General features: G+C 47.6%; 1 protein-coding gene across 1 annotated transcript; it reads left to right on the forward strand.

Annotated features, from left to right (window-relative positions):
• The first annotated feature begins 10,671 nt into the window (after positions 1 to 10,671).
• On the forward strand, positions 10,672 to 17,785 carry LOC126530146 (uncharacterized). The gene is given in 5 exon segments (XM_072288292.1): positions 10,672 to 10,894; positions 14,716 to 14,921; positions 16,764 to 16,961; positions 16,964 to 17,286; positions 17,551 to 17,785. Coding segments are annotated over 5 exon segments (1,185 nt in total).
• Positions 17,786 to 72,089: the final 54,304 nt, after the last annotated feature.

Below are 72,089 nucleotides of genomic sequence, written 5' to 3' on the forward strand. Positions count from 1 at the left end.
ATAACTCTTATCGGACGGAAACCAAAATAAACTCGTGCTCAATTTGCCAGTGAAGCAATTTGTACACAATACGAAACACAACTAGCCGGCCTTTTCACGAAAATACCGCGATCAAAACCACCACAAACCGCCGTCTCAACGCGTGCTGAGGCTGCGTTGGTTGTTCGTCTGCTTCTCGTAGCTAATCATGTAGAGGGCACTCTACATGAGCCGTGTACTAAAGCCCCTTAAACTTTGTAAAGTAGTGCCACGCTTTGAAGATAGCCGCCTCCTCCTCGCACGCTCTGGCCGAGGCCAGCGCCATGTCGTTATTGGCCTAATAGCATCACGTGGGCCCTCGTGCCGTGCATCAGTGCAATTTTTGCTCTAGAAGCGTCTAAGGAGTGGCGAGGAGCGCATTTAGCGCCGTTGCTACGCTCGAGCAGTGTAGGCGGCGCCACGGTCGAGGAGGGAGCGTGAAAGAGAGGAGAAACGAGGAGGAGTGAGGGCGGAGGAGGAGGAGAGTGTCGTTACATTACGAAGTTTAAGGGGCTTTACCGTGCACAGGTCCAGGAAATACCTCGGGTAACAGAGTGTAAATACCTTGGTATATGGATAAACGTAGGCAACAGATATATGAAAACACAGGGAAAAAGAATAACAGTGAAGGGGAAGAGAAATGCAGCCATAATGAAGCACAGATCGCTATGGGGATACGATAGGTATGAGGTGCTCCGAAGTATGTGGAAAAGAGTAATGGTTCCAGGACTTACTTTTGGAAATGCGATTGTTTGCTTTAAATCAGTGGTACAATAAGGACTCGATGAGAACCAAAGGTCAGTGGGACGCTGTAAGGTCGTTGTGAATGTTCGGCTTGGTGAAGCTCATGTGTGCATTCTTTTTCTTTGCCTAAGTGCGTGCTTGCTCGACTTCTCTGGGGTCCACTCTGTTTTTGTGTACGTGTTGCATTGCGATGTTGTGCTGTTGGCTCGCACCCGGGTCGCTTCCAGAGAGCGCCTGCTTTGGGAAGGCGGTGGCCGGACGCTGCTCGGCGAAAAGGGGAGCGGCAGTTCTCGCGCACTGGTTCTGGCGAGCGCCATAAATCGCGCAGCGAGCCGCTGTAGCAGCATCTGGAGAAGGGAGTAATTGGGGAGTGTTGGTTCCGGCGGAGGCGGCGCGGGCTGCTCGGGTGGTCCGAGCGGCGGCCGCCGGCGGTGCGAGTTACGCAGCCCGGACACATGGTCCCGCGGCTGGGGGTGAGAATGTGCGCGGCTGAACGGGCAGTGTGAGCTGAGGCTTCAGAGACGACGGACAGGTCTCGTCAGGTGCCCGATCGGAGCGACGGACTGCTCCGAGGCCTTGCTCAGCCGCATTCGTAAAAGTGAACCCGTTTTCCTTGTTAATGTATACTCAGTGTAACCGCTAATGTCTGCCTATAAATAAATTGAGTTCGAATTATTGACATCCAGCATCTTTAGTCTCGGAATACCGAAGCAGAGAACAGTGCATCGGCTCAGGAAGAGCCGAGAGCGAACTAAAACACGAAGAAAGAAGAACACGGCGGAGGAAGAAAAACTTTACGACACCTCGCATTGGGCACTCACGGGAAGACTACAAATGAAGCTGTGCAGGATGATATGGGCTGGACTAATTTTGAAGTGAGGGAAGCTCGCAGTAAAAGTGAGTGTGAAGAACGACTTAAGAACATGGAACAATGTAAATCTGCTCGGAGAGTCTTGAAGTCTCTGTACCGGAAAAACATTGATTCACAGTGGAGGAAAACAACTAGGAAGCTTACCAGCAAGTATGCGGCCTGTAGGGTGGGCAACACAGCAACAAACAACGTCAAGTGGCAAGTCAGAGAGGCTGAAATAATCTCATGGGTGGCGGCAATGGAAAAGAAACCTGCCATGAGTAACTACTTAAGAGGAAAAAAGGAAATAAGGAAAGAAACAATTTATGATAACTCAAAGGGAAGCTCATTACTTTTCGAAGCAAGATCGAGATGCCTCAGAGCACGCACCTATAAAGCGAGATATAAGAAGGAAGAAGCATGTGCTTGCTGTGCTGAAGCTAGGGAAACGATGGAGCATGTTTTATTAGAATGTGAAGACGTCTGTCCAGCGGTCGATTACTTGCCTTTTTGAAGCCCTTCGGCTCAGCGAGAGCAGGGGAAAAGTAAGCATGTCCGCAATGGGGATTATTAAGAGGCGATGGGAGGATTGGTGAAAAAAAAGTAGAGAAATGACAAAAAACGGAGACGTACAAAAGCAAAGTTTGCAATAGGGGATAAGAAAGTTCGGTAGTGGGAGTTCACACTGTTTTTTTTAATTTAAATTAGGTAGCACATTAGGCAGTATAATAGCGAGAGCTTGGTGGCGCAACCCACCGCCCCGTTAGAAATGGGACGCTCATAACATCCAGCCATCCATTCGCGCATGCGCAACCCTATTTTTGCAAACCGTCCATTCCCAGACGGTTTTCAGGGGTCCGTCACTGGAAGCAGCCGCACCACTTCTAGAGAACGAGTGCGAAAAGTGTCGCTGTTCCACGCGCATCGCAGCTGAAGTGCTTGCGACGCCGGAAGTGGAGGTCGGTATGAGCGCGAGGAGAGTACGTACGTCCGCCTGTATGCGATTTGCCTCCGACGCCAGCTCATCCAAATCCCTGAACTTGCCTCCTCTCAAGTAGGCTGCGAAGGTGCGATGGGCTTTTCGCGTGACTCTCTCCACCTCATCGCGATTCGGAGCAGAGGGGTCAGCGGTACGATATAGGTCGTCCATCGCTCTTACGTACTCGAACAAGGATTCCTCCGGATGCTGTGCGCATATACCTCAAACTGGCGCCGTAGACAACGCTGGTTTGCTGCGGGCAAAATTCCTCGCTTATATAAGGTCGTGTAGAGCCGTGGTAAAGGAGACCGACACACGTCTTTCCAATAACAAGGTCTAGTTTATTTCTGTGGCGAGAGCTTTAGAGAGAGATCGAGGAGAAAAGAGGGAAAGGAGCAGAGAGAAGTGCGCTGCGCGGAACTAATGCGAAAGGAAAGCAGTAAATAAAGTAATCAGAAAAGGAAGCTGGTGCACGACGTCCGGCACAGCGAGTCGGATCATGTGTCCGTGTGCCTGGTGTGCAGCACTCACGAAGGTCCGCTCGCGGGAGGCCCGCGGGACGCCCGTAGAGTTGTTTATGGCTGCAGGGGTGGTGCGCAGCTCCATCGCCGCGCCGCTACAGAAAGCGACGAAGGATGCTCACAATGCACAAGTGGCAGCCCATATGAACGCGACAAAGAAGAGGTGACGAACCGCGCACTTGCAAGGCGGAGTCCGTATGTCCTGGGAAGGAAGGCACAGTGAGATAATTAAGCGCGGCAGCTTCGCTGAATGCTGGCTTGAGTCGCTCAAGGGCGATTGTATTTCGTGTCCCGTTTACGTCGACGGAGAAGTTAGAAGGGAAACGTTCTATAACGGGGAATGGTCCGAGACAGTGGGGCTGAAGCGAGTCGCGCACAGGGCCGTAACGCACAAAAACATTTCACGGGGTTTGTTAAAACGTGTAGACTACGGACAGAGGTTTCGGAACATGTCGCGAAGCTGGTCGACGTACTCGCTGTTAGAGTGGAGGTGAGGGTGTTTTCTTCTAAGTGGTCGGCTGGCAGCCGCAGCGAGGTGCCCTAAACAAACTCTGTAGAAGCACAGGAGAGGTTCTGTTTGAAGGCAGATCGAATTCCGAGAAGCGTGAGCGGAAGTCTGTCAACCCACTTGTTTGGCCAGCCATGCGCTGTGAGTGCTGCCTTGAGATGGCGAAGAAATCTCTCGACGAGGTCATTTGTTTGAGGATGGTAGGAGGTGGCAGTTCGCAAGCGTGCTGTTCCAATTAGGTGAATGAACTCCGTGAAAAGGGACGATGCGATTTGGAGGCCTCGATCAGTGACAATTTTCTTTGGAAAGCCAAATCGGGATACCCAAATGGAAACAAAAGCTGCGGCGACGGTAGCTGCAGACATGTCGGGAATAGGTCTCGCTTCGGGCCACGGGTAAATCGGTCGATACATCTAAGAAGATAGCGACAGCCATGGCATGGGGGTAGCGGGCTGACGATGTCGACGTGCAGAACGGAGGAACGTTCGTCAGGTTTCAAGAAAGGCTTTGTGGGAGGGAACAGGGTACCGCTGAACTTTCGCGCGCTGACAAGTCGCGCACACGCGGACCAAGTCCCTGATATTCGCATTCATGCCTGGCCAGATGAAGCGCGATGAGACAAGCTTTTGGGATGCGCGAATGCCTGCGTGGGAAAGAGTGTGATATTAGTCGAACATTTGCTTGCGGGAAAGAGGCGGTTAGGTGAGGCCTAGGTGTGCCCGTGGATGTGTCGCAAACAATTGGCACATCTTCAAAGGTAATTAATTGAAGCTGAAGAGATGTTGACGCGTCACGTAGGTGACGGAGCTCAGAATCATTTGCTTGGTGTAGCTAATTCTTGGAGGTTGAAAGGAAATGATGTTGACATAGAGCTCTTGGAGCGACTGCGTGTGATAACATCCAGGCGACTGAGGGCGTCAGCTGGTGAGTTGTGAACGCCACTAACGTGGCGTATGTCGGTTGAAAACTCTGAGGTGAAGGCGAGCTGGCGCACCTCAAGTGGAGTGTATAGTGTTTCAGAGCGGCCGATTGAGTAGGTGAGAGGCTTGTGGTCAGTGAAGGTTATGAACGAGCGGCCTTCAAGTAGGTGTCGGAAGTGCTTCGCTGCGAGAAATATGGCGAGCAACTCACGGCCGAAAACACTGTAGCGGGTTTGGGCGGGGGTCACGCGTTTTGAGAAAAAGGCAAGGGGCAAGGGGCCCTTTGGTTGCAGTACGGCTCCAACTGCATAGCTGGAGGCATCCGTCATGAGCGACAACGGATAGCGCGGGTTGGGATGAGATAGCAGTGGGGCGTTTGCCAAAACGTGCTTGATAAAATTGAAAGCTTCATCTGCCGCGCTGTTCCAGGGCAGTGCAGTTGACGATTGTTTACCGCAGAGCAAACACTCGAGGGGTTCCAGCGGCATAGCACAGTTTCTAATGAATCAGCGATAGAAGTTTACCAGGCCTAGAAACTGACGCAGCTTAGCGATTGAAGCTGGCTTGGGGAGCTCATGATGGCCTGCACTTTGTGAGGAAAAGGGCGGATGCTATTGTTATCCGAGCGATGGCCGAGAAAATCAAGTGATGGTGCTTCGAACTCGCTCTTGGTAGTGTTGACAATGGCACCATTTGCTGATAGGCGCTAAAAAAGCGGATGGAGATGTTGGAGGTGCTCTTCGTGGGATTAGCGTGCCACAAGCAGGTCGTCAACGTAGGGCGAACACGAACGGCAGACCACTTGTGAATGTGTCAATGAGCCGCTGTGATCCGTGGCGTAGCCAGAAATTTCGTTCGGGGGCGGGGCTCACGTTGCAGCTCGGCCTCCTCCTTATAGAATTTGTTGATGGATCATATACATGAATAATAACTGCATTGCCATTGCCAAAGATACTGCAAACGAATTCTTGAACACTACGCACTGACAAGACAAGTAAAGTATTTATTTTGTCTTAAATAGCATACTCGTATGTCCCAAAAATTGTGCCCGAAATAACTGATATCAACTCTTTTTGTTTTTTGTCTAGTTAATAAGTAACGAAAATATCACAGGAACTTAAGAACTGTATCAGTTCGAAACCAGCAGTGCAGTGCATGTCAATCATATAAAAAATGTAAGGGCCATGAAATGAACAAGCTGAGGACAAATACTTTTATGAAACTTTGACATTCAAAAACTTTGTTTACATTTTGTAGATATGCAACGGCTAAGAAAAATCTCACTCACGTTGTCTTTTGTTCCGATATATTGCTGAGGAGCAGCTGTCACCGGCCATGTATTGTGAGTAATTGCACCGAAATTATAGTCGCAACAGAGAGCGCATATAAAATCAGGAGTTCGGCAAAATATACGAGTACATTAGCAAAGCGAAACTACAATGGAGTACACAAATGCGAAGATAGAGCTTGACAAAGGGCAAAAAAATGTCACTGTAAAGAAAGTTTGCTGCATGTATACACAAAACCTCGCAACAAGTTATTTAAATATACGTATAACTATCCAATAAATCTAAGTATCTAAGAAAACGTCACTGTATATAATTCGTCATACAGATTCACACATCACAGAATCCTAAGGCCGCCCCTCCCCCCCCTCCACTACGCATTCATTCACTACGCATTCAGCATGCGACATGCGGTCACGATGTTATCGCCCTTCGACTTTATACAAAACAAGACCGCGACGGCAACGGCAGGAATGCATCCGGAGTGTCCATATACTTGCTACAGCAATAATATAATCAAAGTAACCGGTAACTGAAGCGTCCCGTGGCCCATTATTTTCCGCAAAAGAAGAAGGAGTGATTGACAAAATGGAACTTTCCTCATGCGACAATTCGCTGCGCCGGAACAATGTCTTTTTTTATTTTGTGGGGCGGGGGCTCCGAAATAAGAAAAATACGCGAAGGAAAGTGTTCTGTGCGCACCATGAACGCGCGGCCGGCCTTTTCTCTCGAGAGGCAAGCGGGCCTTCGTTACTTTTATCGCTTTCTTTTTTACTGACACCCCGCGGACTTCGAGCTGGGCGCGAGAGAAAGGACCCGCTCTCTCCATTCGGTTCCTGGAAGTGACCCAGTGACGACGCTTCGAGGTGTCGGGTGATGCTTCCCGGGCCTGGGTGACGGCAGCGGGGATGCAAACCGCGGTTCTAAAAACGCGGGTCGGGCAGACTCGCCCCACCGGCCCTATAGAGACAGGACCACCTTCTTACGGGCTGAAAAACTGAACGTTTTTTATATTTTTAACTTGCTTTTTTGACCTTCGTCGTTTCATTAAAGTTTGTTTTAAATGTTCAACTGCGTTCGACCTGTTATCTATAGCTGGACAGCGGGCGCTTTGATCCCATCAAGTGCGATCCGCGAGGCCAGTATAGTAAAAAAGTGAAGTCGACTGCCATCGGCCGCCGACTAGACATCCGCTGCAGTGGAATACGTCGCACGGCAAGACATCCAATTTGACCATGACAGCCGCCTACTGCAAGGACACGGCATCGCCTGCAAGTTGAGCAGCTGAAGGTACACAGGGCAACGACAAGGTGGGCTCGTTTCAAATTTCATCGCGCAGCTTAGCGTGCTTCACCGCATACGTCCGCTTTGAGTGAGATACGTCGTGAACCACGCACGCCAAAATGGATCAGGACAAGCTGACGCCTGAAACGTCTCAAGTTATGACAGCAGAGCATTAATCTTCCACGGCAAACATTCGGTTAGAAAGAGCAACTATGTTTTCCATGAAAGCTAAAGAAACGTATGAAACGAGCCGCGAAAAGTACTGCAGGAGAATAGACGCTGTCTGGAAGAACGTGGAGACCGCTATTACCAAAGTGTCATGTGCGAAAGAGGACGACATTAACAGCGCCGCAATGCAGCTTCGTACAAGGTATGAGCTCTACGAGCACGTCACCGCCAGATACGCTACTTTCCTCACCAATATGAGCACATCTGAAACCCAGCAGGAATTAGAGCTTCAGAAAGCAATCGACGCAGATCGCGATGTGACCGTAAGCGACAAGTCACGTGAAGCTACAGAACGAGAGCGCGACAGCTTACAAGAGACAACGTCGCAGCACTCTCTATCGGCCCACTCAAGCGCTTCTTCGAGGTCACGACGATGGAGCACGTCAACAACCAGCCTAGCCGCCGTACAGGCACGGGCGGCGGCTGAGAGCAGAGTTTGGTCGCAGAGAGGCTGCGATGCATATTGAGGAGGCAAGGATTGAGGCTGAATTGGATATGTTGCAGCATCAAACAGAAGCGGCAGCTGCAAACGCACAGGCGAATGCGCTCGAGGCTGCTAAAGCTGATCCGTATCTTGCCGGTCTTGGTAATTTGGATACCGCAAAAGGGATGAACAAAATTGTCTCGAAGTTGCCATCTGGACTGTTAGAAAATTGGATGTCGACGGAGTCAAAATGCAAGCACGATCGGAACACTGTATTTCCATCCTTTCCTTTCTTCTGCGAATTTGTTAGAGATCAAGCCAGCATGAGGAACGACCCCAGTTTCGTCTTGTACCCCAAAAATGCTTCGTCTGAATTCAATCAGAGGAAGGAAGACAATGGTGCCAAGACCACGCGGCGAAGATCATCTGTGTCAGCGAGAAAAACGAGTGTATCCTACTTCTGCCAAGATTAATCAAGATGCCACTACTGACGAACAGCAACCAGAATCCAAGGACTTCAAGAGGTGGTGCCCACATCCCAAAAAACCTCACCCTCTGGAAAAGTGTCACACCTTCCGTGAGAAAACCTTGGAAAAGTGGCTATCTTTCCTAAAGAAGCAAGGGATCAGCCTACGATGCTGCTCTTCTAAGAACCACACGCAGTGGCAATGTCAGGCAGTTGTGATATGTCTCATATGCGACAGCGCTGACCACGCCACAGTGCATCACCCAGCATCTCCTACCTCAGATTCGTCAAGGGCTAGTGTGTCTCAGGACAGTACCACAGATAACTCAGGAAGAAGAGTCACATCTAGGCGTACTGAAGTGGCAAAAGCTGGAAACGACACCAAGTCGTGTGCTAAGATCTTCCTCGTAGAGGTGACCCATGAGACTCAGCCTCAGAAGACACTGGAGCGTAAGCTATTCTTGACGATCAGAGTAATCGCTCGTTGGTAAGGCCAGAACTCCTCAACGATCTCAAAGTGAAGGGGACGCCTACGCAATACACGCTCCGCACTTGCTCCGACAGTACCGCAGTGGTTGGAAGAGTCGCTCATGCCTTCTTCGTGCAGAGCGTGTCGGGCGAAGTTAAATTCCCTTTTCCGCCTCTCCTCGAGTGCAAGGCAATTCCCGAAAACAGATGAAATTCCAACACCTGACGCTGCACGGCACTACCCGCGCTTGAAGGCTGTAGCAAATCACATTCCGCCTCTTGAGGAGGCTGGAATACTGCTCCTCCTAGTCCGAGACATTTTAAGAGCTCACAAGGTTCGTCAGACAATCAACCGACTCCACGACGCGCCTTATGCTCAGAAGCCCGACCTCGAATGGGTTATTGTCGGCGATGTTTGCGTTGGTCGTACGCGGAAAACGGGCGGCGTCAACGTGGTCAAGACCCATGTGCGGGACAGTTGAAGACCTTCTCTTTTTGAGCCATGCTCAAATCACATCTTTGTAATAGAGGCACCGATTCTCTACGCTGCGGATAAGATCCCTAAAGATTTACAATTGGCAACAACATTATATGACAAGCTGGCCCCGAATCTTTTCGAAACAACTAAACTTGACAACCAGTGTGCTCTATCCATGGAATACAAGACATTCCTCGAGATAATGAATAGTGGATTCACACAAGACAAGTTAAACAATTGGGTCGCCCCTCTCCCCTTTCCATACCGAGAAGTCGGCTTCCCAACTACAGAGAACAAGCTCTGTCTGATCTGCTCTCGCTACGGCGTACCCTACGAAAACAATCCAGAAACAAGGAAACGTTTCATGAACTTCATGAACGAGCTCTTCATCAAGGGTCATGCAGAGGAAGCTCTACCACTTCACGTGGACGAAGAATGCTGGTATCTGGTATAAAGAAGCCTGATCAAATCCGAGTCGTATTCGACTCCAGCGCTCAGTACGACGAGGTATCTCTGAAGAGCGTTCTGCTGAACGGCCCTGACCTAAAGAACAACCTTGTGGGGATTTTGATACGCTTCCGGCGAGAACCAGTGGCGGTGACAGCAGATGTCCAGCAAATGTTCTACAGTTTTATGGTTCGCGAGGACCATCAGAACTGCCTGAAGTTCCTCTGGTCTAAGGGCAATGATATCTCCAGAGAAATCATAGAATTCCGAATGAAGGTTCACGTTCTCGGCAACAGCCCATCGCCAGCTGTTTCAACGTATGGCCTTCGACGGACTGCCCGACAAGCTGCCCCACAATTTGGTGAAGATGCCAGGAAGTTTATTGAAAGAGATTTCCACGTCGATGATGCGCTTAAGTCTCTTCCGAGCGAAGAAGACGCCATTAGTCTGCTGCAAAGCTAACAACAGCGTGCAACAACTAACATAAGACTGCACAAGGTGACTTCGAATAGACAGAATGTGCTGAATGCATTTTCTGCAGACGACCACGCCCAGTGACTGAAGAACCTCGACTTCCGCACAGACGCGTCGCATACGCAGAGAAGTCTCGGTCTGCTGTGGGACATAGGCGACGACAGCTTCATCTTCAGGGCTCCTCTTCAGGACAGGCCATATACGCGGCGAGGAGTTCTGTCGACCGTCCACAGCCTTTACGACCCGCTAGGGTTTGTGGATCCAATGACGGTTCTCCGTGCCTTCTCCTAGTGCCCTCTAGTTCTTCTCTAGTGCCTTCTCCGTGACCTCGTAACGAAGGTTTACGAAAAGGACGCGCCACTTTCGGACGAAAGGAAGCAGAGCTGGGACAAGTGGAAGAATTCTCTTCAGACGCTACATCACCTCCATGTGCGAAGAACTTATGCGCCAGTCTCGACGCTTGAAGCCGAAAGTAGGGACATTCATGTATTTTCAGACGCGTCCACAAGGGCCGTCGCAGCGGTGGCATACCTACGCGTGACTGACAAGCAAGGAAACAGACACGGCGGATTAGTCATGGGAAAGGCCAAGCTTGCTCCACAACCACAACACACCATCCCAAGGCTTGAGTTGTGTGCAGCAGTGCTTGCTGTAGAGATGGCCGATTCCATACTACGGGAATTGGACTTCCAGCCGAACTCGGTCACATTCTTCACGGATAGCAAAGTGGTCTTGGCTTACATATACAACGAAACAAGAAGGTTCTACGTGTATGTGGCCAACATGGTGCAGGGGCTACGTAGTACCACGCAACCTGAACAATGGAAATACGTTCACACAGACGAAAATCCAGCAGGCCACGCCACTAGAACGATTGCAGCGGCACAGCTTAAGAGCGCGAACTGGTTGTTCGGACCTGATTTTCTCTCACGGCGAGAAGAGGAAGCACGATCGTCGAGCTTCATCCTGCTAAATCCTAATGAAGACGGAGAAATGCGCCCTGAAGTCTGCACTCTGGCGACGGAGGTGAACAAATGACAGCGACTCGGAGCCGAACGGGGCTTTCATAGGTTCTCGAACGGGAAATCTCTCCCTCGTGTTGTGGCAAGTCTGATCCAGGTTTCCTATCGCGCAAAGAACGTTTCACAGGAAGAGGTTGCTCCCGTTGAGGCGCTCTCCAAAGCCAGGCTTGTCATCATTCGGGCAGTACAGCAGGACGCATTTTTGAGGAGATATGCTGTATCCAGAGGGGAGAGAAGGTTCACAAGACAAGCTCGCTACGAAAGCTTGACTGATTCTTAGACGCCAACGGCTTGATGCGTGTCGGCGGCCGCTTGAACAGAAGCGACCTTCCCGACGATGAGAAACACTCTCTTTTAATGCAGGGTCGGCACCATGTGGTGACGCTTCTCGCGCGCCACCATCCCGAATGTGTGCAGCACCAGAGCCGGCACTTCACAGAAGGAGCCGTACGAGCTGCTAGATATTAGATCGTCGGAAGTAAAAAGTGCATCTCATCCGTGCTCCAAGCATGCATTTCATGCAAGAAGCTGCGAGGGCGCTTTTACGACCAGAAGATGGCTGACTTTCCGGCAGACCGAATCAGCACATATCCTCCTTTCACGAATGTTGGCATTTATGTTTTCGGTCCTTGGATGATTGCCTCTCGCTGAACGAGAGGTGGTGTTGCGAACAGCAAGCGCTGGGCAGTCATGTTCACTTGCTTAAGCATTCGCGCAGTACACATGAGCTGATCGAATCAATCGACACGTCGAGTTTTATTGATGCCTTCCGAAGGCTCCTAGAAGTGCGAGGGCCCATCAAGCTAATACGCTCTGACTGCGGGTCCAATTTTATCAGAGCTTGCAGAGAACTTGGAATTAGCGCAAAGGGCATTCATCGTTCACAAATAGGCAAGTTCCTCAGTGGAAACGGCCGCAAATGGATATTTAATCCACCGTAGGCGTCCCATATGGGGGCTGCGTGGGAGCGGATGATCGGCATTGCACGCCAGATTTTTTACTCAATGCTCATGCAGTAACGTCATCAACGGCTCACGCATGACGTTCTTGCAAGCTTTTTGGCAGAAGTTGGGGCCAATATTAATGCAAGGCCCATAACTCCCACTTCATCTCACTACGAAGATCCCACAATCCTAACTCCGGCGACACTGTTAACCCAAAAACACGGAAACGCATCTGTAACAACTGGGCAATTAGACGCAAGCAACCTCATCAAACATGCTGTTTGTTGAGGTTGCTTGTGTCTAATTGCCCAGTGGCGTCTAGTGCAAAACCTGGCTGACGAGTTCTGGAAGTGCTGGCGCACACGGAAGTCACTACTTTGCAGCAACGTCGAAGATGGCAAATAGCAAAGCCCGACCTCAAAGAAGGCGGCGTCGTTCCACTCAGGGATAAAGAAGCAACCCGCAACGACTGGCCCGTCGGAGTGATTACACGAAGCCTGCCCAGAGCGGATGGAAGGGTGCGCAAGGTCGAGCTGAAAACAGTCACAGACGGGGTTGTGAAAACATGCTTGCGAACAACAACAGAAGTTCTGCGTTTGCTGTGACCGTGATATAGTGGTGGCGTCTTAACAACGAAAGACACCAGGCGGGCAGTGTTCTGTGGGGAGCGCGAACGCTCGGCCAGACTTTTCTTTCAAGAGGGAAGCGAGTCTTTGTTAATTTTATCGCTGTCTGTTTCACTGACCCCCCCCCCCCCCCACGGACTCCGAGCTGTGCGCGAGAGAAAGGACCTGCTCCCTCCGTTCGGTTCCAGGAAGTGACCCAGTGACGAGGCTTCCAGGTATCGGGTGATGCTTCCGGGGCCCAGGGGACGGCAGCAGGGATGGAAACCGCGGTTTGAAAAACGCGGGACGGGCACACTCACCCCATCGGCCCTAGAGACAGGACCACCTCATTACGGGCTGAAAAACTGAACGTTTTGTGTATTTATAACTTCTTTTTTGACCTTCTTAGTTTAATTAAAGTTTGTTTTAAAGGTTGAACTACCTTCGAACCGTTATCTAGCTGGACAGCGGCCGCTTTGATCCCGTCAAGTGCGATTCGCGAGGCCAGTGTAGAAAGCATGTTGGCCACAATTGAATGCTGACTTTGGGCACCTAAGATGTTGCTTTACATAATGCTCTTTCGCACACAAACTCGAAAAAAAAAGAAAACAGAGAGAGACAAAAGGAAAAGAAAGACGAGCTGTACACATACAACTGTTTATTCCGAAAACAAAGCCTCCTATATATACAAAAACTCACACATGCGCAAGCGCATAAAGCGCGCAAAGAACGCTTGTCAGCCGAAAGCATGGTTATCACTTTTTTTAAATGCTTAGCAATCCCAATTCCGAATCATAAAGCGTAACAGAGGTTTGACTAAAGCAAGCAGGACCAGTGGTTTGGATATAGCAGTCCTCTAACAGTTCACGTACGGTTTTGTTCTTGTTTCTGCCTAGGATCCTGATATTTAAAAAAAAAAAAAAAACAGTGGTTCGCAGTCGGGACAAGACCAGCAATGTGCAGACATGTGCGCAGTCGTATCTTTTTTGAAATATTTGCGTGCTGTCTCATTCGGTCGTTAACACAGCGCCCAGTTCGCCCAACGTAGCACTTGCCACAGCTAAAGCCTGTTTCACATGCAAGCGATTGAGCGAATGGAGCGAACAGCGGCGCGGCGCTGCGAAGCTTTTCGCGAGGTTTCGTTTCACATGCATTGCCGCCGCGCGTTTTCCGCCGCTGCGAATACCACTTGGCAAAAAACGCGGGACTTTCAGCCAGTTTCGGTAGTTTGCGACTACCAATATAAGCGTTGCTTTGTCCCTGATTCTCAAATATTTATTTTATATATACATATCCTGCGCTTTAAGTATCTAAATCATGCTTACTTATTATATTTTGTGTTGTTTTTGTAAAAAGATGCGCATATGCGGCGCACAAACTCGCGAGCGGCTCGGTATTCTGCCATAATGGATGCTAGCGTGCGGACGGAGACTGAGATGGAGATGGATTTATGTGCGCCGCATGACGATTCCTACACGCATCTCCTTTTGCTCGAGGAGTACTGCCTTTTAAAAGAAAGGAAAGCTTTGCTCGAACTCCGGGTTCCACGGCGTTGGTGGGTGAGACCCATCTGGGAGAATCGGAAGGAGGAATCCGAGTTCCACACCGCGGTGAGGTGTGTTTGCACAGAAATAGTTATCGTGTTGCTGGTACTTTACTCTGCAATATTTTCGTGCAGATGCCGCTGCTCATGAACGCCGACACGGAGTATTTTCAGAAGTACTATAAGATGTCGGCCGCTTACGAAGCCCTTCGTTGTGCGGGAACCTATACCGTCAATAGCACGACTTGCAATGACTCTCAGGAAGGTCGACCCGCCGTGGTTGCTCAGTGGCTATGGTGTTGGGCTGCTGAGCACGAGGTCGCGGGATCGAATCCCGGCCACGGCGGTCGCATTTCGATGGGGGGAAATGCGAAAGCACCCGTGTACTTAGGTTAAGTGCACGTTAAAGAACCCCAGGTGGTCGAAATTTCCGGAGTCCTCCACTACGGCGTGCCGCATAATCAGAAAGTGGTTTTGGCACGTAAAACCCCATAATTTTTTTTCAGATAGGTTGCCGCATTTTATTGATAAATCGGTGACCCGAGTACGCCAAGCTGACATTACTTCTGAGCTTCCTTCCATGTACATGGCATCGGGGATGCAAATTCAAGATATCGCCCTGGCATTCGGAGTGGGCATCTCAACAGCTGATATTATTAACCGCGAGACTTGCAAGGTGTTGTGGGAAATTCTTCAGGCCGTTTATCTCAAGGTATGTTGTTGGCAGGAAGAGACCGTTTATGGTGGATCCACACGACGGACGAAATCCGTCTTTTTCGCGACGGACTGCGCATCACGTGACTACGCGTCACGGATTTGTGCCGTCCGGGCGTCGTCCGCGACCCCCACGGACGGAAAATGCCGAGCTATTTTTCGCATCCGGATTTTGGGGGTCGAATGCTGCGGATTTAGCTTAGCGTGCTCTACAGTCTGGCAACAAGCGCGGCTTTGGGATCTTTCTGAAACAACTTCATCGCTGCTAACTCCATTCGTGTCCAATTCGGACAAAACAACAGCCATTGCGGCCAACCGTCGTTTCCTTTCGATCTCCATTTTCATTCAGAGTGAAAACACCTATGACAAAGTCTTTGTTACACCGATGGCGCCATCTAGAGTGAGTAAAAACAAGCAATTATATTAACTTACGGCCACTGAGATCCGCCCGGGCCGCCGCAACATCTTCGAGGCCATGTTCAGCCAATACAGCCACTCTAAGCCTACACGCCGAGAATCTGAGTATCGCTTTCGGAAACGGTGTCCACTCATCACGAATACATTGCTGTCGAAGCTTCTAGACACAAATTTAAACCAAATACAATCCTCAGTTTGAAAGTTACGGGCCACACAGTGGACGACGACGACTTGACAGGTTCGAGGCGGACGGCAGTCGCTTCGGGCGTAGCCGCCATCTTTATTTTTCCGGCGCGGTCGTCTACTCAGTCCGTCCGTCGTCTGGATGCGCTTCGCAGCCGGACGGGCGGCGGAATAAGCGTCCGCGGCACAGATTTGCGCGGAGCCGTCCGTCGTGTGGATACACCATTAGATGGAGGTGAAACGCTAGGCGCCCGCGTACTCTTCGATGGCAGTGCGCATTAAACCGGTCGAAATTAACCCCGAGCCCTTCACTACGGCGTCTTTCATAGCCCATGTCGCTTTGGGATGTTAAACGACCCCATACACTACAGTAATCTTTTTCTCCCCATATGGGATGTAGGTATCCTACATATTGTAAGAATACTACAGGGATAAATTCATATACATAATGATTGCTTATTAATCATCACTGCATATTCTAAGAAATTTGTTTTTAAGAACAGTTTAGCAATGAGCATCGTGTGAATTAGACACTGTCCACTCTATGTGCACATTGTAAATGACAATGAGGAAGGGCAAATTGCAAGAGAGCAAAGGGAGAACTGCATATCACGAATGTCCACTGTAATATTTCCAAAGGCACCTGTCCGTTTAAATACAAACTGAAGACAAAATAGGAAGCATGCGGATAGTATTGAGAGTGTGAAGTCTCAAAAAGTATTGCATGTGCTACAAGAGCTCAAGAGCAAGCTCATGCAGTCTTCCCACCAACGTGCACATGGTTATATACTGTAAGGATACCAGAATTATATGTGTGGTATGCACTCTTTGATTTGGAGTGTTTAGTGAATGGTTCCTAAGCTTACATGCCTCCCCCCTTTCAAAAAGAAAGAATAAGCTGTATGTGATCTGTTGCTTGAGGCATTAAGTTTTATCGAAGTGTATATGTTGCTCTGCTTGTCAGTTCATACTACAAATAAATAGGACGGACTAATGACAGGGACGTTAAATAACTGCAGGATGGCACTTCTCTTTACATGCCGCTCTTTGGTTTGCACTGTTTCTCATCTTACACTAAAAATGCCTTTATGTCTCCAGAAGAGGGTTGTGCGCCTGTCCCGTCTCGCTTGCGGTCTGTTGTGTTTTTCGGCGCTACAACCCTCTTCTAGAAACATGCACCAACTAGCCCCCCAACAAGTATTACTCAGTTACCTTTATGTCTGCTTCGTTCCCACCACAGGTTCCAACTACTTCCGATTGGCAGAAGGTAGCCGAAGGATTTTTAGAAAAATGGAACTTCCCACATTGTGTAGGCGCCGTGGATGGGAAACACGTGCAGATCCAGGCCCCACCAAATTCAGGCAGCCTACACTTCAACTATAAAGTAATGTACACATTGACCCGTTTTTGTTTGTAAATCACTATTTTCTCAATATTAACCATTCATCATTCCAGGGCACATACTCTATAGTACTTATGGCTATAGCTGACAGCAATCCGAAGTTTATCCTTGTAGACGTTGGGGCCTATGGGCGGCAGAGCGATGGCGGAACACTCGGAGCCTCAAGGCTAGGGAAATTCTTGGAGCGTGGCCTCCTTGGTCTCCCTGCACCAAAATGCTTACCAGGGACTTCAGCAGTGGCACCCCACGTTTTCGTAGGGGACGAAGCGTTCCAGCTTCGCTCCGACTTTCTTCGGCCTTACCCAGGTAGAGGCCTAGATGACGGCAAACGAATATTCAACTCTCGGCTCAGTCGTGCAAGGTTTGTTTCAGTGCTACATTGATTTACGGCGTGGGTGTCATCACTGGCCTAGCGGCAGAAATTGTTGACCTAATTTGATGTACCTCTCGAGATCACAAGTGCAATGTACTTGTATCAAAATTCTTTTTATTTCAGGAGGTGTGTTGAAAACGCATTCGGGGTGATGGCCTCGAGGTTTCGCATTTTTCGCCGAGTTATTAACCAGCTCCCCGAGAATGCAGATTATGTCGTAATGGCTGCATGTGTGCTGCACAATTTTCTTAGTGAAGATGCAGCTTACATGCCACCAAACTATGCGGACTCAGAAGACTGCTACGGTAACGTGACTGAAGGCCAGTGGCGGGAAGAAGACACCCAAGCCATGCTTGAATTGGCGCCTCCTGTGGGCCATAACTGCAGTCGCAGTGGAGCTGCAACAAGGGAGATTTTCAAGGACTATTTTAATGGCACGCAAGGAGCCGTGCCATGGCAGTGGGCATCAGCTGGACTGCGGCACTGAAGACAATGCTCTGTGCCACCTCTCTCTCTCTCTCTCTCTCTGTGTGTGTGCGTGTGCGTGTGTGTGCGTGTGCGTGCGTGTGCGCGCGTGTGTGTGTGTGTGTGTCTGTTTGCGTGCGTGCGTGCGCGCGTGTGTGTGTGTGTGTGTGTGTGTGCGTGTGTGTGTATGTGTGTGTGTGTATGTGTGTGTGAGTGTGTGTGTGTGTGTGTGTTTGTGCGTGTGTGTGTGTGTGTGTGTGTGTGTGTGTGTGCACCAAGCAAGTTCGGCATGGCGAAATAAACATGGCATGGGAATAAACCGGAATACGCCTTATTCTTCTTCGCATGATGGGTGCACAAGAAGGCCCACTGGGTATTTCCCTTCACTGTAATGCTCACAAATGCTCAGCAGCTCCATCTTTAAATGCATCAGCATGTGTGCAGGAGTTGCTTCAACTTGTGGTCTAAGTGACAGCAAAAAATGGCTTGAAGCGTCCATCGGCCTGTGAGCAGCAATGGCATTCCGCACGGATTGCAGCTGCCTATCTGTCTCGTCCAGTTCGTGGCGCCTTTTTTGTCGTTTATTTACCCTTGATGACGGGACACCGCTTGTGCTGGGGGTTGCCGTCATAGACCCCGCTTCATTTGCATCTGCACAGCCTGGGGTTTGAAACAGTACTTCGAGGGTGTCCAAAGAGGCATCTGGATCCTTCTGACTGTTTCGCGCTGGGCTTCCGCATGTAGCTGCACCACTGTTGGGCGCCAAATTCCCATTAGCCGCTGAGTTGTCCAACGAGAATATCTGTGCGACCAACTGAGAGATCAGTTGGTCCAAGGTTGCAGTAGCTCCTGCGTAAAATGTGCACAAAGTATCAACTTGTTTTCACATGCATATTACTCGTTGCTTACCGTCTCGCTTCAACGGCATCCCTGAAGAACTCTAGCTGCTGCATATATGGCCAAATTGATTTGCTAGCAGCTGCTGCTCCACTCTTCTTGGTGTCTGCTTCATCTTTAATTTTCTTTCTAAAAGTATCTTTGAGATTTTTTCACCTTGTTTGGATTTCTTCTATAGTCACTGAATTGGGGACCAGTATACCACATGCTGTTAATTAACAGAAGGGATAAATAATTTTGAGCTCATATAAAGGCCAAAGTTTTGCATGAACATGCGGATTTTGCCATCTGTGAGCACACTAATAAAATAAAGCCCACATGAACGGGCCTACTCGCAGTAGCTTTAGCTCGGGCGCAACTCCGATGCGGCCTATTCAAATACGTCTAAAACGCAGAAACACTTTTCTAAAATAACCACTGGGCCGATTTTAATGAAATTTGTTGTATTTGAGAGAGAGAGAAATTCTAGTGACTGTTGGTAGCGGAACTTCTATTTAGGGCCTTAATTTTGTTACGAGAATTTCCAAAAATTCGGAAGTTAACAATAGAGGCACCAAGTTTACAAATTACTCTATCAAGAGCAGATATCGCGATTATGTAAACGGCATCTATTAGATCATTCAAAGCGGAGAAATTCGACATGCTAATTTATATCTTACGTGAATTCGTTACGATATGTACAAGGGTTCTGCAAAAATTGTATTTCCACATTACCAAATTTTTTGAACATCATGTGTGACATCAATTCTGTCAGCGTTAGATGTACTATTAGATGCAATTCACCTAATTCTGCCATCGTTTTTCATTGCTGAATTACGGAGTAGTAAACTTGGTAGTTTCGTTTCCCGAAAATGTGCGCTTTTTGCCAATTTAGAATAAAAAATTGGCCATTTAAATAAAAAATTCAAAACAAACAGTCTCTAGACTTTAAGTTTTTGTTTTAAGTGCGACAAACCTCGTCAAATTTGGTGCAGTGGTTGCCAAAAACGAATTGTCCTTTTAGATATATTTAGATGGGAACACCTGAGCTAAAGCTTCCTCTTATCTAAAGGAATGACGGCTTTCTTTTTCTCGCGGTTACATAATTAAAGCAAAAGCATTTCGCTAGAGAAGCGAGAAAAAATACTTTTAACACAAGCACTGTCATTTCATTCAAGAGTCTGCAACATTAAAAAAATATTCATCAACACTGACAATCTCGGAGTTCAATACAACTGTTTTTTTTTTTTTTTGCTTAGCGGTGTCAAAGTGTTTCAGCAAGGCGTCCCTTACTTCTTCCCAAAGGGACTCCTTAGACGTCCTATTGCGGAAGTTGTTGTCTTTCACATTCCAGAGCAGTGGCCGTGTTGAAACTTCAGTGGTAAGCAGTTCGTTTAACAGCTCTCTTGGCATGTTGCCCGTAGCACGTGTAGCAAGTAAATAAACATCCTCCTATGCGCAGGCTTTCCCGCACTAGTCCTCCACTGATCACGTGTCGAGACGGGCCGTTCGGAAGCGGTGCTGCCGCTCTGCCGCTGCGACGAAATTCCAACTTGCCCGAATCTCGCAGCTCCCGCCGCTAGTGCCGCCGCCGCCGCTCGAAACAGATTTCTGCGGCGCGGCGGCAGGATTCGCGAGCATTTTCGCTTGCATGTGAAACAGGCTTAAGAGGAATAAGATAAACTATTCCAGTGAAGCAATGCACGTAACTCTTAACGTGCTGTACTGTACACCCGTTCGTAACGCCACGCATGATTCGGAGGCAGAGGCGGGCCACCTTGTTCGGGGCGGAGAAGAGCACAGGTACTCCATATCTGTTCGCCGCCTTCTTAAGGTTAAGGCTAACCCTGAGAAGGTACGGGACGACTTGTGCCTTTTCTAGAGCGCTACGCTCGACTTCATCGACCTGCTTAGGCTTTTTGTTGCCTTTCAGCTTCTGGAGCAATGTTTCCTCCACTGGCATCAACTCCGAGCGAGGGTAGTCGGCTTTTAAAAGCCGCTGAACCTGACTGTCAAAACTAACGTGATCCTATGATGACAGGATTATTCAAGCGCCGACCCCAGGCAGGTTGTTTGAATCGCTCGTTTTATAATTTTTGAGTGGGCGGAATCGTATGGTAAAGCTGCTTTTTAAAAAAGCCCGTGGTGAGTAGCACCAAGAAACATGTTGTTTTAAAAAGGTCACATTTAAATCTAAAAACTGCAGCTCGTTGCCAACCGGAATCTCGTGGGCAAAAAAGATAGGCCATTGCCGTGATGTTTAAAATGGCTTGAAACCGTGCTGATTTCATTATTGTAAGTTGAAGAACGCTGTTCGTCCAAAAGGATTAAAAAATCGTCTACATATCTAAAAACATTTATCTCATGCGTGTTATTAAAACAATTGTCAAGGGTTATATCCATTTGAGAAAGAAGTAGGTCCCATAGCAGGAGCACTAGGCACGAACCAATACAGATGTCCAGGTATAGTTGGTTGTCAAAAATAATAGATGTACATTTGAGATAGCCTTCCAATAAGGTCTGATAATTGTCGGAGCCACCCAATTGCGTTTTGGAATATCGGTTTACCATGTGCATCGATGCGTGCTTGGATGGCAAAAAACAATTCGCGATGTGGAATAGAGTACAATAATTCTATATCCACACAAAAGCCAAAATCAGTGTTATGATTGGCACACCAGAAAAACTGATGATAACGTCGGAGTTACTAACTAGAAAAAGATCATCGACTTTGAGTTGCTTAAAGGAATTCAACGAAAATCGGCTAACCTCGAGTTGCCAAGTGCCACGTTCACTAACAATGGTCCTTAAAGAGGTACGGGCTTGTGCGTTTTTCCACTAAAAAACACAGCGAGCGAGTCATATTTCATTTTTATATGCTTTTTTGCATGTTATTTACGTTGTTGTCTTCGCAGAAACGAAGAAAATCTTTCCTCACGTGGAATGTCCGGACTTTTTGGGGGGGGTATTCTTGTTAATGGCAATGACCGCTTTTTCTTTAAAGGTACCTTTAGGCAAAACAACAAAGCGGCCATGTTTGTCTGCTTGCAGCAGGCGCAGGTCTCTCTGCTTGAAGTAGGTTACAATACGCTGAATTGAACAATTTTTATTCCCAAAAGTGCGATTTGCAGCACTTTTGTAAAGAACTCAGCGCTAACAAGTAAACACCTTTCACGCTGTTCTACTTCCGCTTTTGCTGCCATACTTCTATTCAATGCAGCTAATTCATGCGCGGTTATTTTTGGTTCCATTTTGGCGCCTAATATGGCTACCGATGGAATATCGAAGAAAACGTAAGACGCTTGGTCCACAGAGAATCATACCCATACTGTTCGGCATCCTACACTGGCGACACAAGACTTTCCGGAGAGGTTGCGCTCCATCAGTGATGGCGGCGAACGACAATTGTTTCTTTTTCTCGTCTGCTAGTAAGAAAGCATCCAAATCTTTCCCAGGTCAAAATCCACTCGGCCAGAGAAAAACGAACGCTCACCGATGTGCGCCGCGCTATGGTCGGGGCAACACGAGAAAAACGCATGCGCTCTGGCTGGCTCTGGTAGCGCGCGGGTAGAGAGAACAAGAAAATTGAAGAAGCTGAATGTGTCGTCAAGGATAACAGCCAAAGCAGAAAAATATAAATAAGAACGTAGTTTCCTTTGGTGGCTTTAGTGTGTTCACATGGATGCTTTGACGCAGATGAAAAAATATGTTGATATTGTGATGCAGGTTCTTGTGTTCAAAGGTTCTGACGGTTCTCTGAGGCGGAGCCTCCGAGAACCCAATTGAGGACAAAGCCGTTTGTTTCAAAAACACACGCACAAACTTTTAATAAAACTAGAAAGAGGAGAAAACATAAAGTAAGCACTTAAATAGACATCACGGCATGAAACACACTTAGGGCTAGAATGGCGTTAGCAGTATGTGAGTCCGGGCTGACCACGACTGCAAGGGCGACTAATAGTCTCGACGTGTAGAAGCGGCGACAAGATAACGAAAGAAGCGGCGCCGGTCTCACGAAAGGTCGGGGACCGTTGATCGGGCGACCAGAGCGGAGGGGGAAGGTGGGCGGGTTTGGCGGCACGAACAGATGGCGGCAGCTGGGCGTAGAGCTCGGGCCTGTAGCCCGAATGCTCTCGTCCTGCCCACGGGCGCAGAAGCTCGCCGGCCTTGGGCAGCAGTTCATGATCGAGTAGAGTGGAAACGCACAGCAACGGGTTGGCAGGAGGCCCCGAATTAACACGGCAAGCTGGGCGAGTTGGTGATCGAACGTGTTCTTATGGGTGGGCAGCGCAACCCGGACGAAGGACGAGAGAAAGAACTCAATACTTCCCGGTCTTCCCAGACTTCACAAAACTTCACCCAGCCCTTGTCGGGTGAAGTTCTGGTGGCTCGGGTGTGGAACCCGACGGCCTGTGTTCAACACCCGGTCCGGTGGCCGACCTTCTGGCGTCGCTTCTTGGAACTCCTCCCTGCGTCTCCTCCGCTTCTGCCAGCGCGCCTCGCTTTTTTGCCACTTTTGCAGATTCGTCGTTTGCTCATTGGATGTTTGGCGCTCTATGGTTTCTCCTGATTGGGTGGGCTTTTTATGCGAAGCATATTACTAGAGCTCAACCCACCTCCTCAGGCGCGGCGGTGTCGCATTCAATACCACGTGACACCGTGACGTCACGACAGAGGAGAAACGGGGCTCCAACTCGCGCCGTCGCTCGCGGCGTCGCCTTCAAGGCTGACCACGTGACACCGTGTTCGTCACGACAGAGGAGAAACGGGGCCTCGCGCCGTCGCTCGCGGCGTCGCGGCGGCATATAAGCAGCTGCGCTTGTTTCTAGGTGGCTTTGGCTCAACTCTTGCAAGATGGGCTGGGTGGGATTCGAACCAGGGTCTCCGGAGTGTGAGACGGAGACGCTACCACTGAGCCACGAGTACGATGCTTCAAAGCGGTACAAAAGCGCCTCTAGTGAATGCGGTGTTGCCTTAGAAACGAGCTGTTTCTAAGGCTCAGGCGTGCGTCGCTTGCTCAGGCGCACATTTCGTTGCCGCGCCGAACGCTGCGTTGCTCGACGCTCACTGCGTCCAATGCGGGGCGCGTAGTCGCTGCGCCGTAGCCCATTGTCTTACACCCCTTGGCGGGTCGACGGGAACGTTGTCGCGTTCCACTCTTGAAGGCGAAGCAGAGTAACGCATGAGTTGTTTCTTTGTCTAGCCGAACCAAATATAGCCAAGCAACAGCAGTTCACCAGGCTAAACAGTGGTTCAACAACTAAAATAAAGGCTAGTATGCTTCGCATCCTGGGCTTAACCTTAGCTAAGCCACAGCCATTTTTTCTTTTAGTTTCTTTTCTTGCACTGCGCGTTCACGTGCCACACGCTCTCCGGCGTTGTCGTTTTCCATCCGGCACGGAATTCGCCTTGGCGCGCGCACTACTTGTCGTCTCCCTCTTGTCCTTTCCAACCACCGCACCGTGTCGCGCACTAGGCCCATCACAGATGTTCTTTTCTCTGACATGATAGCACAAATGAACCACTACAACGCTGCGGGTGCATGGGCGTTGCCACGAAATCCAGCCCGAGTTCGCAAAGGTCGCGGCGAAATGTCTTTTTGAGCGTGAAAGACATAAATCCGGGATGATTTCCGGCGTCGGGGGTTGTTTTAGTCGGCGGTGCATGACAGCCCGAAAAAATTTCGTGGGTGCGGGGGGGCTCAAGCCCCGTAAGCCCCCACTCCCACTGTCGGTGCAGCGTTTCGGAGACCGAAAGGCGTTCTCTAAAATTCAAGGAGGCCAAATGATGTGGTAATTACTGTTTTTGGAATGTCTTCTTCTGCGACGGGAATATGGTGAAAGGCTCGCACCAGGTCAATTTTAGAAAATACTGCTGTGCCATCCAGTGCTGACGTGAAATCTTCGATGTTAGGCAATGGGTACCGATCCAGAATGGTTTTTGCATTCAGGGATCGGTAGTCCCCACACGGCTTCCAGTCACCTGATTTCTTGGGGACCAGGTGGAGCAGAGACGCCCAGCTGCTGGACGCGTGCATGCGTGCGATTGTGTGTGCGTGTGTGTCTGTGTGCGTTATCGGAAGCATCGCGTGGCCACATCGGTTTTAACTTTCGCACCCTAAAACGACTATGTCAGACTTCAGCAAAACTTCTGGAAAGTGGTCCCTAGTGAATTTCTCAAAGGGTCCTTCAGTAGGACGTTGTTGCTGGCTAGTTGGTTCATACTTGAGAAAAGCCGGCTGATCCCACGCTCTGTGGCAATCGATGTCATGCGTAGCAGTGCGCGGGGAGCCTACGAAGTTAACGAAACGACCATGAGAGCACCAACACATGGTAGGCGGCTGTTTCATGACCTACATGAAACGCATGCCATGATATTCATTTTATGACCGATCATTTTTGTTCGTCATGAACTCTTCTCACACCTCGCCAATTTCGGTACATACCAAGACGTAGGTGGCTGTTTCAAGACCTGCAGGGCGTGAGTATCTTGACATTCATGTCATGACCTATCATTTATGTTTCTGATATACTTTTGTCATACTATACTAGTTATGCTGCATACCAAGTTTACGAAAAGACCATGAGAGCACCACGACGTGGACGGCTAGATAGATACTGTCAAAGTGCCAAATATTCGCCAAGAAATGCTTCTCATTTACTAGCCTATGCTTTCATTATGAAGAATAAACAGTTGGCAGTGTGGGCTCGTGGTGTATTGTGTGTTCCTTCCGCTTGCCCTCTTTTTTATTTCCGCGCAGTTTTAACCTTCTGTTGAGGATTGCTAGCGACCGTCGCACGTTTCTTGCAACCGTGGTAGGGGCCCGGCGACGCACCAAGAGGGAGCCCGTGAACGGACGAGGGGCACCCAGCTGGACCCGCAACCTGATCTGTGCCCCGTGTTTTCGGCGAACCGCCTGCTGGGCGCGAATGGCCGGCGCCTCCGAGAAGGACGAAGGCGTCGGTGTGGCCAACGGACAGCTTGCATATTTTATTTTCTTTTCTCTTTCTTTTCTCTTCACTGCGATGTCTTTTGTAAAATAAATGTTGAGTCTTGAAGCGAACCCCGACGAGTGAGAATCGTTCCTTCGAGGCTCCTGCCTGCGTGGCCGCTGTACGCCGCCCGAAAGAGTCTCACGCAGATTGTAGTCCCACTCGCGAAGTGACTTCCACAGTGTTGGTCGTAGCCTTTATTCCACACCTTCTTTCAAAGTCACCGAATGCAAACATTGTAACGTCCACCGCCTAAATTTTCCTTTCCTCTGCAGTTGTGAACTTGCTCAGTACGAGAAACAGCCCCCATCCTGCCGTCACCTGGATGCTGCGTCATTGTTTTCTATTTTCCTCTGTACTACCATACAAGTCTCGAAATTTCTTCCCCGATATCTTGCCATGCATACCCTTTGCTATCTTCTGCGGCCGCTCCAGGGGGACACCACGCCTGCTAGCAACTATATTGAGTTGATGAGTGAGCTTACGAAGATAAGGCACCACCACACGTCTGAGCGGTTCACGTGCAATGGTCTTTTCGCTTTTCTTTTCTGAATAAAGGCCACACCCGCCGTGGTTGCTCAGTGGCTATGGTGTTGGGCTGCTGAGCACGAGGTCGCGGGATCGAATCCCGGGCACGGCGGCCGCATTTCGATGGGGGCGAAATGCGAGAACACCCGTGTACTTAGATTTAGGTGCACGTTAATAAACCCCAGGTGGTCGAAATTTTCGGAGTCCTCCACTACGGCGTGCCTCAAAATCAGAAAGTGGTTTTGGCACGTAAAAACCCCATAATATTTTATAAAGGCCTCGGCAACTGCAGTCAGGAGCGACAAAGGCAAACCTGTTGCCAAAAGTCGGTGCGCCTAATCAGTAAAGCTATGCTGCATTTTATGCACGCACGATGTCTTGAGAGGCGAGTCCATACAATAAGACGCAATTCTTCGTTTTACAACTTTGGCATGAGCCGACTTAGACGCCAAGAGCTCCTTTTGTGCCGGTGGTTGGTAAGCCCATCACACGTCTATCGCGAACATGGAGCCTAAGGTCCAAAAACTGCAAAATATTATTATGAGGTAGCTCGAGAGTAAGAACAAGTGCTTGTCCGTGTTGCTTCAAATCATTTAAGATCTTATTAACCTTATCCCGGTAGGATGAGTCATACAGTAAAAAAAACTAAAAAATATTCAACGTACTTAAAACTCTTCAAATATTCCTCTTCTTAAAAACATAGTCTAAAGACAGGTCTACATTAGCCAAAAGATTATCACAGAGAACTGGAGCAACACATGACCCAATACAATTGCCATTCCGTTGTAAAAAAGGCTGGCCACTAAAAACAATAAATGCAACGTTAAGGTAACATTTCAAGGGACTTAAGAAATTCCCCACTGATTGTCCCACATCATTCTGGAACGCAATCGTACCGTTATCCTCAGTCAATGAATTAAACGAAGACAAAAGTTCCGGCTGTAGCACTGAATAGAATAAATCTTTTGCATCCACAGCGCAACGTAGAAAGAAGGAAGGCCAGAGCGGTGGCGCTCCTACGCCGCGCAACAGAACTCCCTGGCAGCAGCTGCTTCATTGACGCGGCCCAGTATGGCAACAGCAACAATTTCACGGTAGTGTCAATCAACCACAGGGGTTCGACTGTTAACGCCGCTTCGGTACGAAGCACGTCGTCGCGTGCGGCCGAGCAAGTGGCCATTGCCTTGGCCCTCCTGGACGACGGACATGCCAATATCTTTAGCGACTCCAGGGCAGCCATCCGCGCCTTCAGCGTTGGCGCCGTGTGTAAGGAAGCCTGTCGCATCCTCCACGGCAAAAGCATCGCCACCCACACTCTCACGTGGTTCCCCGCTCACATGGGATCCATCATGGGAGGCCCCACAAACCTCAACGAGCTGGCCCACTCCAAGGCGCGAGGTCTCACTTTCCGCGACCATGGAGAACTCCAACGCCGGCCCGCAGTGGTGGAGAACAGAGATCAACCGACCACATACAACAAAATTGCGCAGCACTTTTATCTCGGCAGGAGAGACTTTCCCCTTCCACACAAGAAGTTAAACAGAGCGCAGGCATTGACCCTCAGATTATTGCAAACAGGATCATATCCCAACCCGGCTTTATTCCACAAAATTTATCCCGACACCTATGCCTCTAGTTCTTGCAGGCACTGCAATGACATCGCTAGCCTAGACCATATGCTCTGGCGTTGCCCCTCGTTACGAGGCACAGAACAAATCAATGAAGACAAGTGGCTCTCCGCTATCAAGAGCCCGGATGCCGGGGCGCAACTATGGGCTGTCCAGAGGGCCCACGATGCAGCGGTCGGGCAAGGCCTGACTGTCCCAACGTGGGAGCGGCCCACATCGCGCTGAGTCGCGTACCTCAGGACCTTATTAAAGTTTTGCATTCATCCATCCATCCATCTATGTCGACACAAAGAGCATAATCAGCATCTTTATTGTCATGCAGAAACTTACCCACTTAACCCAATTTCTTAGTCCGGTAAGGGTAGTTCCCCGCTAGCAATTTTAATTTCTTCTGCAAGAATTAGCTTACGTCGTGCTACCAGCAACCAGGCTCACTTATAGTGGTTCTGAAAGGTATATCTGGTTTGCGCGTCCCTGCAGTAGAAAATGCTGTTACACATTTGGTTCCACTTACTCCACTAGCTCTAGCAAGTGACGTCAGTTGCAGTTTGATGCAAAATGCTATAAACTTACTGTTTACTCTGAGCAATGTTTTCGTTCGTCTATTGTCCTCGCTTCTCCGTTGGAACATGAAGTTTCTCGGACGATGATCGGCAGTTGTTGATCGAACGCAGACAGAAAGCCATGGAGATCAGGCGTACAAAAAATATTTGTAGGTAAACTTTTCTATATACATGGCAGATAAAACAAATGCACTACAACTTGAACAATTCAGTTACGAAGTCTGACTCTTCGACTGTCTCAATCACTGTTAGAACGCAGACTAGTTTTAACGCACATGATACGGAGCCTCATTGATCTATCAGCAATCCTTATTTCAGCCCAGTCTCGTCTTAACGTACATGGTACGGAGCCTCACTGATCTATCAGCAATCCTAATTTCAGCTATTTCTGAGGAACTGCATGTCGTCTCAATTATTATAGCTGAAACAGACAAAGAAAAAGGGCGGTAGTGTGTATATCACAGAGAAATATCACAGAGAACTGGAGCTACACATGACCCAATAAAAATGCCATACCGTTGTAAAAAAGGCTGCTCAATAAAAACAATAACCCTTACGTTAAGGTAGTAGCCCTAAAGACTTAAGAAATTCCCCACTGAGAGTCCCACATCACTCTGGAACGCTATCGCACCGTTTTCCTCAATGCATGAATTAACCGAAGACAAAAGTTCACGTTGCAGCACTGAATAGAATAAATTTTTTATATCAACCCAAAAAGTATAACTAACATCGTCACTGCCATGCAGAAACTGACCCACCTCATCCGATTTCTTATTCCGGAAAGGGTCGCTGACCGCTAGCAATGTTAATTTCTTCTACAAGAATTGGCTTACGTAGTGCTTCCAGCAACAAGACTCACTTGTAGGACTCAGCTCTTGCAAGACTCACAGCTACGCCTCCCTCCCATGTGACTTCTTCGGATGCCTTCATACGGGACATGCTGCATCGCTATGACCTTAGTGGGTGCGGCGGACCAAGCGTCGCAATGTGGCCTCGCAAGCCGTTCTTCTGCTTTGTGCAGGTTTTATTGACCCAACTTCCAACCTTCCAGCCGGAGCGGATTCAACGCAGCGCGTGGCCGATGGATTCAGCGACGCATCATGCACCGTATCAGCTGTGCTCATGGCTGCACGATATCGACATCACAGCTACGCCTCCCTCCCATGTGATTTCTTCGGATGCCTTCATAAGAGACATGCGGCATCACTATGACTTTAGTGGGTGCGGCAGACCGAGCGTCGCATTGTGGCCTCACAAGCCGTTCTTCTGCTTTGTGCAGGTTAGTGTTCACTATAGCACAATCAAAAGTGACTACCATGGCCTCCTGGTCCTGCCGTGCCTATGCCAGTGCGTTGAGATTGCATGCGAAGTTCTTTGTGCATGTGAACTTTTATTGTGTGGGAACATTGAGGTGAACCCGGGTCTTTGACACGAAAACTTTATTGACCCAACTATTTGACGTGCAGAAGGAGCAAGTCACAGAGATAGCCACCCTGAAGAATCAGCAGAGTGACATAGGAAAAATGATTTCTGACCTTAATGAGCGTTTCAGCGATTTGGAAAGGCGCGTTTTGCGAGTTGACAGCCTAGAACAGACAGTAAAGTTGCTTCAAGCTAAAGTAGTAGACCTTGAAGACAGGATCAGACGCTCAAATCTGGTTATCTTTGGCATACAAGAAGACAGGGGTGAAAATGAGACAGCTCTTCGCGCAAAAGTGATTGAAGATATTTTTTGTAAGATACTCAATGTAACACGTTGCTTTATCGCAAGAATACATCGCATTGGAAAGGCGGGAAAGAAATGACCACTGATTGTATTCTTTCAAAATTACAACGAAAAACAGGAAGTTATAAAAAACGCGCGAAAGCTCAGGGGAATAAAAATTTCCATTCAGAATGATTATTCGGCGGACACACTAAGGAAACGCAAGCTGATATGACAAAGCACCAAAATAGAAAAGCAGCAGGGCAAGAAACTGACTCTTCAGCATGATAAACTGCGCTAAGACAATGACTTATACGCATGGGTAGATGACGTCAATTCTAGGGTAGGATTGGTTAGCCGTCAAAGAACCTTCAGCAAAAATTGACAGGAAACTTCATGTACTGAAGAGCTGCGTCTGTTAAATATAAACGCGCGCAGTGTTGCGAATAAAAGTGATCAGCTTGAAGCCATCATTCTGGAATACAGCCCTCATGTCGTCGTGATCACGGAAACTTGGCTCCGTGATGACATTCACGACAACATCTTTCCACCTTCCTACCAAATTTTTAGGCGGGATAGGAATACAAGGGGGAGGGGGCGGCGTCACCGTCTTGGTTAAACAAAACATTCCAGCAACTCTTCTAAGACAAATCGACAATCATGAAAGTATTTCGTTAAAGTTGTCATGCTGGGACTTTCTTTATTACTATTCGCAGTGTATCGTCCTCCCGATGCACCCCCGCAGTTTTTACATGATCTATACGAACGCATGTCGAATTTCCCACAGGAGAAAATAATTATTGGAGGCGATTTCAGCCTCCCTGGTGTTGATTGAAACAATCCTTTTGCTTCTCATGAGCATAGCGTGCACAATCAGAGTGTACTAGACTTAATGTTGTGTAGGAACCTGCAGCAATTGGTTAAGCAACCTACTCGTATTCAAGGCAGTTCGTCCTCAATATAGGATCTTGTTTTTGTAAGCCGTTGTATGGAAATTTCTTCTGTGTCAGTCGAACCAGGTCTTTCAGATCACTACATGTTGAAATTCTCATGTCCTCTAAAAGCACGAAATAGTTCTCCTATAAAAACAGTGACTATTAAAAACTTTATTTCGTGCTGAAGATGAAAGTATTTTAGACTATCTTGATCTTAAACCTCAGCAGTTTTGGTGCGCCTGATGTTTCAGAGCTATGGGATAAATTTAAACAGTTATGTTTGTACTGCATAGATAAGTTTGTGCCAAATAAAACGAAAAAGATGAAGAAAAAGAACCTGTGGATAACGCGCGACATCTTGCACAAGAAAAGAAAACTAAAACGGTTAAGATGGCGCGCTGCCTCCCACAGCGTTATCCGAACTAATTAGACACTAGTCAACCAAGCTGTAAGCCGTGCAAAGCAGGACTATTTTCAACATACGCTGCCAAACTTTATCCTGACCGCCCCTGAAAAATTCTCGTCCCACTTGTGCCAGAAAAAACAGGGCGTTACACAAATAATGCATAACGACACCCTAGTTACAGATAAACAAAGAATCGCTTGCATTTTAACGTTTACTTTCAGAGCGTTTTCCCAAAGGCTTGCGATGCCGCATGCGTCGATACCACGTCATGTCATCTTGACTCCCACATTGTATCATTATCAGGCGTGGTGTCTATGCTCCTCAATTTAAAGTCTAAACCTTCACAAGGCCCTGATAATATCCAAAATGCGTTTATGGTTGCCAGCTATTTTGTAATCATCTTCCTTGCTTCCCTACGTTCATCCAGCATACCCGCCGATTGGAAAACAGCGCGAATCGTGCCAGTATTCAAAACAGGGGATAAGTCATTCGTCTCAAATTGTCGTCCCATATCTCTCACTTCTTCCTGTTGCAAAATTCTTGAGCATATCATAGCCAACTATATCACTGATTTTCTAAACAATAGGAATATATTAACCCCTTTTCAACATGGTTTCAGGAAGGGTTTTTCCACTGTTACTCAATTGGTCTCAGTCGTACATACTTTCGCAACTATTCTAGATAAATCCGGACAAATTGATGTTATTTTTTTGGACTTCATGAAAGCCTTTGATTTAGTTCTCACGCTAAACTGATTTTCAAACTTCAAAATATTGGCTTTCCAAACTTTATTGTGGATTGGGTTTCCGCTTACTTTTTTAATCGCACACAGTTCGTTAATATAAACGATTACTGCTCACCAAACTTCCGGTTACATCAGGTGTTCCTCAGGGATATGTTTGAGGACCTTTGCTTTCTTTAATATATATTAATGACATTGTTGATGTTATCCCTGAACCTGTCGAAATAAGGCTATTCGCTGGCGATTGCGTTATGTTTAAGGAAATTGATAGCGTATACGATCAGGTGCTTCTAAATAATTGCATTAATAATGTTTATCAGTGGTGATACCAATGGGGTATCAAGCTAAACTTCGAAAAAAAGTGTACATGAATGTAACAAGAAAGAAAAATTCCTTCTCTTTTCCATACGCGCTATCATCTCACCCACTCAAAGAAGTCAGCGAATATAACTATCTTGGCGTAACAATAACAAAGAATCTCAATTGGAATAACCACATATCTAACATATGCGCATCCGCCTTCCGTAAGTTATGCTTCCTAAGATATCATCATAATCATCAGCCTGGTTACGCCCACTGCAAGGCAAAGGCCTCCCCCATACTTCTCCAACAACCCCGGTCATGTACTAATTGTGGCCATGTTGTCCCTGCAAACTTCTTAATTTCATCCGCCCACCTAACTTTCTGCCGCCCTCTGCTACGCTTTCCTTCCCTTGGAATCCATTCCGTAACTCTTAATGACCATCGCTTATCTTCCCTCCTCATTACGTGTCCTGCCCATGCCCATTTCTTTTTCTTGATTTCAACTAAGATATCATTAACTCGCGTTTGTTCCCTCACCCAATCTGCTCTTTTCTTATCCCTTAACGTTATACCAATCATTCTTCTTTCCATAGCTCGTTGCGTCGTCCTCAATTTAAGTAGAACCCTTTTCGTAAGCCTCCAGGTTTCTGCTCCGTACGTGAGTACTGGTAAGACACAGCTGTTATAAACTTTTCTCTTGAGGGATAATGGCAACCTGCTGTTCATGATCTGAGAATGCCTGCCAAACGCACCCCAGCCCATTCTTATTCTTCAGATTATTTCAGTCTCATGATCCGGATCCGCGGTCACTACCTGTCCTAAGTAGATATATTCCCTTACCACTTCCAGTGCCTCGCTACCTATTGTAAATTGCTGTTCTCTTCCGAGACTGTTAAACATTACTTTAGTTTTCTGCAGATTAATTTTAGACCCACTCTTCTGCTTTGCCTCTCCAGGTCAGTGAGCTTGCATTGCAATTGGTCCCCTGAGTTGCTAAGCAAGGCAATATCATCGGCCAATCGCGAGTTACTAAGGTATTCTCCATTAACTCTTATCCCCAATTCTTCCCTATCCAGGTCTCTGAATACCTCCTGTAGACGCGCTGTGAATAGCATTGGAGCGCTCGTATCTCCCTGCCGGACGCCTTTCTTTATTGGGATTTTGTTGCTTTCTTTATGGAGGACTATGGAGGCTGTGGAGCCGCTATAGATATCTTTCAGTATTTTTACACATGGCTCGTCTCCACCCTGATTCCGTGATGCCTCCATGACTGCTGAGGTTTTGACTGAATCAAACGCTTTCACGTAATCAATGAAAGCTAGATATGAGGGTTGGCTATATTCCGCACATTTCTCTATCACCTGAGTGATAGTGTGAATATGGTCTATTGTTGAGTAGCCTTTACGGAATCCTGCCTGGTCCTTTGCTTGACAGAAGTCTAAGGTGTTCCTGATTCTATTGCGATTACCTTAGTAAATAGTTTGTAGGCAACTGACAGTAAGCTGATCGGTCTATAATTTTTTAAGTCTTTGGCGTCCCCTTTCTTATGGATTAGGATTATGTTAGCGTTCTTCCAAGATTCCGGTACGCTCGAGGTCATGAGGCATTGCGTATACAGGGTGGCCAGTTTCTCTAGAACAATCTGCCCACCATCCTTCAACAAATCTGCTGTTACCTGATCCTCCCCAGCTGCCTTCCCCCTTTGCATATCTCCCAAGGCTTTCTTTACTTCTTCCGGCGTTACCTGTGGGATTTCGAAATCCTCTAGACTATTTTCTCTTCCATTAACGTCGTGGGTGCCACTGGTACTGCATAAATCTCTATAGAACTCCTCAGCCACTTGAACTATTTCATCCATAGTAGTATTGATATTGCCGGCTTTTTCTCTTAACGCATACATCTGATTCTTGCCATTTCCTAGTTTCTTCTTCACTGCTTTTAGGCTTCCTCCGTTCCTGAGAGCATGTTCAATTCTATCCATATTATACTTCCTTATGTCAGTTGTCTTACGCTTGTTGATTAACTTAGAAAGTTCTGCCAGTTCTATTCTAGCTGTAGGGTTAGAGGCTTTCATACATTGGCGTTTGTTGATCAAATCTCTCGTCTCCTGCGATAGTTTACTGGTATCCTGACTAACGGAGTTACCACCGGCTTCCATTGCACACTCCTTAATGATGCCCACAAGATTGTCGTTCATTGCTTCGACACTAAGGTCCTCTGCCTGAGTTAAAGCCGAATACCTGTTCTGTAGCTTGGTCTGGAATTCCTGTATTTTACCTCTTACCGCTAACTCATTGATCGGCTTCTTATGTGCCAGTTTCTACCGTTCCCTCCTCAGGTCTAGGCTAATTCGAGTTATTACCATCCTATGGTCACTGCAGCGCACCTTGCTGAGCACGTCCACATCTTGTATGATGCCAGGGTTAGTGCAGAGTATGAAGTCTATTTAATTTCTAGTCTCGCCGTTCGGGCTCCTCCACGTCCACTTTCGGCTATCCCGCTTGCGGAAGAAGGTATTCATTATCCGCATATTATTCTGTTCCTCAAACTCTACTAATAACTCTCCCCTGATATTCCTAGTGCCTATGCCATATTCCCCCACTGCCTTGTCTCCCGGCCTACTTCTTGCCTACCTTGGCAATAAAGTCGCCCATTAGTATAGTGTTTTTTGTTTTCACTTTACCCATCGCCGATTCCACGTCTTCCTTGAAGCTTTCGACTTCCTGGTCATCATGACTGGTTGTAGGCGCGTAAACCTGTACAACCTTCATTTTGTACCTCTTATTAAGTTTCACAACAAGACCTGCCACCCTCTCGTTAATGCTGTAGAATTCCTGTATGTTACCAGCTATATTCTTATTAATCAGGAATCCGACTCCTAGTTCTTGTCTCTCCGCTAAGCCCCGGTAGCACAGGACGTTCCCGCTTTTTAGCACTGTATATGCTTCTTTGGGCCTCCTAACTTCACTGAGCCCTATTATATCTAATTTACTGCCCTCTAATTCCTCCAACAGCACTGCTAGACTCGCCTCACTAGATAACGCTCTAGCGTTAAACATTGCCAGGTTCATATTCCAATAGCGGCCTGTCCAGATATAAACTCAGATATCCTAAGATATAAACTACGACAAGCCCCTCCATCCGTCAAGCTGGTGGCCTATAATTCGAGCATTAGACCTGCCCTCGAACACGCATGTGTTATTTGGGACGCACACACTAAGAAAAACATTGATGCTCTGGAAATGATTCAACGTAAATCCATTCGTTTATCTTTTCTCGATACCGCATGACGGACTCCCCAACCTTTATGATGCAAAAGAATAATATCCAGGAACTTAAGCTACGTCGCAAAATTCTGAGAATAAAGTTTCTTTTTCACTTGAAAAACAATCATCTCGCATTAGACCCTGCTCCATACATCTGACCTCTGATGTCACGAGTGACTCGAAATCGTCATGCTGAATCGATAACACCATTTAGAACACGTACTAACGTACTAAATTTTCATTTTTTCCACGAACGATTACAGAGTGGAACGCTTTGCCGCTATGTATGCTTCAGAACAGTGTCTCATTCGACGCATTGACGTCATAATGTAAAGCGCTTTTTTTGCTTTTTTTCTCTTGCAAAGGACTGTTTTTCCTAAAGTTGCCATGTTCATAATTGTTTTCACGGCCATAAGGTGCTCATTTATGTGTCATCTTTATGTATATATTATGTTTTCTCTCTCTCTTCATAATTTATGTTGATTTCTATTTGATGTTTTTACCAGTGCTTGTGTAAACTTTTTTGATACCCCTCCTGCATGAGCCCTAGCTTGGGCCTGCAGTATTTTGTAAATAAAATAAATAAAAAATAAATATAATTGTTCTGGAAGGTATATCTGGTTTGGGCGTCTTTGCAGTAAAAGATGGTGTTAAACATTTGGGTGCACTTTTTTCTATAGCTTTAGCGAGCGACGTCAGTTACAGTTTGCTGCAAAATTCTATAAACTTAGTTTTTCACTGAGTAAAGTTTTCGTTTGCCTGTTGTCCTTGCTTCCCCACTTCTCCGTTGAAACGTGAAGTTTATCGGGCGATAATCGGCAGTTGTTGATTGAACGCAGACAGAAAGCGATGGAGATCAGACGTACAAAAAATATTTATAGGTAAACTTTTCCATATACATTGCAGCTAAAACAAATGCATTGCAACTTGAACAATTCAGGAACAATGTCTCGCTCTTCGACTGTCTCAATTACTGTTAGAGCCCGGTCTCGTTTTAAGAAGAAGCATTAGCTCGGGTGCTCCTATCTAAATACATGTAAAAGGACAATTAGTTTTTCTCGGCAACGACTGCACCAAATTTGACGGGGTTTCTTGCATTTAAAAGAAATCTTATTATCTAGTGACTGTTTGTTTCGAACAATCAAGAAATTTTCGGAAACGAAACTATCGAGTTTACCACTCCGTACCTCAGCAAGAAAACATGGTATCGCAATTCTATGAATGGTATCTGATAGTACATCTAATGCGAACAAATTTCATATGTTACACATGAATATTAATAAAATCGAGTAATATGGAAATGTAGCTTTTGCTGAACCCTTGTACACATCGTAATAAATTCACGTAAGATATAAATTGACATATCCAATTTGTCCGCTTTGAATGATCTAATGGATGCCGTTTACAGAACCGCGATATCTGTTTTGATGCAGAGCTATTAGTTTGTAAACTTCGTGCTTCTATTTCTTCCAAACTTCCAAATATTTGAAAAACATATAACAAAATTCAGGCCCTAAATCAAAATTCCTCTTCCAACAGACACTAGAATTTAACTTTCTCTCTCAAGTACAACAAACTTCATTAAAATCGGTCCAGGGGTTATTTCAGAAAAACGTTTTTACGTTTTCCATGTATTTGAATAGGCCGCTTCGGAGTTCGGCCCGAGGTAAAGCTTCCCCTTAACGTACATGGCACAAGCCTCACCGATATATCAGCAATCCTGAGTTCAGCGCATTCTTGTTTTAACGTACATGATACGGAGCCTAATTGATCTATTAGCAATCCTGATTTCAGCCCAGTCTCATCTTAACGTACATGGTACGGAGCCTCACTGATCTATCAGCAATCCTGATTTCCGCCCAGTCTCGTTTTAACTTACATGGTAAGGAGCCTCATTGATGTATCAGCAATCGTTATTTCAGTCCAGTCTCGTTTTGACGCACATGGTACGGAGCTTCTCTGATCTATTAGGAATCCTGATTTCAGCCCAGTCTCGTTTTAACGTACATGTACTGATCTATCTACCTCACTGATCTATCAGCAATCCTGATTTCAGCCCTGCCTGAGGGAGAGCATATCGTCCCGATTATTATACCTGAAACAGAGAACTAAAAAGGGCGGTAGGGCCATTGGCCCGTCCCACAGATGCAGTTGCCAATGAGAGTTCACTGTTTGTTATGCCACAACCCGTATGGATGGCTTTACTTTTATAAGTGAACATATTGGAACACAAAACTGTTTTCCTTCTTTTTGAAACTTCCTTCCCCACTCATTGCTGAGGACTTTCAGACTGTCTCTAACCAAATAAATGAAAACTATTGGCCCGACGTTTCGGAGCCTATACGGCTGCTTCTTCAGGGGTTGTTCTTTGGGGGTGGTGGTGTGCAACTCATCAAGGGTCTTTTCTAAAAAATGAGGGGAGAGTACGGAAGGTGAGGAGACACTTTACAGGCGGGAAGGAGTGGGGAAGCGAAAGGGTGAGACGGCTGCAGTGGTGCCAGTCGGCTGGGATGACTGGTGCTGGGGAGTTTCACTCTGCAAGAGTGCCGTTGACGGGAGGCGTGGTGAGGGGGGGGGGGGGGAGTTGCGGGGAGCGCTGACGTTTTGGTGTTGGTGTCCTCGAGCGGCAATCTACCTGGCTCTACCTTGCCAAAACTCCATATACCAGGAATCCCCTTACGACCAGTCGTAGATTTTTCGTGTTCCCCATGGCGATCACTATCCACCTACTTGCACCAGATTATATCACAGCTCACCGGAAGGACCGCATCCCACTTGCGCGACTCCGAGAATGTCATCAAACTCACATCAAAAGTACGTATCCAAGTTGATGAATGCCTACTTTCTTTTGATGTGCACTCTGTTCACCAGAGTACCCATTAAGCTGGCTATTTCCCACGTCGGAAGTACCAGCAAAGCGCTCATCCGAATGTTGAAAAAAGAAGGCCTCAAAGTGGCGCACAAACCGATAAACACTTTCAATATCCTCCTCCCTAAACCGAAAGATCGTGTTCCAAAAGAAAAAGCTCAAGGCGTCGTCTACAAAATCAGCTGTGCCGACTGTCCGGCGTCGTGCATCGGGGAAACCAAAAATGCAAAAGATAGAATTAGACAACACGAGAGCGACGTCAGAACATACAACCGTATACGGAGCGCCGTCGCCGAACGCTCTGAAAACGCCGACCGAAAGATTGCCTTCCAGGAAACCGAACTCCTTCAGGAACTCGCGAGACGAACTCGCGAAAAAGACTACTACTGGAGTCATGGCACATTCAGAATACGGGTGGCAACATACACCGCGTGAAGGGTAATCTGCCCTCGGTGTATATCCGTGGCCTTGGTGACATGACGAAAAGAAGAAAAAGACTTTCAATAGACTGAGCGCCAAAAGTGACGGCACACAAGAAGAAATACAGACAGGACAAGGCGCCTTGTCCTGTCTGTATTTCGTCTTGTGTGCCGTCACTTTTGGCGCTTAATCTATTGAAAGCTATGCACCAACTAGCCCCACAACGTGTTTTACTGAAGAAAAACACGCTCAGCCAGGTAGATTCCCGCTCGAGGTCACCAACAGCTAAACGTGTGCGCTCCCCCGTCGCCTCCCCCTCCCCGCCTCCTGCGAACGGCACTCTCGCGGGTCAAGCTCCCCAAGGACCGGTCATCCCAGCCGGCCAGCATAACTGCAGCCATCTCACCCCTTCGCTTCCCCCCCCTTCCCATTTGTGAAGTGTCTCCCCACCTTCCGTACTCTCCCCTCCTTTTTTACAAAAGAACCTTTTCAAAGCTGCACCCCCCCCCCCCCCCTCCAAAGAACAACCCCTGAAGAAGGAGCCGAATAGGCTCCGAAACGTCGGGCTAATAAAATTCACTTATTTGGTTGGTGTCAGTCTGAAAGTCCTAATCAACTTCCCAACCAGACAGGCAATTCTGTCTAAATATTTACCTTCGCTCTCATTTCTATGTAGTCAGTGTCGGCCTCTGCAAAACACGCCAGGCACGCACAGTTTATTGCTAGGCCGTCTCAAACCCTGATGGCGTCTCTAGGCCGTCTCAAACCTCGGTGGCGTCTCTGCCCCGCAAATGCCTCAGAAGTTGGGGCCTGAACACCGCGTACCGCAGCTCCACTCAAGGTTTGTCCGCGTGGGAGAAATATGGCCGTCCATGGCATTCGAACTCATTGTCTACAAGACGAAGTTCTCCGAATGCGTGTTTACAAGATGACGTTTTGCGAATGCGCCGCTCAGATGCGCATTGCATCTCTACAGCGCACACTGCAAGTTCTCATTCGACATCATGGGGGCTTTACTCAGCATTCAGCAACAAAGGCCGACGATTAATTCCAGGACGCGTAGGAGAATAGACTCCCGCTCCCCAGATGCTGCATGTGCTCATTATTCCTAGGCCTTTCTAAACCTCCGCGGCGTCTCCAGGCAGCCAGGGACGCGGGAGGCGGCGCCACAACACCACGTACAGCAGTCCCATTCGAGGTATGTCTTTGTAGACCTGTTATGGCTGTTGGCGGAACGCCAACTCATTGCACACAATACCGCCTTTTCCGAATCCGTACCGCGCCCCCTGGCGCGCGCCGTGACTCGTCACCCGACACTACGCGGCTCTTCTGACCCCTCATAAAACACAAACGGTTGCCCTTCGCACGTGTAGGGGAGGGGAACCCTTCTTCATACACAAAGGACGCGGGCGACTCGCGACACTTGGAAGTACACAAACAACAAATGCAGCCGTGCACGTCCCTTCGAAAAAGTATATTGGGCTCAGAATGTGCTCAGATATACTACAATAGCCAAAGGTCGCTGTATCTTAGAGGCTAGCCTCTGCGAGTTCCGTCAAAGAAAACAAACATGTGCTGCCCCACTTAGGCGCTTGCGGAACCTGAAATGAATATTGACGACTAATGCCCCAACCACTGGCACGCGCTGGAAAGCTTCGGCGCGCGCCGCACAGTCAAATGCGTCAAAGCGTCGGTCGGGAACACGGCGAGGCGGAACGTCGCGCAGCGATTACGTCTACTGCCGATGCTAGAAGTTTGCCGACGCGCGGCGAAGCTGCGCCGGCGTGCACCAATGAGAGGCTGCGATGAGTCGCAGGCGTCAACCAATCGGAGGCTGCGGAGCCTCCGGCTGCTAGGCCGATGATGGCCGCCCGTACGAAGAAGGCGCCGGCACCAACGATCGTCCTAGTTCCTTGGGCGTACGACGCGCGCGACAGTGTTCCTGAAAGACAGTGTTGTAATAGTATGCCGACGACGACACGACCGACGACCGTAGGTTGTGGCTGTGCGACGTGGATCCGAGGCGACCTCGAAAGACGCCGACTAATCCAACCTGCCCACTGGGATCCGCCGGGCTCAGTGCGATCGTCTGCTAAAACAGCCAACCGTATCACGATTACCGCAACGTCTGTGCTTGTTGTATGTGTATTTTGTTGTGCTCAAAACGAATGGAAACGTGTTTACGAGTTCCGAAGTCTGGATAATCAGCACTCGCCTATCGCCGATGTTGTTTACGTTACGCGTAGGCCTAGCGGGTCCATCGAGTTCGTAACTGGCGAGTGAACGAGGCCAGCTAAGAAACTCTGTCGAAGGAAGTGAATTTTCAGGTCCGTTTGGTGCTGCAGTGATTTAAAATATGGCACTCCTGACTTCGTGTGATGTGGTGAATGAACCGTGTGGAAGTTGGGTTGGTCAACCGCGGCGTGTTTCGTGTGGTGTCGGTTGACTCAAGTTTCACGGGCAAACTCTGCGCTGTTTCCAGTGGTAAAGATAACTTCCGAAAGCGAAATACACTAGTAGCCGAACTATTGGGAGTACTTACATAATCAGCCGTGCCGCCTGTTTCTGCTGACACTGCGCTCTTCTATTCGGCATGTGAATCCAGTTCAGTACAAGTTCACTGTTCTCATTCACTCACTTCTTTCAAGTGCGTCCGTATTTTGGGCTAGTTGGGGATAATTCGCTCGTGTAGCAATCAAGAACACTGACGCACTGAAGCATACGTGACAACGCAGTCATGTTTGAGTCAGTGTGTCCTTATAGTTGAGCACTGCAAAAAGAAATTATGTGTTTGCAACGTGTGCCCTGTGTGCAGTGCATAGCAGGACCTGCATCTTGCAAGACCTCTGCATGTAGCAGCGTATACCACGATTGCTTCGATGCCCGCTTCAGAGGCAGCAAGTACTGAGTCAATGAAACTGTAATTGATTTTTTATCTCACTTTTTGCTTATGGAAAGTGTAGATTGTGTGAGTGCATTGTGGGGAAGGTAAAAAGGTGTCATCAGTGTTTTGTGCAGTCGGTATGCTTAAATTGCTGGAATCCCTTCAGCTTCTACTAAAATGTTTCTTGCTGCGATACTATAAATTGTAGTCAGGACAAAGATCTACTCAAAACCAAGTTACTAATGCATCTGCGCAGAATGTGTTTGATTAACAAGTTAACACTTCCACAACAACAATATGCCGATGCACAGCATATGTGCTTACAATAAATACATTCCGTAAAGGTGAACGATCGGGCCTACAATATAAAACTTTGTAATAGCACCGTAAAAAGTGCTGCCATGCGTATCAGCCACAACGAAACTGCTGCACGTCCAACCTTCTTTCTTGGAGGCACCTCTATAAAGACTGTTCGGGCCCTTCCCATTCTGGGTGTAACATATAGCTCTTCTCTCAACTTTTCCGCATATGTCACCAGCACTGTATGTAAGCACCGGCCCATTCTTGGGTTTGTGTCCCGTGTCTCCCTTCCCTGATGACCTAGGGTTTTCCGAGCACTCTACACTTCTTTCATTCTGCCACGACTTGAGTACTGCTCATCAGTATAGTTCCCGTACCAAACTCGCGACGCTAACAAACTTAAGCTTGTTCAGCGCCGGACAATACGCACCCTTTACTCCCGTCTTTTCGGTTGTCACGAGCTCATGCCAGCCTTCGAGGATTGCCTCAAACCCCTCAAGTAGCACACCCTGCAATACCAGTGCAACATTGCACTAGTCTATACTGCAGGGTGCTTGACGACTCTCTGGACAGCACTAATCTTTCTTCAGTTCGTCTGAGCAAGTGGTCAGCACAGCCTGAGCCCTCATCGCGCCTCTATGGCCCGACACCACAACTCCATGATTATATCGGGCATGCAGAGCTTTCTCTCCACCCCCATGGCGATTTGGATTCTCCTTCCTTGGAACCAGACTGAATTGGCACTCCTGTGTGTTGTGCACCTGTCGAATGTGTGCGTGTGTGCCGTGCTGTGTTATTGAGCAAGTGTGTGTGCACATGGAGGGGAAGGAAGTGTCTTCTGCATCCTGCAAATTCCTGCTCTAGATGGCTGGTTATCAGATGCTCTAACATTCAGGCATCAGCCTTCCTTTTAGTCTAGTGTGCCAAGTTACCACTAAGAATATTATTATTATTATTATTAGAATCATCACTACGACCACATTGATTGTGTTGAAGCCAGCGTGACACGTAATTCAAAATGTTTCTGGAGCTTTGTGGGCTCTCTCTTTTAAAAAGAGTGCCAAAGGTGTACGTCTTCTTCACGAAAATAGCTGTGTTGTCTTGAATACTGCTGATGCCTTTGCAGAACATTTCTGTTTGCTATATGGTGTGAAATATGCTTCAAGTAACCTTCCTTCTCAGTCTGGCACAGTGTATGCTATCAGTCAATGAAAACCTTGTTTCCAAGAATATGAAGTGCCTTAAACCTTGCCTTAAACTTTCCCTTTCTAGTGGTGTTGATGGTATTTCCTCCGCAGAGCTTAACCCTTTGAGACGCTGTCTACACAATTGTGCGCAGCAGGAGAGTGCATCAATAGCAAAAGCACTTATGAAAGTAATGGTATCTAAAATGTGTTACATACATCTTGAAACACCTATTATTGGAACTGTGCTGCAGTTTTGAATAACGTGCAGAATGTTTTAACAAAATGAGTGGGAAGGTAGCCGGCTGGGTGTTTTTACTCTGTGTCAGTATGTAGTAGGTTCACTTCTTCATTGTTTTTTACAATGTCGTGCACCAGGCATAATTTTCAAGTGGCTGGATAAGTGCTTTTCAAAGCACGAAATAGTACATGTTCTCATATTTTGTGTTCCTGTAGTGAGTTTTCGCATGGAGTTGAAATTTTGTAAACTTGACAAAACTCGCTAAACAATTGAAAATTCTTAATATTTGCTGCAGCTGTACACTTTCTACGATTCTGAAGATGCAAGAGATGTGGTGAAAGCAACTTTTCAAAACGGGATAAAGTGGTGTCTGAAAGGGTTAAGACGTATGGAAGCATACTTGTTCCTCGTTCTCACAAGCATCTTCAATAGTTCCCTGAAGTCTAGTACCTTTTCTAGTACTCGGAAGGTAGCATGAACATTGCCCATGCACAAATCAGGTGCTAGATGTGCAGTTACTAACTGCCGACCTATATCTATCCTCTTCAGTGCGTCAGGTGTTTGAATCGATATTTGATTCCTCGCTTTCTGTTAGTGCTAAGAGCATTTTAATAAATGAACAGCATGATTTTGTGCGCCGACAACTTAAAACTATTTCAGACTGTCAACAGTATTCACCACTGCATCGACTTCCAAAAAGACATTTTTGCACTCTCAAACTGGTGCAGAAACAATAAGTACTCTTAAATGCTTCCAACACTATGGCATTAAATTATATGCACAAAACGCACCATGTGAAATTTTGATACACCCTACGTGATGCTCCACTCCTTAGGGTCGATGAAATGAAAGATCTAGGTGTGTACTTCGACAAAATGCTAAGCTTTTCTTCGCATAGATAATTACACAAGATGCCCTTCACGCTCTTGGAATTGCATGATTTCCACTCACCTATTGTGTTTCTGAAATTCTGCTGTGTGCCGCCAACTACTAGAGTATGCCTCTGTAGGAGGGGGGTGCAATGAGCAAATCTAATTCTTACCTCATTGAACGCATCCAGAATAAATTGATATCTATCTTAAAGTACCACTTTTGCCATTCTGGCGACCACAGTTCAGCCTTCTCAAATATACTTCAACTCGCACCTCTAGATTCAAGTCTTAATTAATCACACCTTTTGTTCCTGTATAAGGTGGTCCATGACATTATACATTCCTTAAAGCTTCTTGATCATATGCATTTTTTGTGCCGCAACAGTATACCAGGTAGCATTCCACATTCGTTGCCTGGGCTTGTTACAAGATTGTACTAATAAGACTCGACTCCAAAACATACTTCAGAGTTCATTTCCTGTGTTTTGTGTATCTGTAGATAATCATGTAGGATTAACTCCCTTTTACTTTTCCGCGTTTCCTTTTTTTCCTATTTGTTTCTCTATCTTCTATTTTTTTGTCTACTACATTCATGTTTTCTCTACATTTTGTCTCACATAGTGCTCGTTAAGTGCACCTGTACAAAGGCTCTCTAGCTGTTCCTGGGCACTACAATAAAAATTTGAATGATTGATTATTATCGTAGTATAAAATTGTGCTTTTTAAGTATGTACTAGCATACTATTTCAGTGCAGTAGCTTTTGTGCAATTAAAAAAAGGGCATGAATTAAGAAGAAAGAGAGAAAATGGTAAATGAAAGGTAGGGAGGTTAACCAGGACTGAGCCCGGTTGGCTACCCTACACTGGGGATAGGGAAAGGGGGACGGAAAGATTAAAAGAAGAGAAAGTCCACTGGGGATATCAGTCGGTCAATCAGTTCGGATCACAGCCGCTGACTCAATCCGGTACCTTTCAAATATCGCAGCAGCGCTTTTGTGGCCTTTTGTAGCTGCGATATGCGAGGCCATGGCCCCAAGATCTTGTTCAAGGTTAACGGCTTTCCATCTAGCTGATTGAGAGCTGTGCAGAGGTCTTGCCTTTCACCTTCAAAAGATGGGCAGTAGCACAGTAGGTGTTCTATGGTTTGCTCGACACCGCAGGCATTGCACTCGGCGCTATCAGCCATTCCAATCAAAAATGCATATGCATTGGTGAATGCGACGCCCAAACGTAAGCGGCACAGCACTCTTTCCTCATTTCGCGGAAGACCTGGTAACAGCCGCAGTTGCATAGAGGGATCGAGGGAATGCAATCGATGTTGAGTGAATTCAGGTGTGTGCCACTTTTCCAATGTCAAAAGAGTGCGCTAGCTTGCCTAAGTGTTGGGCTGCATCGGTTCGCGATAAAGGTATAGAAACAAGGGTTGCTCTTTCGTGGGCTTTCCTAGCAGCTTCGTCAGCGAGGTCGTTGCCGGAGATACCGCAATAACCAGGCAGCCACTGAAAAACGACGTCGTGTCCTTTCATGATCATGTGATGGTGCATTTCTCGTATCTCCGACACAAGTTGTTCACATGACCCGCGACGAAGAGATGACAGTAGACATAGTAAGGCCGCCTTTGAATCGCAGAATATTGCCCACCGATTAGCCGGTTGGTTATTAATATAATCAACGGCACCTCGGAGGGCAACAAGCTCCGAACCGGTCGATGTTGTCAAGTGAGAAATCTTGTATTGTATGCTTAGTGATCGTGATGGTATAACCACTGCGCTGGTGGAGCTGGTCTGAGTGGAAGAACCATCCATATATATGTGGACTCGATCAAAGTAGAAAGTGTGCAAACAATCCCGAGCTGCTTGCTTCAAGGCCAAGGTAGGCAGGTCGGTCTTCTTTCTTATCCCTGGAACCGTAAGACGCACTTGAGGTTGTTTTAAACACCACAGAGCTGAGGTTGAATTTGCTGAGGGTGTGAAGCCCAATGGTAAGGAGGCACGATGGATGCTGATCTTGTTGGAGAAGGACGACTGTGGTCGTCGTTCTGGCATCAATTAAGAAAGTTCAATAATATGCTATGTGCCTGATCATATGCATTGTGCTATTAATTTCTTCTGAGTTTTAATAATGGCTGGCTACTGTATGCAGTGTTGTGCAATAAAATAATATGCCACAGCAATTATGGCGTGCCTCGCAGAACAAATTGAGTATATCTTTCTCAGTCAAAACATCATAGCAGGCTGAAAACAATAAACTGCAATTTTTCTTTTTGTGGTGACGAAGTGTATAAATTGTGAAAATAACCTGTTTATATACTTCTTATACTATGCAAATGAGCTGCTCCCATACATTCGAATAAGTGCTTCAATAGTACGACTTGGCAAAGGGTAAGGAAAGACTCCTATTAAAACCCTCTAATTCTCAAGCTTGTATGATCAGACGGTATGTCATTTCATTAATGTAAAGAAAGGCAAGCTTGATATGTGGAAACCAGTTGCAATAGAACATGGCCCTTACCCTTACACTGTGAAAATGTTTTGTAGCAATACACTCAATGTGAAGGCCTCCGGATGCGGTGTTGATGCATCAAAACAACCTAGAATAATAGAGGTGCTCCATGGGCTAGATTTGGCAGAATCAAGAATTGGGGGGAGACAAGATACGAATTACATACATTTTAGCTATTCTAGTTTCTTTTCTTTTTGTGAGTGCTACAGGTGTTTTAATTCTGTTGTGCTGATTTTCTCAGAACCCACTTTTTCACGTTTATCTCATGCACCAACAAGCATAATTATATTGACACGCATGCTTTATCTGTATCCGGTTACCGTATTTCATCGGCTAAAAAATGTTAAACGTTATCGCTCGGTGCAGGATGCGCCTGAACGTATCAGAAGCTTCGCGAATGTTATCGATGGTTCTGTCTGTTGCCGACGAACTTTGCTAATCTGGGGTGCTATTCTGGACATTCCACCATTTTCTTCAGTGCGTGACGTAGCGCGACGCAAACAAAATGGCGGTGGTGGCCCACTTTTGCTTACGTAACGTGACGCCAACTTGACGTTTCGCCTAAGAAATTGAAATGAAGGCACTGAATATAGCGTTATCGGTAAAGCAAAACAGTTTTTCTCCGCAGTGAAAATAAAGCAGCTATCTCAAAGCGTTTGATTATTCCGTCAAAAACGCTTCTCGCTTCCGTCGTCTGCTGTGTACAAGCCATCGTCTGCTTGAATAGCTAGGATGCGTGTCCCCGAAAAATGGAATGAGTCATCGCATGTTGGCGCCAACGCGCTTGTTTTCTTGCTTGAGACAACATACGCGACCTACCAGTGGTGATGCGCGCACGTTCTAGTCCACGTTATCGCTATCTCGTGAAACGAAAGTGACTCAGCCTGACTCGGCTGGCTGAGAAACGGCCGATATCACCGGTAGCGTTGCGCGCGCCAGAGATATCCACTAGAGCGACGCAAGCGCCGGCGCTGCCATCTCTTGTTCATTTCGCTGGTTACTCGCACCGAGGGAGGAAACTTCAAGGCGCCGCCTTGCGTACATTTCTCTTTATAAATTAGAAAGAGGCCGTTGTCATAACTTTTGATTGTGCGAAAAGCCATTAATCTTGATTACAATACAAATGCAGCAGTGAAAAGTGGACAACATTGCCGGAAGTTTGCTATGTTCAACCAATATTATTTCGTATAAACGCGTTCTTTTAAAAAATGATGGCCCCAAACACAAATGCCAACACCACCCGAGAGCGATGCAAATACTATGAGCACGCGTTATGAACAAAAGATTTTCGTGGTGCCAAACGACGGGGAAAATGTGGCGATACGCATTCCTCTCGGCTGTCATTGCATATGGCTGCTCATTAGCATAATTCGCGCGGCTCGTCGCAGCAAAAATTATGACGGAAAATCTCAGCAATGGTGGCCCAGCGCAACGTCACGCATCGTCAAAATGACGTTTACGAAACAGCCCTTACTGTGACGCTCCTCACGAGATATTCCTTCAGCCAATCAGCAAGCTGGCATGGCGCATATCTTGGATCGCCACCACATATTCGCGCTATTGCAGATGCATTGCACTGGCTTCTGCACGCTACCGCTCACATTCTTTTTGAAGCGCTAACATCGCAATATAGCTGCCAAGGACCAAAAAAATGTATTAGTCCATAAAATTTGCAGCTCCACGTCACGTTTCGTCATCTTGATGAAAACGCAAAATTGCATTTTGCAATACTTCCGCTTCCCGGCACAAATTTCAAAACACGTGACCTCTCGACAGCCAATCAGAGAGTAAACATGGCGGATAATGGTGGCCGTGCAGCCGCCATGAGTGTCCCGAATAGCGCCCCTGATTGCATACGCGACACGAATTGTGTTGTAGTTTCCGGAAGGCGCGCGGGCACCAGCGAATATAGGCTGTAGCTTTCGACGACTGACATTTGCAAACCGACGCTCTTGACCCGCAGATGAGATTTTCTACGATTGCCGACAATGCTCGCCGCTATCGTTGCGATTGAGCCGGCACTATTTATTTACCGTCACTACTACTTGGCAATATTTGCAACACAGATTTTTTCAGTTATACATTGCACGCCTAATTCTTACATAGTTGGCTGTGCAATAAGCTACCAAAAAATGAAATGGTACAACAGTTTTTGATATATGGCATCGTCGTGCAGGTGTTTGCAAAGCGATCTTGCAGACAGACGATGCGCGAGCGCTGATGTCGATATTTTGTACACTATTGTTACTTCAAAAATAAAAACAAACTGTTGCGGCAGGCGTATATTCATTATTCAAACGTGTTTTTTATATCTAGAAGCACATACAGATCACTAACACATTGTTTCAAGCTTAGTTTACAGCAGGCTGTTTTAGGCCGGGCTTTGACGGATGAAGACGGAATAGTCCAGCAACAGTGCGCCGCAGCCGAGGAGCGAGCTTCGGCGTGCGTCGGAGCTTGTCTCCAGTGGTTGCGCGCCCTTTCCCTCCAGCCGAAGCGAAGCGACGCGTTCGCTTGCCAGCGCGCGCCGAAGCTTCCGGCGCGCGCCGACAAGCGAACGCTTCGCTTTCGCGTTGGTCGGAAGAAGAGGGCACGCAACCACTGGACAGATGCTCTGACGCGCTCCGAAGCTCGCTCCTCGGCTGCGGCGCACTGTTGCTGGACTATTTTGTCTTGATCCGTCAAAGCCCGGCCTAAAACAGCCTGCTGTAAACTAAGCTTGAAACAATAAGTTAGTGATCTGTATGCGCTTTTAGATATAAAAAAAAACACGTTTGAATAATGAATATACGCCCGCCGTATCAGTTCGTTTTTATTTTTGAAGTAAGAATAGTGCACAAAATATCGACATCAACGCTCGCGCGTCATCTGCCTGCATGATCGCTTTGCAAACACCTGCACGACAATGCAAATCTCATCTGCAGATCAAGCCCGTCGGTTTTTTATACATCAGTCGTCGAAAGCTACAGCCTATTCACTGGAGCCCGCGCGCCTTCCAGAAACAACTATACAATTTGTGTCGCGTATGCAATCAGATTAACAGGTTTCGTCGACAGCAGACAGAACCATGGATAACATTCGCGAAACTTCCGATACGTCCAGGCGCATCCTGCACAGAGCGATAACGTTTAACATTTTTTAGCCGGTGAAATACGGTAACCTGATATAGATAATGCATCTGTGTCAATATAATTAAGCTTGTTGGGGCATGAAAGAAACGCGAAAAAGTGGGTTCTGAGAAAATCAGCAAAAAGGAATTGAAACACCTGTAGCACTCACAAATATAATCTAGAATAGCTAAATTTATGTAATTCGTAGCTTGTCTCCCCCCGATTCTTGATTCTGTCAAATCTAACCCATGGAGCAGCTCCATTATTTTAGGTTGTTTTGATGCATCAACACCGCATCTGGAGGCCTTCACATTGAGTGTATTGCTACAAAACATTTTCACAGTGTAAGGGCCATGTTCTATTGTAACTGGTTTTCACATGTAAAGTTTGTCTTTCTTTACATTAATGAAATGACATACCGTCAGATAATACAAGCTTGAGAATTGGAGGGTGTTAATAGGGCTCTTTCGTTGCCCTTTGCCAAGTCGTACTATTGAAGCGCTTATTCAAATGTATGGGAGCAGCTCACTTGCATAGTATAAGAAATATATAAACAGGTTATTGTCACAATTTATACACTTCGTTCACCGCAGGGGCGTATGCGTCAGCAGGCGTTTGGTGTGTTGCGACACCACGTACCCGAGCACACGAGGGTTGGACCCTCCCGTGTGTAACCGTGCGCGGCTTAGCCGTGTCTGGGGAAAGGGGGATCCTGGGGGTTGAGCTGATGCTGAGTGTTTGGACCTTTAAGGCCCCCCGGCGGAGGCAACTCACCTCTTCGGCCTCTGCTTTACACAGACGGCACCCCCGGACTGACCCACTCGGGGGAAATCGGTAGTCTCCTCTTCCTGTCTCTCTCTCCTCAAACCTTCGCCTTTATCTCTCACTTTTTGATCTTTCCGGTCTTCTTCTCTTTTCCATTTACTTCCTTTCTCCACGGCGGCAAGGGTTAACCTTGTGTATGTGCCCTCCCTTGGGTATAATATATTAGGTTATAGTGGCAATGCACGGTTGGCGCCTGCAGCCTTACGCGTTAAGTCCTGCAGCGTCCCCATGTTTGGGCTCCGTGGTGGGTGGCCGCCATTGCTGCCGAAAAGAAACTGAAATACTATGGGAACACCCGCATTTCCCCGCCTACTTGATCGTCACCCTCAAAAGAGGGGACGCACCGATGACCTAACCACATGCTTAAACAGAACAAGAGAGACATATCCGAAATACCATGTTGTGCACAGCGAGAACTCCGAAAAACAGGCCAGATTCATTTCCCCTTTCATAGTTGCAAAATCTTTAACCGAAGCCATAGGGTCAGGTTATAAAGTAACGAAAATGGCTAGCGGGGACCTTCTCCTAGAGATCCCTCAGAAACATCAGTACGAAAAGCTTGGCAGTCTTGTAACGTTTGGTAACATACCAATTTCTGTTACACAACACCGAACAATGAATAGCTCACGGGGGGTCGTGTCAAAGGCAGACCTACTAGACTTGACAGAAGCTGAACTCCTGAAAGGATGGAAAGAACAAAATGTCACTGATGTAAAACGTATTATAATTAGACGAGACAACAAGGAAATCCCCATTAAGCATATTATCCTAACATTTGCATCCAGCGTACTGCCAGAAACCATCGAAACAGGATAAATCCGATTAAATGTTCGACCATATATCCCCAACCGTAGAAGGTGTTTTAAATGTCAGAGGTTCGGCCGTGGCTCGCAGAGCTGCCGTGGACAAATAACTTGTGCAAAGTGTGGAGTGCAGGGCCACCCCTCCGACAACTGCAGTGGCACACCTCAATGTGTGAACTGCAGTGCTGACCATCCAGTTTACTCACGCTCCTGTCCGAACTGGAAGAAAGAAAAAGATATAATCACCCTTAAAGTAAAGGAAAATATTTCATTTAAGGAAGCCCGTAAACGGTGCTCACCTTTCCACAGCACACCTTATGCTGATGCGGCGCGTCGGGGGACAGCGTCGCAGCGGCCATTCTCAAGTGCCCAGCCCGCGTACAGCGAGCAGGTACCTTTGGCTCCTGCCCCCAGGGTGGAAGTAGGTAAGCCTATGCCATCCAACAAGCAAACAGGCCAGGCTGCCTTTGGGTTGCCGGCCCACAAGAGTTATCAGCGGCAACCTACGCTACGCGCAGCGATCCCGCAGGACCGATAGCGGCCACGAAGGTAGGCGCAGCCGAGGCTGCCTCAACCTCCCCGGCCCCTCCCAGCGCTGGCAACAGCCGGCGCAGCCAAATTCCACAGGGAGCCCCATCGACCTCCGGGCTGGTGGGCGCAGGGGTCTCGGCTTCCGAGGTGAGACTCTCCCGAAAAACTTCTCGCTCGCAAGAGCGCGTGTCCGGCGCCTCACAAGAGGCAATAGACACAACACCTATCCCCACGGCGCACCAAGCGCCTAAGGAGCGGCGAGGCTCCCTCGAACGCTCCAGAAAAGGCAAAACCCCGGTTACAGGGCCTCGAAAGAGCTCTGTAATCTAATGCATCACTTCCGTTTCCGTATACACAGCACCAATTTACTTTAAATATGGATACACAAATCATGCAATGGAACATCAGAGGTCTCCTTAGAAACCTTGATGATTTGCAAGAACTCATCCACAAACACAATCCAAAAGTGCTGTGTTTACAAGAAACACACTTAAAACTAAGATACACAAACTTTCTTCAACAGTATGTTACTTTTCGCAAAGATCGCGATGATGCAATCGCATCATCGGGTGGTGTTGCAATTGTAATTCAGAAAAGCATAGCCTGTCAACCTTTACACCTACGAACGCCCCTTGAAGCAGTGGCGGTGCGAGTTGTTCTGCTAAATAAACTCATCACTATTTGCTCGCTTTATATACCCCCACATTACAAACTAAGCAAACATGAATTTCAGTCCTCTATAGATGAATTGCCAGAACCCTATGTTGTTCTTGGCGATTTCAATGCACATCACTACCTGTGGGGCGACCCTCGTATAGATGCGCGAGGACGTCTTGTCGAACAGTTCCTTTTTTCTTCTGGTGCGTGTCTGTTGAATAAGGAGGAACACACATATTACTCTCCTGCAAATAGAACCTATTCTTCCATAGATCTTAGCATAGTCTCCCCGTCCGTACTGCCTGAACTTGAATGGGAAGTTACTGACAACCCTTACGGCAGCGATCACTTCCCTATACTGCTAAGATCACCTACTGAAAACGAATATCCACCACACGCTCCTACACTCTAAGAAGAAAAGGAGGAAATCGGGTATTGAGGTTGCTCCTTTAGGGGAGCAACTGATCTGCCACAACCATTCCTCCCTTTAGGGGGTAAGTGCGAGGGGATGAACTGTTACTCGCCATGCCGTTACTCCTCCAAGGACTAACAGTTGCTCTTTTCTGATGCTCCTCAAAGGAGTAACGGTCATTATTTCTGACGCTCCGCAAAGGTGGAATTAATGAAATTAGGCATTTATACGCTAATAAAAAAGATTACTGGGCTGAAAAAAAAGGTGCCCGAAAGCAGGATTCGAACTCGCGTCCTCACGCTCCCATGTCAGCTACTCTAACCACTGCACCACGGCAGATTTTTTTTTTTTTTTTTTCTTTCATGGTATTTATTATAGTTGCATTCAACCAGACGTTCACCAGTTCTGCATAGTCAGAGAATGGAGGGCACAATAAAAGTCACACACAGAAAAAGCGTAATTCAGTCGAGTCACATCCATGGCTTCAATATACTGGGTAATGAAGTTAAAGTCTTAGCTTATGCAGACGATCTAGCGTTCTTCTGCACGGATAAGTCCAGTGTTGAAAAAGTAGTATCGAAAATAGAAGAATTTGGCAGCGTATCAGGAGCGCGAATGAACTCCTCAAAAAGTTTAGGCTTATGGTTTGGCTCATGGTGCTATACACCAGAACAGTTTGCAGGCGTTAAGTGGACTGATGTCCCGCCAAAGTATCTTGGCGTGCCGCTAGACGCATTTAAATTAAGCGCACACTATTGGAAAGAACGGGTTTCGGTACTACAAAGTTACGCCCAGACATTCGTTCCACAACGACTTTCTATTTTTGGGAAAGCCGAAGCCTGCAATAAGTTCTTGGCAACAAAAATTTTCTATGTATTGCAAGTTATCCATTGTGCTAGGCTATACATCCAACGCTTTCACCGTATCTTTGCAACCTTCGTATGGTCTTCAACTTTTGAGCCCATGAGGCGAGACAATATTTTTAGGCCTGTTAGTGAAGGTGGGCTGGGCTTAGTACATCTTTATGTGCGGCAGATAGTGTCTCGTTTCTTCTTTTTTCGCGATACTTCCCATCCTGTAATTCGTTCATACATGCAAGTCACACTTGTTAATGCGTTACCTGATTTAGTTATTTCTTCAAGTTTTTCTTCGCGCTTATGCTTGTGGGGGTTCATGCAAGAAGTTTACTTGGCGGTTCGTTTCCTGACAGTTCGGTTTTCCACTGAATACTTGTATTCTGTGTCGCGCAAAACGTTGTACAAAGACATGCACCACTGCAGATTGGTTGACAGGGTAGGAAATTGAGACAGGTTAAGCTACGCAACGCCGCTGCGGCAATGTAAAAACGACTCGGCATCTGGTGTATGCTGTGCGGGGAGAGTGTAACGCTGAGTGTACTTGAAACCATAAGCGAGTGCGAAAAGAAATCTGCCCGAGTATTTTTAGGGTGCTTTAAACTGAGGCACTACACGATGTAAACGTGTAGCGAGCTCAAACGGGGCACCTAAGACGACAGAGACGGACAATTGCTCTGTCGCTTGGTGTGTCCCATTTGAGCTACAGATCGCTTCAGTTAAGTTCGTAATCTCCTTGGAACGGAAGGAACTTAGGTACTATTGACCAGCAAAATCTGGCAGTCTATCAATGACTTGCGCGTTTAATGTGTATCGCTCACTTATGGGCTGCGCACGAAGGGCATGGCTCTTCACATTCCAACTTTAAGTTCAACGCAATTTTGTCACGAAGAGGCAAAGTGCTGCTTTGCATGTAGTTCAATGGACAGTGCACGAACTTCGAACTATTCACGATTTATAGACAATACAGTTTTTTCCGCATCACTGCACGACACAGACGAAAACAGCGGAGCGCATGGGGAGTAACTGTTTCCGTTCGTCCTCCCGTTGCTCTCTTTCCGACCAGAGACTAAACACTTACTCTCCGAAATTTGCACACGGCACGCACATCCATGCAGTTACTCCCTTGAGGGACGAAAGCGCCCTTTTTGGGACTAACTGCGCAGTTACTCCCGTTTTCCCCGGAATTCTTCTTAGAGTGTAGGTGGAAGATTGAGGCAGCTGATTGAGAGAAATTTCGATCTCTTACTAGTATCTCATGGGCTGACCTGTCTTCGTTAGGAATTGATGCTGCAGCGGAGTTCCTTACAGCATTCATAATAGATGTCGCATCTAAATGCATATCAGAAGTAAAAGGCTTGGCCTGCAAACGGCGTGTCCCGTGGTGGAACGACGATTGTAGGATCGCTCGTAAAAAAAACAGAACAGGGCGTGGGGGTTGCTACGCGCTTCTCCCACTGCGGAAAATCTTAGCAACTTTAAAAAAGTAAAATCCCAAGGCAGGCGAACCTGCCGACAAGCCCGACGAGAAAGTTGGCAGAAGTTACTATCGCGTATCAACTCGTTTACTGATGAGGCCAAAGCCTGGAACAGGGTGAATAGGATAAGAGGGTGACAAGCATGTTCACTCCCTTTGGTAAACACACAAGGCGATACCCTACAAGATCAGGCGGACTCACTTGGGGAGCACTTTGAGAGCGTGTCAAGTGCCAACCATTACTCGCAATTCTTTCTGAAATATAAACGAATAGAAGAATGTAAGCCACTCATAAGAAAATGTCAACAGAATGAACCATACAACTGTCCGTTTAGTATTGCCGAGTTGAGAGCTGCCTTGAGCGCATGCAAGAGCTCTGCACCGGCATCTGACAGAATCATGTATGAAATGATCAAAAACTTACACAAAGACACCAAAGTTACACTAGTCACAATATTCAACACCATTTGGGCTGCACGATACCTCCCGACTGCATGGAAAGAAGCCATTGTGATCCCGGTTTTGAAACAAGGCAAAGATCCTTCCTCAGTGGCAAGTTACCGCCCGATAGCCCTGACAAGTTGCCTTGGTAAGGTATTTGAAAAAATGATTAATCGGCGACTCATTCATTTCCTTGAACAGAGCAAAATTCTTGATCCTTATCAGTGTGGCTTCCGAGAAGGGCGCTCCACAACTGACCATCTTGTACATGTAGAAGCAAATATCCGAGACGTATTTGTACACAAACAGTTTTTCTTATCCATATTCCTCGATATGGAGGAGGCGTACGATACAACGTGGCGTTACGGAATCTTAAGAGACCTGTCAGAAATGGGCATCCATGGGAATATGCTAAACCTAATAGAAAGCTATCTGTGCAGTCGTACCTTCCGCGTAAAAGTCGGTAATGTACTTTCGCGTCCTTTTACGCAAGAAACGGGTGTAACCCAAGGAGGCGTGCTCAGCTGCACACTCTTCATCGTGAAGATGAACACGCTTCGCGCTTCATTACCACCGGCAATCTTTTATTCTGTCTACGTGGACGACATACAAATAGCTTTCAAATCCTGTAACCTCGCAGTGTGCGAGAGACAGGTACAGCACGGCCTGAACAAAGGGTCAATGTGGGCAGACAAGAATGGATTTAAGATCAATCCTAACAAAAGCTCTTGTGTTCTTTTTACAAGAAAGAGAGGAATGATCCCAGATCCTTGCTTAGAACTGGGCGGACAACAAATACCTGTAAACAAAGAGCACAAATTTCTAGGTGTTATACTTGACTACAGACTCACCTTCGTCCCCCACATTAAACATCTTAAAGAAAAATGTCTAAAAACAATGAACATAATGAAACTTCTATCCCAGACTACATGGGGTAGTGACAGGAAGTGTTTAATGAATCTCTATAAAAGCCTCATTCGATCACGACTAGACTATGGTGCCATGATTTATCACTCTGCTGCCCCGAGCGCGCTAAATATGCTATACCCAGTCCACCATCTAGGAATCCGACTGGCCACTGGCGCTTTCAGAACGAGTCCCATACAAAGTTTATATGCAGAATCAAATGAGTGGTCACTTCATTTGCAGAGAACATACATCAGACAAACATATTTTCCGAAAGTCCACTCTAATCCTCAACATCCGTGTTTTAATACCGTTAATGACATGACATATGCTACACTCTTTCGCAATCGCCCCTCCGTAAGACAGCCTTTCTCGCTGCGTGTGAGGGAGCTTAGTGAAGAACTGCATGTTCCGCTCCTCGAGCTCCGCCTAATCCATCCAGCCAAGCTGCTACCTCCTTGGGAGTAGCAGCTGATACAATGCGACACATCTTTCACTGAAGTTACAAAGCACGCTTCAGACATTGAAATCCAAATGCATTTCCGGGAACTCCAGTACAAATACTCCTGCACGGAGTTCTACACAGATGCATCGAAGTCACGCGACGGGGTGTCCTATGCAGCCGTCGGTCCATCCTTCTCAGAATCCGATTTACTGCAAACGGAAACTAGTATCTTCACGGCTGAGGCCTACGCAATATTGTCGACCGTGAAGCATATAAGGAAATCAAAACTCAAAAAATCAATTATATATACGGACTCCCTAAGTGTTGTAAAGTCTTTGATATAGTTCTGTAAGCACAAAAATCCTATAATAATTGAACTCTATTCCGTCTTATGTAAAGCATATGTATCTAACCAGCATGTAATTATATGCTGGGTGCCTGGCTATAGGGGCATCCAGAGTAACGTTCTAGCGGACCAGATGGCCGCATCAATTGCATCACACACTGTTAATTCTACCGCTGCAGTCCCTGTCACAGAACTGAAGCCTTTCTTAAGAAGGAAACTGCGAAACTACTGGCAACGCTTGTGGTACCCGGAAACAAATAATAAGCTGCATGTAATACAGCTACAATTAGGTTTCTGGCCTCCTGTAACAAAATCACGCCGGACAGATGTCCTTTTCTGTCGTCTAAGAATAGGACATACATTTGGCACCCACAATTTTTTACTCACTGGAAATGAGCCCCCAACCTGTGGGAGATGCGGGGAGGGGCTGACCATCCTCCACGTCCTCCTGGAGTGTCGGGAAGCCGAATATGAAAGAATGAAACATTTTCCCTTAGCATACCGGCAGCACATCCCCCGTCATCCTGTTATGTTACTCGGTACAGAACCGCTCTTTGATACCAGCGCAGTCCTAGGTTTCCTGAAAGATGTATTACATGTAACTAGCCCATACGTTCGTAGCGCTTCCTCTCTTTAGAGGATAGCGCTGTGATAGTTGTTTCGTATAGCACATGCCTCTCGTCCCTTGGGTTCAAGGGCTCTGGCGAGGCAGTAGTGCTCTTAGAAAATTTAAGCATCTCACATATTTTGTACAGTGCATCATTTTTCCCAATGCATTCTAGTGTTCATAGTATTCGTCATTAGTCATCGCCATAATTTTATAGCACTTAGATTTTACGCACTTTACAGCGACTATTTCTAGGCCCCTTTACAGTCAAGTCACATCTTGACAGAACTCATCATTCCACCGCTAAATCACTAACACTGTCTTGGCGCTCTTTGGCCATATCTGGCCCTTGAGCCACTAAACCACACACATTCATTCATATACACTTCGTCAGCACAAAAAAAAAAATTGCCGTTTATTGTTTTCAGCTTGCTATGACGTTTTGACTGCGAAAGATATATTCAATTTGTTCTGCGAGGCACGCAATAATTGCGGTGGCATATTATTTTATTGCACAACACTGGATACAGTAGCCAGCCATTGTTAAAACTCAGAAGAAATTAATAACATAATGCATATGATCAGGCACATAGCATATTATTATTGCACTTTCTTAATTTAAGCCCTTTTTTAATTGCACAAATTACTGCACTGGAATAGTATACTAGTACATACTTAAAAAGCACGATTTTGTACTACGATAATAATCAATCATTCAAATGTTTATTGTAGTGCCCAGGAACAGCTATATAGAGAGCCCTTGTACTGGTGCACTTGACGAGCACTATGCGAGACAAGATGTACAGAAAACGTGGATGTGGTAGACAAAAAAAATGCAAGATAGAGAAACAAATAAGGAAAAAAGGAAACGAGGAAAAGTAAAAGGGAGTTAACCCTACGTGATTATCTACAGATACACAAAACACAGGAAATGAACTCTGAAGTATGTTTTGGAGTCGAGTCTTATACAGCACAATCTTGGAACAAGGCCAGGCAACGAATGTCGAATGCTACCTGGTATACTGTTGCGGCACGAACAAATGCATATGATGAAGAAGCTTTAGGGAATGTATAATGTCATGGACCGCCTTATACAGGAACAAAAGGTGTGATTAATTAAGTCTTGAATCTAGAGGTGCGAGTTGAAGTATATTTGAGAAGGCTCAACTGTGGTCGCCAGAATGGCAAAAGTGCTGCTTTAAGATAGATATCAATTTATTCTGAATGCGTACAATGAGGTCAGAATTAGATTTGCTCGTTGCACCCCCTCCTACAGAGGCATACTCTAGTAGTTGGCGGCACACAGCAGAATTTCAGAAACACAATAGGTGAGTAAAAATCATGCAATATACGGCATGTAATTCCAAGAGCGTGAAGCGCATGTTGTGTAATTATCTATGTGAAGAGAAGCTTAGCATTTTGTAGACAGCGTCTCAAAGGGTTAAGCTCTGCGGAAGAAATACCATCAACACCGCAAGAAAGGGAAGGTTTAAGGCACTTCATACACTTGAAAACAAGGTTTTCATTGACTGATAGCGTACACACTGTGCCAGACTGAGAAGGAAGGTTACTTGAAGCATATTTCTCACCATATAGCAAACAGAAATGTTCTGCAAAGGCATCAGCAGTGTTCGAGACAACACCACCATTTTCATGAAGAAGACGTACATCTTTGGCACTGTTTTTAGAAGAGTGAGAGCGCACAAAGCTCCAGAAATATTTTGAATTATGTGTCACGCTGGCTTCAACACAATCAATGGGGTCGTAGTGATGATTCTAATAATACTACTACTACTAATAATAATAATAATAATTTTTGGCAATTTGGCACTCTGGGATAAAAAAAAGGCTGATGCCTGTATGTTACAGAGCGTCTGATAGCCAGCCATCTGGAACAGAAATTTGTAGGGTGAAGAAGACACCTCCTTCCCCTCGACGTGCGCACACACACCACGGCACACACGCACACATTTGACAGGTGCACAACACACAGGAGTGCCAATTCAGTCTGGTCGCAAGGAAGGACAACCCGAATGGCCAGGGGGGTGGAGAGAAAACTCTGTATGCCAGATATATTCATGGAGTTGTGGTGTCAGGCCACACAGACGTGATGAGGGCTCAGGCTGTGCTGACCACTTGTTCAGACAAAATGGAGAAGATGAGTGCTGCCCAGAGAGCCGTCAAGCACCCTGCAGTATAGACTAGTGCAACGTTGCGCTGGTATTGCAGGGTGTGCTACTTGAGGGGTTTGAGGGAATCCTCGTAGGCTGGCATGAGCTTGCGACAACCGAAAAGATTGGAGTAGAGGGCGCGTGTTGTCCGCTGCTGAACAAGCTTAAGTTTGTTAGCGTCGCGAGTTTGGTACGTCGACTATACTGATGAGCAGTACTCAAGTCGTGACAGAATGATAGAAGTGTAGAGTGCTCGGAAAACCTTAGGTAATCAGGGAAGGGAGACACGGGGCACAAACCCAAGAGTGGGCCGATATTTACATACAGTGCTGGTGACATATGCAGAAAAGTTGAGAGAAGAGCTGAATGTTACACCCAGAATGGGAAGGGCCCGAGCCGTCTTTATAGAGGTGCCTCCGAGAAAGTAGGTTAGACACGCAGCAGTTTTGTTGTGGCTGATACGCATGGCAGCACTTTTTTGCAGTGCTACTACAAAGCTTGTTATCGTAGGCCCAGTCCTTCACCTTTACGGAATGTATTTATTTAAAGCACATATGCTGTGCATCGGCATAATGTTGTTCTGGAAGTATTAACTTGTTAATCAAACACATTCTGCACAGATGCGTTAGTAACGTGGTTTTCAGTAGATCTTTGTCCTGACTACAATTTATAGTATCGCGACAAGAAACATTTTAGTAGAAGCTGAAGGGATTCCAGCACTTTAGGCATACCGACTGCACAAAGCACCTTCCCCGCAATGCGCTCACACCATCTACATTTTCCATAAACAAAAATTGAGAAAATCTAAGTTTCATTGACTGAGTACTTGCTGCTTCTGAAGCAGGCATCGAAGCAATCCTGGTATGCGCTGGTACATGCATAGGTCTTCAATGATGCAGGCCCTGCTATGCACTGCACACGGATCACACGTTGCAAACAGATAATTTCTTTTTGCAGTACTCAACTATAAGGACACACTGACTCAAACATGACTGCAGCGTCACGTATACTTCAGTGCGTCAGTGTCCTTGAGTGCTACACGAGCGATTGATCCCCAAGTAGCCCAAAAGACGCATACACTTGAAAGAAGTGAGTGAAGGAGAACAGTGAACTTGTATTGAACTAGATTCACATCTGAAACGGGTGGCATGGCTGATTATGTACGTACTTCCAATTGTTCGGCTACTAGTGTCTTTCCCTTTCGAAAGTTATCTTTGCCACTGGAAACAGCGCAGAGCTTGCCCGTTAAACTTGAGTCACCTGAGACCACACGAAACACGCCGTGGTTGACCACCCCAAGTTCCACACGGTTCACTCACCACATCACACATCACGCGAAATCAGGAGTGCCATATTTTAAATCACTGCAGCACCAAACGGAACTGAAAATTAATTTCCTTCGACAGAGTTTCTCAGATGGGTTCGTTCACTGGATGCTCTAGGCCTACTCGTAACGTAAACAACCTCCGCCGCAGGCGAGTGCTGATTATCCAGACTTCGGAGCTCGTAAACATGTTCCCATTCTTTTTGAGCACGACAAGATACACATACAACAAGCACAGATTCGGTCGGCTGTTTTAGCAGACGATCGCACTGAGCCCCGGCGGAACCCAGTGGGCAGGTTGGATTAGTCGGCGTCGTTCGAAGTCGCTTCGGATCCACGTCGCACTGCCACAACCCACAGTCATCGGTCGTGTCGTTGTCGGCCTACTGTTACAAAACTGTCTTTGAGGAACACTGTCGCGCGCACCTTGCGTCCAAAGAACCCGGACGATCGTTGGTACCGGCGCCTTCGCATGGGCGGCCATCATAGGCATAGCAGCCGGAGGCTTCGCAGCCTCCGATTGGTTGACGCCTGCGACGCGTCGCAGCCTCTCATTTGTGCACGCCGGCGCAGCTTCGCCTCGCGACGGCAAACTTCTAGCATCGGCAGTAGACATAAGCGCTGCGCGTCGTCGCGCTTCGCCATGTTCCCGACCGACGCTTTTGAGGCTTTTGGCACTTCGGCGCGTGCCGAAGCTTTCCGACGCGTGCCAGTGGTTGGGTCATAAGAAACCAATTTTCTCATAGCAATAAACAAAAGGCCGAGAACTCGATACATTCATGGTGGTGAGCATACAGAACAATATCATCTCATGTATGTGCAGGGAACATTTTTCAAAGGATCGCATGGCACAACAGCAGAAAATTAAGGTATGCAGATTATATAAAGATTCTGTCCCCAATCTTAGAATATTCACACACACGGACAACCACAGCCTCAACAAAAACGCTGACGAAGGCTGAACTTTCTCGCGCACACGTCCTATCAGGTGAACGGGAACATTCCCACCTGTCCCAGCTAGCATGGCTGTTTCTTTGCAGCTAACACCGCATTTTCTTTTTGTTTGTGACACGGGGCCCTTAATGCTTCCGGAGAGCGCATACCCGGCAATTTTACATAAATGGTGGCAACGGTTTATATACATGTTTACAACTATAAGAGAATACGAACATGTCCACAAAATATTAAACAGTCGTTTTGAAACCACCTTGCAAACTGGAAAGAAGCTCCAGCTTACAAGAGTAACCTGTGAGGAAACTAGATCAGAAATCCTAAAGCTCCCGTGTAATAAAGCCGTTTCTCAATACGGTACTCCTGCGATTACAATGAAAGACAATATAGGGGCCCTATAACGTAAAACTATTCCAATATGTTTCAGTTCCAATCTCCTGACGTCAAATTTGCGTAACCGCCAACGCAAGCACCGGGCGGTCATCCACAGGGTTGTCTGAACAGACCAATCAAACGCTCTCCTCGTTCGTAGGAGGTCACTTTTGCTTGCTTGGAAAACGAATAACATTGCCTACACTGAGCTGTTTGTCGTATCTAATTGGCTGACAAGAGGCGAGGAGAACGCTCAAGTGGAGAGGGATTCGATGGGGCAGAGCCACTGCACTGAAAGTCGATAACCAGATGAAGAGGGTGGTGCCGGCGTCTACGATTGGTCGGCTTTCCCTTACTTAGCTTGCGGTGGCTGGGCGAAAATAGCGGCGGCATGCAACGGAAGCTCAAGAATGACACTAAAGCGGACCCTCAGCAAAGAAGAGTTGGCAGAATGAGGGGGTAAACGTGCCGAAAGTGCTCGAAAACGTTACACGGGCACGCAAGAAGTTTTATTCTACGCAAATACACTCATGCTCTCCGGCAGGTGCGAGTAGCCAGCGTCTGAGCGATCGGCGGCAGCCATCTTCCATTCCTTTCGGAACGGGGCAGCCTACGGCTATTCTGAAGAAAATTCAGTTTTGTTCGGCATATTAATGCATCCTTATCGCGTACACGTCACTTTGACGCGGTGAGTTCTTGCGGTTTTGTGACGTCGCGTGACAGGCAGGTGAAGTGGGTGCAGTCCGAAACCTTTTTACCAATAGCCGAGGGCTAATGGCGAAAAGGGGTCGAATAAGAAATAACTGTTTTTCTTTTTTCTGTCAAATCGTGCATAATCAGTGTGTACACATCATATCAGATGGGGAGGTATCGCGGTTTTCGTGACGTCGCGTGACAGACAGGTGAAGTGGGGGTGGTCGAAAAAAGTTTTTGACCAATCGTGGAGGGCTGATAGCAGATTTGGAATAGAAAAGTTTGGAATAGTTTTACGTTATAGCGCCCTAGATCTTCATTCACAGCCACTTTGCCACGTCATGAATAGCACCCTACACAGTGGCTCTCACGAAAACATATTCGAGAGTTCGGCAGTGGTCCCTGTATACAAATCTGGGGACCAAGAAAACACGAGCAGTTACTGGCTCACCTCTGGCTTAGCATTGTCAATGCGCTTTTTGAAAAAAGATATATTTAAGCCTAGTTTCAGCCGATTTCTTAATGAAAATGAAATAATTTTTGTTGAACCACATGGTTTCATTAATAATAGGTCGATAAAGCGGCTGTGTTTATTCTGGCACAGTTGGCAAACTCAGCAGTTCATAACAATGATATTGTTACGTGTAGCTGGAGCCCAATACTATATACAATATATTTACAGGGAAGCTAACGGAAGGCCAAAATGGCGACGCTATATTAAGCGGGCCCACATCGTCTTCTTCCTCCTCAGTGCAGCCTCACTGTGGCGGCTGTTCCGTAGCATCACCCCCGGCAGTAGAAGCACCGTCCCGGTGCTTAATGTACACATCCACGGTGAAAGGTGTCTGGTATGGCTTTAGTCTCGCCACGTGAACGATGTCACTTGCAGCCGACGATGACGCTGACAGGTTGGCGGGGATGACTTCATACGTGACATCGGTCGCTTGTCGCACCACATGGTATGGGCCAGTGTAGCGTGACAGCAGCTTTTCGGAAAGGCCCACACGTCGAATGGCTGACTAGAGAAGCACCAGAGAACCCGGAGTAAAGTGCACGTCGCGATGGTGGCAATCATAGAGGCGTCTCTGATGCTCCTGTGAGGCCTCGAGACGGGTGCGGGTGAGCTGGCGCGCGTGGTCGGCATGTGCGATCGCGTCGCGGGCGTATTCAGTGGTTGAACGTGTGGCCGAGGGCAACAAAGTGTCCAAGGGTAACGCGGGTTCTCGGCCATATAGTAGGTAGAATGGTGAATAGCCGGTGGTGTCGTGACGCGATGAATTATACGCGAACGTCACATATGGTAAGTGAAGAACCCAGTCGTGGTGGTCGGTCGCAACGTACTTTGAAAGCATGTCGGTGATGGTCCGGTTGAGGCGCTCCGTGAGGCCGTTGGTCTGTGGGTGGTAGGACGTGCTGAACTTGTGCTTTGTCGAGCAGGAGCGGAGGATGTCCTCGACGACTGCCAACAGAAAGCTGCGGCCACGGTCAGTGAGTAATTGGCGCGGAGCACCGTGCACTAAAATAATGTCATAGAGCAGAAAGTCAGCAACGTCAGTAGCACAACTTGTCGGAAGGGCTCTGGTGATTACGTACCGCGTAGCATATTCAGTAGCGACGGCGACCCATTTATTTCCGGAGCCCGAGAGAGGAAACGGTCCAAGAAGGTCTAGACCAACACGGAAAAAGGGTTCCGGTGGGATGTCGATCGGCTGGAGACATCCAGCTGGAAGTGTGGAGGGCTTCTTCCGGCGCTCACAGGGCTCACAAGCTGCAACGTAGCGCCGCACGGAGCGGGCGAGAACCGGCCAAAAGAATCGACGGCGTACACGGTCGTATGTGAGCGAGACGCCGAAGTGTCCAGCCAAGGGAGCGTCGTGAAGTTGTTGGAGGACAGTCGAACACATGTGTGATGGAATTACGAGCAGAAGGTCAAGGCCGTGTGGATCGAGAGTGCGGCGGTATAATGTCCCCTCCTTAAGGAGAAACATCCGAAGAGAGGCGTCGCCAGGCGTTGACTCCAGATGGTCGATGAGGCCTCGTAATGAAGGATCGCGGCGTTGCTCGTTGCCGATTTCAAGCAACTGGGACACAGAGAAAACGCAAGCAATGGCGTCCGCATCAGTCGGTTCGTCGACAGGGTAGCGGGACAAACAATCGGCATCCTGGTGCAAGCGTCCCGTCTTATATACCACGAAAAAGGTATATTCTTGCAGGCGTAACGCCCATCGAGCGAGTCGTCCCGTGGGGTACTTGAGCGAGGATAGCCAGCAGAGTGCGTGGTGATCAGTGATGACACAGAAGGGCCATCCGTACAAGTATGGACAAAACTTCGCAACAGCCCACACAAGAGCGAGGCACTCGCGCTCTGTGATTTAATAATTGCGCTCAGCGGGTGATAGAAGTCGGCTGGCATAGGCTGTAACGCGATCATGTCCACGCTGGCGTTGTGCTAACACTGCTCCTATGCCGTGACCACTGGCATCAGTTCGAACTTCCGTTGAGGCAGACGGGTCAAAGTGGGCCAGAATTGGAGGCGTGGTAAGGAGAGTAGTGAGCCGCGAAAAAGATGTGGCATGGTCAGGTCCCCCAGAAAATGGGGCGTCTTTCTTCAAGAGGTCGGTAAGAGGACGTGCGATGGTCGCAAAATACTTCACGAAGCGTAGGAAATAAGAACACAGCCCTACGAAACTACGAACGTCCTTGGTAGACTTCGGAACAGGAAAGTTCTTAACGGCGCGAATTTTGTCCGGATCAGGTCGCACGCCTCTGGCGTCCGCGAGTTGTCCAAGGACGGTGATTTGGCGGTGAGCGAAGTGACATTTTGACGAATTCAACTGGAGACCGGCGCGGCGGAACACGTCAAGAATCGCTGAAAGACGGTCTAGTTGCGTGTCAAATGTGGGCGAATAAACGATGACGTCATTCAGATAGCACAAACAGGTGGACCATTTGAACCCCTGAAGCAAAGAGTCCATCATTCGTTCGAAGGTGGCGGGCGCGTTAGAGAGATCGAAAGGCATCACCTTGAACTGATAAAGGCCGTCATGGGTAATAAATGCAGTCTTCTCTCGGTCCATGTCGTCGACGGATATCTGCCAGTAGCCGGACCGTAAGTCGATAGAAGAAAAATAGGTGGCACCGTACAAGCAGTCTAGAGCGTCATCAATACGTGGCAAAGGGTAGACGTCCTTTTTTGTGATTTTGTTTAGGTGGCGATAATCTACACAAAAACGCCACGTTCCATCCTTCTTTTTGATAAGTACGACGGGAGAAGCCCAGGGACTAGAGGAAAGCTCTATAATGTGCTTTGCAAGCATCTTTTTGACTTCCTGTTGGATAACAGCTCGTTCGGACGCAGAAACACAATATGGACGTCGGTGAATAGGGTTCGCATCGCCAGTGTTTATGTGATGGGTCGCGACGGACGTTTGACCTAAGGGTCGATTGTCAAAGTAAAAAATGTCGCGATAGCCGTCAAGAACGCGGCAAAGGGCTTCAGCTTGAACAGGTGCAAGGTCAGAGGAAACCATCTTCTCAATGTCGACGTCAGTACCGTGCGATGACGTCACGGTATGGACTGAGCTGTGACGATCTTCCACTGTGAATGGCTCGATCTCATCATCCTGCAAAGTGCTAATTATAGCCAATGAAATCCCCTGAGGCAGAACTTGCACGGTTAGCGCGAAATTGACAAGAGGAAGGCAGGTGCGGTTGACAGTAATTGTCAGCACAGTGTGCGGCACGGTAACACCATGCGTAAGTATAACTGCCGGAATTGGTGCGACCACGTAATTACCGTCAGGTACAGCTGGTGAGGACAACAAGTCGACGTGCGTCACAGATTGAGGTGGTAGGCGAATAAAATCCATGCAGCTCAAACGGCTTGGAGGTGGGTCCACAGGGTCGGCAAGAAGAGGCAAGTCAAGGCGAAATGAGCCGGCCGAACAGTCAGTGAGGGCCGAATGACCGGCAAGGAAATCCAGACCGAGAATGAGTTCGTGAGGGCAATGCTCGATGAGGGTGAAGAGAACGATGGTGTGTCTCTCAGCAATGGTGAGTCGGGCAGAGCACATGCCAAAAATAGCGACAGTCCCTCCGTCGGCGACTTGTACGAATCGGTTCGGGGCGGGTGTCAAAACTTTCTTGAGCCGATGGCAAAGAGCAGCACTCATAATGGACACATGCGCTCCGGCGTCACTCAACGCGCACACAAGAACATTGTTCTGTGCGCATCGCGAATTCACAGCCAAACTTTTCTTTCAAGAGGAAAGCGAGCCTTCCTTACTTTTATTGCTTTCTCTTTCACTGACCCCCCGCGGACTCCGAGTTGTGCGCGAGGGAAAGGGCCCGCTCTCTCCGTTCGGTTCCTGGAAGTGACCCATTGACGACGCTTCGGGGTGTCGGGTGTTGTTTGCGGGGCCTGGGGGCGGCGACGGGGATGAAAACAGCGGTTGGAAAAGCGCGGGACGGGCACTCGCCCCACCGGCCCTAGAGGTCGGACCACTTTTTTACGGGCTTAAGCTGAGCGTTTTGTGTATTTTTGACTTGCTTTTTTGACCTTCTTAGTGTATTTAAAGTTTGTTTTAAATGTTCAACTGCGTTCACCCGTTATCTAGCTGGGCAGCGGACGCTTTGATCCTGTCAAGTGCGATCCGCGAGGCCAGCATAGTAAAAAAGTGAAGTCGACTGCCATCGGCCGCCAGCTTAACATCCGCTGCAGTGGAATACTTCGCACGGCAAGACCTCCGGTTTAACCATGGCATCCGCCTACTGCAAGGACACGGCATCGCCTGCAAGTTGAGCAGCTGACGGCACACAGGGCAACGACAAGGTGGGCTCGTTTCAAATTCCATCGCGCAGCTTAGCAGGCTTCACCACATACGTCCGCTTTGAGTGAGATACGTCGTGAAGCACGCACGCCAAAATGGGTCTGGACGAGCTGACGCCTGAAACGTCTGAAATTATGACAGCAGAGCATGAAGCTTCCACGGCAAATATTCGACCACAAAGAGCAACTACGTTTTCCATGAAAGCTAAAGAAACGTATGAAACGAGCCGCGAAGAGCACTGCCGGAGAACAAACGCTGCCTGGAAGAACGTGGAGACAGCTATCTTCAAAGTGTCATGTGTGAAAGAGGAAGACGTTAACAGTGCTGCAACGCAGTTTCGCGCAAGCTATGAGCGCTACGAGCACGTCGCCGCCAGATACGCTACCTTCCTCGCCAAAACGAGCAGATCTGAAACCCAGCAAGAATTAGAACTTCAGAAAGCAATCGACGCAGGTCGTTATGTGACTGTAAGCGACAAATTACGTGAGGCTACAGAACGAGAACGCGACCGCTTACAAGAGGTAACGTCGCAGCACTCTCTATCGGCCCACTCAAGCGTTTCTTCGAGGTCACGACGATCGGGGTCGTCAACAATCGGCCTAGCCGCCGTACAAGCACGCGCACAAGCTGAAGCCGTCTGGGCCAGAGCAGAGTTTGGTCGCAGAGATGCTGCGATGCGTATTGAGAAGGCAAGGTTTCAGGCTGAATTGGACATTTTGCAGCATGAAAAAGAAGCGGTAGCAGCAAACGCACAGGCGAATGCGCTCGAGGCAGCCGTGGAGCAGGATGGCGGGGAGCACATGCGCACGCTCCCTTCTGTGGGCCGAAAGCAGCAGACTGGGAGCTATATCGAAGAACAGCAAGCCCTACGCAAATCTGCGCTCGTGTTTACTGAGGAGGCCGTTACCAACTCTAGCGACGACGTAAACAATGCTCTCACGTCGCCGAGGGCCAACACAGCTGCGAATAATTCGATGTGTCTGCGAGCTGATGAACGTCCACCTGACTACCATGCTGCCCCTAACAACCCAAGTTATAAGCATGCTGGAGCTACGAGTCGTCCTATGGACTTACGAGTTGATCCGCAGTCGCTTGTGTACGCCCCGGCACACAACAGTTCAAGCTCAGAGCTAGCCGATGTCCTTAAATTTCTGTGCCGCAAATACCTTGTTTCAAGCGGTCTTATCAAGTTTGATGATCGACCTGAGAACTTTCGCGCTTGGAAATCATCGTTCAAGGGTATTGTCAGAGATCTAGGTCTTTCTGCCCAAGAAGAGCTAGACCTTCTCATCAAGTTGCTTGGCCCTGAATCGTCACATCAGGCTCGGAGGTTCAAATCAGTGCATGTCGACGACTTTTCAACGGGCTTGAACGTTGTGTGGAAACGGCTCGACGACGTCTTCGGGCGCCCTGAGGCAATTGAGGATGCACTACTGAAGCGGCTGGAAGACTTCCCGAAGATATCTTACCGGGAAAATACCAGACTCCAAGAACTTGGCGACCTCCTGCTAGACCTCGAGGTTGCGAAAACTGACCCGTATTTTGCCGGTCTTGGCTATTTGGATACAGCAAGAAGGGTGAACAAAATTGTCTCGAAGTTGCCATCTGGACTTCAGAAAATTGGATGTCCGCGGGATCGAAATATAAGAAAGATCACAACACTGCATTTCCACCCTTTTCTTTCTTTTGCAAATTTGTTAGAGATCAGGCCAGCATGCGGAACGACCGAAGTTTAATCTTGCACCCACAAAATGCCTCGTCTGAATTCCATCAAAGGAAGGAAGACAATGCTGCCAAGACCACGCGGCAAAGATCATCTGTGTCAGCGAGAAAAACAGAAGTGGATCCTGCTTCTGCCAAGGTTAATCAAGATGCCACTGCTAACGAACAGCAACCGGAATCGAAGGACTTGAAAAGGTGGTGTCCATATTACAAGAAACCTCACCCTTTGGAAAGGTGTCGCGCCTTCCGTGAGAAAACCTTGGAAGAGCGGCAATCTTTCATAAAGAATCAAAGGATCTGCCTACGATGCTGCTCATCCAAGAACCACATGCAGTGGCAATGTCACGCAGTTGTGATATGCCTCATATGCGACAGCGCCGACCACGCCACAGCGCTTCACCCAGCATCACCAACCTCAGAGCCGTCAAGGGCTAGTGGGTCTGATGACAGTACCACAGATGACTCAGAAAGAAGAGTCACATCTAGGCGTACCGAAGTGGCGAACGCTGGCAACAGCACAAAGTCGTGTGCTAAAATCTGCCTCGTAGAGGTGACCCATGAGGCTCAGCCTGAGAAGACAGTGAGAGCGTACGCTATTCTTGACGACCAGAGTAATCGCTCGTTGGTTAGGATAGAACTCCTCAACGATTTCAGAGTGAAGGGGACGCCTACGCAATACGCGCTCCGCACTTGCTCCGGCAGTACTGAAGTGGTTGGAAGAGTCGCTCATGGTTTTTTCGTGCAGAGCATGTCAGGCGAAGTCAAGTTCTCTGTTCCGCCTCTCCTCGAGTGCAAGGCAATTCCAGAAAACAGAGATGAAATTCCAACACCTTACGCTGCAAGGCACTACCCGCACTTGAAGTCTGTAGCGAATTACATTCCGCCTCATGAAGAGCTGGAATACTGCTCCTCCTTGGCCGGGACATCCTAAGAGCTCACAAGGTTCGTCAGACAATCAACCGACCCCACGACGCGCCGTATGCTCAGAAGCTCGACCTCGGATGGGTCATTGTCAGCGACGTTTGCGTTGGTCGAACGCGGAAAACGGGTAGCGTCAACGTGTTCAAGACCTATGTGCTGGACAGTGGGCGACCATCTCTTTTTGAGCCGTGTCCAAGACATTTCTTCGTAAGGGAGGCGCCGATTCTCTACTCTGCGGATAAGGTCTCAAAAGATTTACAATTGGCAGCAACATTAGATGCCACCCTGGCCCCGCCTCTTTTCGAAACAACAGAACTTGAGAACCAGCGTGCTCCCTCCATGGAAGACAAGACATTCCTCAAGATAATGAATAGTGAATTCACCCAAGACAATTTAAACAATTGGGTCGCCCCTCTCCCCTTTCGCACACTGAGAAGTCGGCTTCCGAACAACAGAGAACAAGCTCTGTCTCGTCTGCTCTCGCTACGGCGTACCCCGCGAAAAAATCCTGAAACAAGGGAACGTTTCGTGAACTTCATGAATGAGCTCTTCATCAAGGGTCATGCAGAGGAAGCTCCACCACTTCACGTGGACGAAGAATGTTGGTATCTGCCCATTTTCCGCGTTCCCCACCCCCAGAAGGCTGATCAAATCCGAGTCGTATCAATCCTCCAGCGCTCAGTATAAAGGGCGATCTCTGAACAACGTTCTCC

This window comes from Dermacentor andersoni, chromosome 5 (assembly GCF_023375885.2).
Source record: "Dermacentor andersoni chromosome 5, qqDerAnde1_hic_scaffold, whole genome shotgun sequence".
NCBI lineage: Eukaryota > Metazoa > Arthropoda > Arachnida > Ixodida > Ixodidae > Dermacentor > Dermacentor andersoni.